Source organism: Myodes glareolus, chromosome 22 (genome assembly GCF_982192425.1).
Source record: "Myodes glareolus chromosome 22, mMyoGla1.1, whole genome shotgun sequence".
Taxonomy (NCBI): Eukaryota; Metazoa; Chordata; class Mammalia; order Rodentia; family Cricetidae; genus Myodes; species Myodes glareolus.
The window spans coordinates 14,141,093-14,202,040 of NC_142047.1; the positions used below are offsets into that span (position 1 = coordinate 14,141,093).

The window sequence follows — 60,948 nt, forward strand, 5'->3', positions numbered from 1 at the left end:
GTTACTGAGTTAGAAGCTGACCCATGCTAGGTAGCAAGTTCAAGCCTGACTGGAGTGCACAGAGAGATCCCATTTCAAAAGGAGTAACTAAGAAATAAATGGAGAAAGGAAACTAAGCCAATTTTCTTCTCATATAGATAGAGACGATTGAAAGTGAGGTCTTGTGTGGATGTAATCAATTACAATTGATAAGTTTGCAGTCAATTATGAAGGAGTCTCTTGGAAATATCACAATGATACACACGAAATTCCACTCATTCCTCTGTTATGTACTGGATTTTGTGGATCCTCTTTAACGTCCTGAATTCCATCTTTCCTGGATGCATTAAAGTTCTTGCTTTCCGTCTATGAAGTTGCATGACATAACAAAAACTTTCAGTGTTTTCCTTGATGACTTTTTTAACCTGTGATCAGTGTTTGAACTCACTTGGAGCATAGAAGGTTTGGGATCATTCATCCCTTCTCACTATCTAGGAAGGACATTTGTAAACCCCTCAAGGTGAAGAAACTCTTAGAAGAGAGAATATTAGAAGGTTCGTGCTTCTTTTTCTATTGAAGAAGGAGCATAGGGTCCCATCAACATGAAATCTCACTCACTTGTTGCCTGTGTGCTTGGAACTGAGCTGTAACCTCACAAGTCTTAGGGATTCTGTAATAGAGGTAACCTCACAGGGAAGCCAATGAGCGACCAAACTTTTTATAGACTACACCTCAGTATTACATGGCTTTTTACATTGTGCACATATTTTAATTCATTATAAAATTACCCATATGTTGACTCAATTTAAAAAATAATCTAATGGGAGCTCACCAAGGCCAGCTGGACTGGGAGTGACGGAGCATGTGATTAAAATGGATACTCTGAAGGTGGCTGGCAACGAAGGCTGACTGAGAAGCCAAGGACAGTGGCATTGGGATTTAATTCTACCGCATGGACTATGTGGGAGCTTGGTTTGTTTGGATGTTCACCGTTAAAGACCTGTATGGATGGGGGAGGACCTTGGACTTCCCACGGGGCAAGGAACCCTGACTGCTCTTAAGACTAAAGAGGGAGGGGGAGGGGGTGGGGAAGGGGGGAGGGGGAGGTGTGGAGGGGGATGGAAAATGGAGGTGGGGAAGAGGTGGAAATTTTTAATAAATAATAATAATAATAATGATAATAAATGTAACAGCAGATGTCTGTATCATGTTATATCGAGCTGTAATTTCCCCACGTATTTTGTTCTCCAATATTCTTCTACTTTTAGTAAATTCTCTTGAGCAGTTTCAAAGCTGACAAAATGAAGAGGTGATAGACGGGGAGAGAAAGGAGAGAGGGAGGAAAGAAGCATGGCCTGGGATAATAAAGCTTGAACAGGGCCCAGAGACAGTACATCAGGTGAAGACCCCTGCCACCAAGCCTGATGACCTGAGTGTATCCCTGCTTCCAACATGGTAGAAGGAGAGGACAATCTCTTGGGTTTTGTCTTCTGACTCCACCTTCATGCTTTGGCACATGCTTTCCTACACACCCACACATATGAACAAACACCAAAATAAGTAACCACAAACATTTTTGGACAATTCTGGAGAGATGGCTCAGTGGTTAAAAGTGTTTTTCTTCAAGAGGACACACATTATATTTCTTGCACACCCTTGGCATCTTTCAACCACCTATAACTCATGATCAGGGAACAAGCACTCTCTTCTGGATTCAGGAATATCAACCAACTATGGCAGATCAAGTAGCAGTAAGACTAAGCACCTTGCCGTATATTAAGGTCAGTCAAGGGAAACCCAGTATGAGGAATAGGGTACCAAAACCCAGTAAGAGTCAAGGACAGTCCCTGACTCCCCACTGTTAGGAGTGAACCAAGCTATGTAACTGTAACACATAAGCAGAGTGCTTAAGTCAGTCCCAGGCAGGTTTCCTGTGAGCCTCTATGAGCACAGGTTAGTTGATTCTGTGAGTTTTCCTGTGACGTTCTTGACCCTTTGACTCCTACAAATCCTTTCTTCCTGTCTTCTACAGGCTTCATCAAGCACTGCCTGACTTTAGGTTGCAGGTCTGAATCTGTTTCCATTAGTTGCTGGATGAAGCCTCTCTGATGACAATTGGTCTAGGCACCAATCACTGGGTATAGCTGAATATTGCTAGGCATCATTACATTGACATTTTTTCTTCCATTTTTGTTTGGTTCTGTCCTAGGCCTCTGGGTCACATAGCCCGTGGGTCCCGGTGCTTCAGGCAGTTATCAGGTTCAACATACTTTCCTGGCGTGGGTTTTAGCTAGATCGGTAATTGGTTGGACACTCCCTCAATCTGTAGTTCACCAATTTCCCAGCAAATCACACAGGGAGGACAGACTGTAGGTCAAAGGTTATGTGACTGGGTTTGTGTCCCACTCGTTCTACTCAAAGTCTTGCCTGGTCCCGGAGACCTCTGATTTTAAGAGCCTCACTGGGACTTCTTTTTGTTATCCTCCTGTTGCTCTGTGTGTAGAAATTTGCAGGGACTGTCCACACTTCGTCCTTAATGTCAGATTCACAGCCTAATTCCCCTGTGCAGAAAAATGTAATCAAATTCTTTTGGGCTGGAGTTCAGCAGGAGAGTGCTTAGCTGGAATGCAATAAGCCCTGGGTCTGTCTCCAGCACTGTGGAAAAACAGTTTTGGGTGCATCCACACATAATATCATCATTCAGGAGTTAGAAACAGGCATCCAGGGTTCAAGGTCATCATTATTTACATAGCAAAATTTAGGGCAGCTTGGGCTACATTGTCTCAAATTAAAGACAATAATAAACAGAAGTTAAAGCCAGTCTGCTCTAAATGAAACCCATTGTCCAAAATAAAAGAAGCTTTCTCTACTATTCAATTCCGTTATATAGCAGATCACTGCTAAAAATTAAATGGAAGCAAGAAGTGATTTTAAAAAACGATGATCCATTGTATAGATATGACATCTGCATATGTTTAACTTTTTTGAAGTATTTTTCACCTTATACCTACATAACATTTGAGTGCATCTGTGGAGCCCTTATGTGTAGTTACCCAGACTAAGATATTTTTCTCTGGAATGCATCTTTTTCTTCTAAAGAAGATTCCCAACTTATTACAGGGTACCTAAGAGACCATATGTTAATTGCTCATTGCTACAAACTAGCAATCAATTGTTGAAATCCTATTCTTCTGTAATTTATCCCTCACCAAACTGGCTCATGCACTTCGATTTTTCCTTCCCTCCACCTCCCCAATCCCCATACTTGCATGAGCAAATTTCCTCTAGAGAATTACCACACTGCCTATAACTGCTTATGTAAGCAATATATGGTGAGATTCCTTGAGATAGGTTCCTATTGCCAATTCCCTTGCCCTCATCCTGTCTTTTGTCAGCACTAAGAACTAATATTTATCACTGACATGGGCATGAATGCTCAAAGTTGAAAAATCTTTACAGCCTTCAGATCTTGCAACATAAATACTTTGGCATCATATACAACCTAGACTTATTATTTTGATAAATCAAGATCAAAGCATTTGAGAAATTATTTGAGAGGATCCAAGAGGTCCCTACCATTTCAAACAAGAATTGAGAAAGCTAGCAGCATCCTATTGTGACTTCCTCCTAATATACCATGCTTTCCCTATCACCCGAGTACCTGAGTTCGGTCTAGCACAGAGTGCTTGATGGTCTTCATAAATTTTTCCTCCCTTCCTCAACTGGTGAACAGTTTTATCCTCCTTCAATTTTTAACAGGCAGACACTTCTGAATGCAATGTTCACTTTTCCTCCTAGGGTCTAGTCTCGGCAGAGAAAAGGGTGACACCCGATTCTGGACTGGAAGAGAGTCTGATCACAGCCCACGGGGAAGGGGATGAGGAGATCATTCTGCAGATTCACAGGGTCTCCTGTTATGGGCCCCCTGTGGAGTCCAAGCAGAGCATAGCATGGGGATGCAGCCCAGGGCACCTGACACTGGTTGACAAGTTCAGTCTCTTGTTGACCCCAACAGGCATCCATAATTCAGGAGGAGCCAGGACCTAGGACCAGAGACTGCACAGAGAAAAATTCTGCCTTGGAGTGCCTTCTTCTAAGCCTACAGGACCCTGCCTCTCCTAACTCCTTTTGGACAGCTGTAGCAGTTTTTCACTTACCAGAGAAGCTGTGCACATGCCCGGTTCTGATGCCACAGGGTGGAGGGCAAAACTTCTGGTGCGCTTGTCCTCATGACCGCCAGGAGGCAGCAGCGGAAGTGGATAGTTAGGTAAGAGTTTAGATGCTCAGTGGTCATGACAGCAGAGGACCCTTGAGGAGCCATCTCTTGAGAAGAGAATTCTGACTGGGCTGAACCAGACCCTCAGAGCACAGCCACAGACGCATTTCAAGTCTCTAAAGGAACTCGTGGGATATCTGTCATCCCTCCGGACTAACGAACACAGGCAGCGGCAGTAGATCCCAGCCAGGGCATAGGCAGGATGGGAGACAATGGACAAGGGCTTGGTGCGATCCCTGTGTGGGACTCAACAGCGGTGTGCAGTATTAGCACGATCCTGTGTCCATCCCAAGGGTGAAGAGAAAAGAGCCTGGAGACTCCCACGGTAGTGCAAGCCCGACCTTGGGGCCAGAGCTTGATTGTCTTTTTGCTCCTCTCTCTACTCCCCTGATTCCTCCCACCCATCTATTCCTTTGAGTGACTCCAGTCCCTCGAGGGGCTAATGCTCGGCCTTCTGGGACAGACAGAGTACAATCTCAGTCTTTCTGGTGACCATCTGACAGAATTTTTCCTTTGAAAGCAAGCGCAGAGCAGCCGGAAAATGTCCACCATGAGCAGAAACAAACACCACAAAGAGATCAAAGTCAAGCATGGACGTAAAGGCAAAGGTAAGATTGGAAATAGCTGCCTTGCTCTTTTGCGAGCTTGACTGGAGGTGACCAGGGGAAGTCTAGGTTCCTGATTGAGGTCCAAGGGCTTCCTCCAAGTTAGAACAGTCAATAAACAGCACATCTCCATGGCCTCTGTATCAGCTGCTGCCTCCAGGTTCCTGCCCTGTTTGGGTTCCTGTCCTATGATAAACAGTAATATGGATGTGTAAGCCAAAAAAAAAAACCCTTTCCTCGCCAAATTGCTGTTTGGTCATGGTGTTTCATTTCAGCAATAGAAACCCTAACTAAGACAGCCTGTGAGGAACCAGGATCACTCTGCTCATATGCAAACGTGGGAATTGGCTGTTTTAGTTCAGTAAGGCCAATCCCAGCCCAGATAAACTCACAAAGTCATCCTTACTCCCGGGCATGAGCTAGAAAGGTAACTGACCGTTCACGGTGCGTAAATTCAGCTGCCCTGTAGAGCAGCTCCCTTATGGAGTAGCCCCGGGGACACCAGTTCTGGAATCTCCAGCCTCTCAGAGCAGTGTGCAGAAGTCTCCTTGGAGGGTACATGACCTGGATGTAGATGTGTGATTTTGGAGTATCCTGCTCCTTTAATTCAAGATAACTATTTGATCTGCTATTAAACAAAAGAAGAACACCCCTTCAGCTGCTGAAGGAAAAACCTGGCTTCCTAGGACTCCTTAGGTTTGTTCCCAATGAATAAAGTCATATGTGTGATCTTCAGGGTGCTTAGGAAGGGGGATGGATTATTCTGAATGATTTCCATTATAGCTGATTTTCCCCCTTACATTTGAACTTAGAGCCCAACAGGCTAGGGGTTTTGGTCTTTCTTTCTACATCCATTTCCCTGATAACATTTGCATTTACCTCAGAATACAATATTTTGTTCTGACAAAATAACTCAAGATCTCAGATTTTGTCTCTTGGCTGCCTGCAAAGTTTTTGTGAACAAAACTCCCTGCGGCTTTCATCAGTCTCTGGTTATAAAGTGTGATTTCATGCGTGCGGCGTGCGGCCTCAAGTGCATTGAGTTCTGTGAGTCATGTTGTTTGGACTCTTGTTTGTCTCTGGGGTGTTTTTTCTTATCTACGAAGATGCAGTAAGAGATGTTTTTTATGTGGTGACATTAATGAGACATACTGATTTAACAACACACATCAGTTGTTCAGAATGGACAGCTATTCTTTGAATCTCTCCTAGGACGGAAACCCCACCCTAATCCCCACTCTCCTCGCCATGGGATATGTACAGGAAGGACCAGAAGAGTCTGTTTCTCCATGACCACTCTACTATTTGAGGTTCAGAAAGTACATTTCAGTACCAGACATAATATACTGGAACACCAATTTAAGATGATATGACTCCATGTCATGCCACAGATTTAAAGCATAGTTAAAAATTGCTTGTGTTCCCAGCATGGTCAGGGAATCTGCTTTACTGTTCCCATGTAGCCTGGAATGGAAAAGGACAACCGTTTTTATTAGGAGATAAAAGTTTATAGTTGGTGGGAACAACAAACCTTTATATGATGTAGGGAGATGCCATGACAGATACATAATTGTATAACTAACTATAACATCATTGAGACTAGAAGCAGGGTCCATCTCCTTTGGAGAGTGATGGTGCTTGCAGGTTCTTCACAAAGTAGACGGGGGCAGAATCCACCCACTGAGAATTCACTCCATGATGGACTCTGCAGAACAACAACAACATAAAAAGAATAAAAGCTTCAAGTCATCAAATTTTCTATACTGAGGTTTTTATTCTTTTCTTCCTTGTCAAGACATTTCAAGGGACCTCAGAACCCAGAGCAGCTTCACATGGTGGCCTTTACTATCAAGAAAAACAGATTTCTTATCTGTTATTTGTGATAGATAATTAGGTGACAACATTGTTATTTCTGTATTCAAAGCTACTTTTTAATTTATTGACTAATTTATTGACATTATATGTGCTGCCCTGTTGACATCTCGTGGGCAGGGATGGGGAGCAGTGTTTAAGCACAGGCACTGCTGTTAGCTCTCTGGCCTTGCAGTGCCTGCAGTTGCCAGAAGAGGCCATTGGATCCTCTGGAACTTGAGTTACAGATGAGACCATGTGGGTTTGGAACCTAACTCAGGTCCTCTGCAAGAAAGTGAGTGCTCTTAACCACTGTGGCATCTCTGCCTCTCTAAGTTCTCTGTATGGTAGACTTTATTCTCATGATTATTATTTCATTCTCATCAGAAGTACTAACTTGAAAAATGATTTTTCTGAGACTCAGTGGTCATGTTTGCTTGTGATTTTGTTTTAGATTTTCTTTATTTCCATTTAATAGTGCCACATGGAAAATAAAACCATAGTCCACTCCCTGAGTTCACCTGGGGTTAAAGTTTTCTTACGATGCCAATCAAGTCACCGTGTTAATTCCATAGTGTTTGAGAAAGGACCTCACTCTGCAGCGTAGGCAGAACTTTCTCTGTACCAAGCGTGGAGTGGAACCTGGATCTTCACATCTCTACCTCCCTAGGTTAGGGCTACAGCATGTACAGCCACATCTAACTAGTCTCAGAGTTTATAACTGTTTTCATTTTAAAAATTAGTTTAGAAGTGAGCATTTCACTTATTGTCAATCCTCTTCTGATTCACCTGAACGCACTTTCATCTGAGACATCACTGCTGATTCATCTTCCCCTTATCCTAGTACAGGGCTTCATGAACCATTTATTGAATGAAGAGAGTAGAGCATAAAATAAAAATTAATTTATAGTCCAAATGATCATAGTGATCATTCAGAATTGGCCAGGGTCCCCCTGTATGACCACAACTTTAGGTAGAATTAAAATTGTTTGTTACTTCTTTAGAATGTCTGGGCAGAGAATACTATCAGTGTTTCAGCAGTGAGCAATTTCTGAGTTAATTTCTTTTTTTATTTACTTATTTATTTATTTATTTATTTATAAAAATTTCCACTTTCGCCCCTCCTCCCAATCCCCTCCCATTTCCCCCACTCCCTCTCCTCCTCCCTCTCCAGTCCTAAGTGCAGTCAGGGTTTCCTGCCATGTGGGAAGTTCAAGGTCCTCCCCCCTCCCTCCACGTCTAGGAAGGTAAGCATCCAAACAGAATATAGAATGATGGGCTCACTTCTGCACATGACGTGTTAACTATGGTATTTGAGTAGTAATTATTACATGGTGAATTTTTAATAATTGTAAAGGAAAGAACTATAAAAGGATGATAATTTTAGTTAAAAGTAATCATTGCCAAAGTAAGACTGCAGGCAGGGAGACTTCTGACCAGCGAGTGGCTCTGATCCTGTAGCAGAAGATACAATGGAAGGGTAAGTGTGTTCCTGACCGCCACACAAGTCGGGAAAGGAAACACACAATCTTCCCGCCATCCTTATCTCCCTGGCTACTCCAAAGGGGAGGCTTCCCCCAGCTAAACCCTCTCTCCTCCTACCCCATCCCGGCTTTCTGCCTGGAACCCCTACCCTTCCTCTCTCCCTTTTTCGGGGCTTAAATTCCTCCAGATCAGCCTGGGTGGGCGCCGCGGCCAGAACGGACGGCGAGTGCAAACGGGAGGGAGTTCCTTTGTTTTAATAGCCTGCCTGCAGCAAGGTAGGACTGCAGGCAAAGTGATTCCTGGATAGCAAGGGGCACTAATCCGGTAGCAGAAGACCCAGCGGAGGGAAGAGCCATTGGAGAGCATCTGAAGGAAGAGATGGGCAGGCGCCAAGGGAAGAATTCCTCCAACAATCTGAAAAACAACATGAAAACACCAGACCCCAGCGATCTTACGACAGAAGGACTTGAACACCCTATTCTGGAAGAAGTGGAAAACAGTGTCATTATGAAAGCAATAGAGTCTCTTAAACAGGGTATGAATAACTCACTTAAAGAAATAGAAGAGAAATATAGCAAAAAGATGAAAGAAATGAGTAAAGAAATGGAAGAGAAATATAACAAAAAGTTTGAAGAAATGAGTAAATTCATAAATGATACCCTGGGAAACCAAGAAAAAACAATCAAACAGGTAATGGAATCAATTCAAGAACTGAAAACTGAAATGGAGGCAGTGAAGAAAACACAAACCGAGGGCTGGCTGGATATGGAAAATCTAGGTAAACAAAACGAGACTTCAGGAACAAAAATAACCAATAGAATACAAGAGATAGAAGAACGAGTCTCAGATTATGAAGACACCATAGAGAAAATAAACGCTCTGACCAAAGAAAACAGCAAATCCAACAAATTCTCATCACAAAACATTCAGGAAATATGGGACATAATAAAAAAAACCAAATCTAAGAATAATAGAAGTAGAAGAAGGAGAAGAATTGCAGATCAAAGGTCCAGAAAATATATTCAACAAAATTATAGAAGAAAACTTTCTCATCCTAAAGAACGATATTCCTATGAAGGTTCAAGAAGCATACAGAACACCGAATAGACTGGATCAGAAAAAAAAATCCCCTCGCCATATAATAATCAAAACACAAAGCATCCAGATTAAAGAAAGGATATTAAGAGCTGCAAAGGGAAAAGGTCAAGTAACTTATAAAGGTAAACCTATCAGACTTACACCAGACTTCTCTATGGAAACCATGAAAGCCAGAAGGTCCTGGATAGAGGTACTGCAGAAACGAAGAGACCATGAATGCAAGACCAGACTACTATACCCAGCCAAGCTATTGTTCACTATCAACAGAGAAAACAAAATATTCCAGGATAAAAACAAATTTAAACAATACATAGCTACTAATAAAGCCTTACAGAGAATATTAGAAGGAAAATCACAAGCCAAGGAATCCAACATTCCTAACACTGCCTACAATAACTCAAACATCTAGCGACCCTTCACAAGCACAACTCAAAGAAGGAAAACACATACACTCTACTACCCCCCCAAAAAAGACCGGAGTCAACAACCACTGGTCATTAATATCACTTAATATCAATGAACTCAATTCACCTATAAAGAGGCACAGACTTAGAGACTGGATACGAAAACAGGATCCAACATTCTGCTGTTTACAAGAAACACACCTCAACCACAAAGACAGACACCTACTCAGAGTAAAGGGTTGGGAAAAGGTTTTCCAAGCAAATGGACCTAAGAAACAAGCGGGTGTGGCCATTCTAATATCTAACAAAATCGACTTCAAACTAAAATCAAGCAGAAGAGATGGAGATGGACATTTCATATTCATAACTGGAACAATTCATTAGGAAGAAGTCTCAATCCTGAATATCAATGCCACTAATATAAAGGCACCCACATATATAAAGAAAACTCTTCTAGAACTCAAGGCAGTCAGCAAACCACACACACTAATAGTAGGAGACTTCAACACACCTCTTTCACCAATGGACAGGTCAATCAGACAGAAACCAAACAGAGAAATAAGAGATTTGTTGGAGGTATTGAATCAAATGGACTTAACAGACATCTATAGAACACTCCACCCAAATAGGAAAGAATATACCTTCTTCTCTGCAGCTCATGGAACCTTCTCGAAAATTGACCATATACTCGGTAACAAAGCAAAATTCCACAGATACAAAAAAAAATTAGTAACCACCTGTGTCTTATCAGATCACCATGGATTAAAATTAGAATTCAACAACAATGCTTCCCCCAGGAAGCCAACAAACTCATGGAAGTTGAACAGTCAACTACTAAATCACCCCTGGGTCAAGGAAGAAATAAAGAAAGAAATTAAACTCTTCCTTGAATTTAATGAAAACAAAGACACAACATACTCAAACCTATGGGACACTATGAAAGCAGTGCTAAGAGGAAAGTTCATAGCACTAAGTGCCCAATTAAAGAAAATGGAGAAAGCACACATTGGAGACTTAACAGCACACTTGAAAGCTCTAGAAAAAAAAGAAGCTGATTCACCCAGGAAGAGTAGAAGACTGGAAATAATCAAACTGAGGGCTGAAATCAACAAAATAGAAACACAGAAAACAATCCAAAGAATCAATGAATCAAAAAGCTGGTTCTTGGAGAAAATCAACAAGATTGACAAACCCCTATCCAAATTAATCAAACGGCAGAGAGAGAACATGCAAATTAATAAGATCAGAAATGAAAGGGGGGACATAACCACAGACACAGAGGAAATTCAGAGAATCATTAGATCTTACTACGAGAGTTTATATGCCACAAAGTTGGAAAATGTAAAAGAAATGGACATTTTTTTAGATAAGTACCATATACCAAAGTTGAACCAAGACCAGGTGAACAATCTAAATAGACCTGTTAGTTGCGAAGAATTAGAAGCTGTTATCAAAAATCTCCCTACCAAAAAAAGCCCAGGACCAGATGGTTTCAATGCAGAATTCTACCAGAACTTCCAGGAAGAGCTGATACCTATACTTCTTAATGTATTCCACAATATAGAAACAGAAGAGTCATTGCCAAACTCCTTTTATGAAACTACAGTTACCCTAATACCAAAACCACACAAAGACACAACCAAGAAAGAGAATTACAGGTCAATCTCACTCATGAACATTGACGCGAAAATTCTCAATAAAATACTGGCAAACTGAATCCAAGAACACATTAGAAAAATTATCCATTATGATCAAGTAGGCTTCATCCCAGAGATGCAGGGCTGATTCAACATACGCAAATATATCAATGTAATCCATCATATAAATGAACTGAAAGAAAAAAACCATATGATCATTTCATTGGATGCTGAAAAAGCATTTGATAAAATGCAACACCCATTTATGATAAAGGTGTTGGAGAGACTGGGGATACAAGGATCATACCTAAATATAATAAAAGCAATAAACAGCAAGCCGACAGCTAACATCAAATTGAATGGAGAGAAACTCAAAGCCTTTCCACTGAAATCAGAAACACGACAAGGCTGTCCACTCTCTCCATACCTCTTCAATATAGTGCTTGAAGTTCTAGCAATAGCAATAAGACAACATAAGGAGATCAAGGGGATTCGAATTGGAAAGGATCAAGTTAAACTTTCGTTATTTGCTGACGATATGATAGTATACATAAGAGACCCCAAAAACTCTACCAAAGAACTCCTACAGCTGATAAACACCTTTAGTAACATGGCAGGATACAAGATCAACTCCAAAAAATCGGTTGCCCTCCTATACACAAAGGATAAAGAAGCAGAGAGGGAAAGCAGAGAAACATCACCTTTCATGATAGCCACAAATAGCATAAAATATCTTGGGGTAACTCTAACCAAGGAAGTGAAAGACCTATTTGACAAGAACTTTAAGTCTTTGAAGAAAGAAATTGAGGAGGATACCAGAAAATGGAAAGACCTCCCCTGCTCTTGGATTGGGAGAATCAACATAGAAAAAATGGCAATTCTACCAAAAGCAATCTATAGATTCAATGCAATCCCCATCAAAATCCCATCAAACTTCTTTACAGACCCTGAGAGAACAATAATCAAGTTTATATGGAAAAACAAAAAAGCCAGGATAGCCAAAAAAATCTTATACGATAAAGGAACTTCTGGAGGCATTACCATCCCTGACTTCAAACTCTATTACAGAGCAACATTATTGAAAACAGCTTGGTATTTGCATAAGAACAGAGAAGTCGACCTATGGAATCGAATAGAAGACCCAGATACTAACCCACAAACCAATGAACACCTAATTTTTGACAAGGGAGCTAAAGGTATACAATGGAAGAAGGAAAGCATCTTTAACAAATGGTGCTGGCATAACTGGATGTCAACCTGTAGAAGAATGAAAGTAGATCCATATCTATCACCATGCACAAAACTCAAGTCCAAATGGATTAAAGACATCAGCATTAATCTGTCCACTTTGAACCTGATAGAAGAGAAAGTGGTAAGTTGTCTACAAGATATTGGCACAGGAGGCCACTTCCTAAGTAGGACCCCAGTAGCACAGACAATAAGAGAAACAATGAATAAATGGGACCTACTGAAACTGAGAAGCTTCTGTAATCAAAGGACACTGTCAGTAAGACAAAAAGGCTGCCTTCTGACTGGGAGATCTTCACCAACCCCTCATCAAACAAAGGTCTGATCTCCAAAATATACAAAAAACTCATGAAACTAGACACTAAAACTCTAATTAACCCAATTAAAAAATGGGGTACTGAACTGAACAGAGAATTCACAACAGATGAACTTTGAATGGCCAGAGGACACTTAAGGTCATGCTCAATCTCCTTAGTGATCAGGGAAATGCAAATCAAAACCACTTTGAGATACCATCTTACACCTGTCAGAATAGCTAAAGTCAAAAACACCAATGATAGCCTATGCTGGAGAGGATGTGGAGTGAGGGGAACACTCATCCATTTTTGGTGGGAATGCAAACTTGTGCAGACACTGTGGAAATCAGTGTGGCGGTTTCTCAGGAAACTGGGAGTCAACCTTCCTCAAGACCCAGCAATTCTACTCTTGGGAATATACCCAAGAGATGCTCTATCATACTACAAAAGTATTTGTTCAACTATGTTCATAGCTGCACTATTTGTAATAGCCAGAACATGGAAACAACCTAGGTGCCCCTCAATAGAAGAATGGTTAAAGAAGGTGTGGAACATATATACATTAGAGTTTTACTCAGCAGTAAAAAACAATGACATCTTGAATTTTGCATGCAAATGGATGGAAATAGAAAACGCTTTACTGTGTTAGGTTAACCAGACCCAAAAAGAGGAATATGATATGTACTCACTCATAAGTGGTTTCTAGCCATAGTTAAAGGTCTTTGAGTCTAGAATTTGTGATCTTAGAGATGCTAAATAAGAAGGCGAACCTGAAGAAAATCATATAGTTATCCTCCTGGATAGTGGAACTAGGCAAGATTGCCAGGCAAACTCGGGTGCTTCGGGGTTGGGGGGGTGGTAGTAAGGGAAGCTGGTCAGGGAGAGGGGAGAGGGGGAGGATTGGGGATGGCTTGGGGGAATGGGAGGGGGGAGGGAGGAAGGATGGTTGGGAGAGCAGTGAGGTTTATATCTCAGCTAAGGTAACCATTTTAGGGTTTGCAAGAGACTTGATTCTGGAGGGGTTCCTAGTAAAAATTAAATTAAAAAATAAAAAATAAATAAAAAATAATAATAATTAAAAAAAACGCTTTACTGAGTCAGGTTAGCCAGACCCAAAAAGAGGAATATGGTATGTATTCATTCATAAGTGGATTCTAGCCATAATTAAGGTCTTTGAGCCTATTATTTGTGATCCTAGAGAAGCTGGATAGGAGGGTGAACCTGAAGAAAATTCAGATAGTTTTCCTCCTGGAGATTGGAAATAGACAAGAGTCCCAGGTAACCTAGGGTGCTTGGCGGGGGTGGGAGGGTTGCTGGAAGGGGAGAGGGTTAGAGAGAAGGGAGCAGAGGAGGAATGGGGAATGCTCGGGGGACTTGGAGGGGAGAAGGGAGGAAGGATAGATATGGGATCAGGGAAGAATATATCTCAATTAAGGGAGTCAGTTTAGGGTTTACTAGAGACTTGATTATAAATGGGATCCCAGGTCCAAGGAGAGATCCCCAGATTGTTCTCTGGACAGAGGAGAGGGTGCCTGAACTGGCCTTGGCCCATAACCATACTGATGAATATTTTGCTTATCACCATAGATCCTTCATCTGGCGATGGATGGAGATGGAGACGGAGACCCACATTGGAACACTGGACTTAACTCCCTAGGTCCAAACGAGAAGCAGAAGGAAAGAGAACGTGAGCAAGGAAGGCAAGATCAGAGGGATCCTTCATCCGACGACGGATGGTGATACAGAAGGAGACCCACATTGGAGCACTGGACTGAGTCCCCAAAGGTCCAAACGAGGAGCAGAAGGAGGAAGAACATGAAAAAGGAAATCAGGACCGCGAGGGGTGCGATCACCCACTGATACAAGGGGACTGATCTAATGAGAGTTCACCAAGGCCAGTTGTCTGGGATTGAGCGAGCACATAATCCAGCCAGATTCTCTGAATGAGGTCAGATTCTCTGAATGTGGCTGGCCCGGAGTCTTTCTGAAAAGCCATTGACAATGACACTGGGACTTGTTTCCTCTGCATATACTGGATTTTTGGGATCCAGTCTGTTTGGATGCTCACCTTCCTGGACCTGGAGGAAGCGGGGAGGTGCTTGAACTACCCACAGGGCGGGAGACCCTGACTGCTATTGGGGATGGAGAGGGAGGAGGGGAGGGAGTGGTGGGAGTGGAAGGGTGTTGGGAGGAGGTGCGGAAATGGAAAAAAAAAAGTAATCATTGCCAGAGGTAACATTATTGCTTGCTCAGTCAGTGTATGCTGCTGCCTCCCACTATATATAGTATATTTATATAAATTAGTATATATATTTATAATTATGATAAGACAAATTTTAAGGATGTCGTGACTGTAGATCAGTGACAAAGTGTCTGGTGTAGCCACGAATACAGTTTCCACCTCTAGGACTGGAAAACATTGGGCACATATTCTTCCCTCTTTTGTTTTTTACTTAATATTGTGATATCAGTGCTAAAAGAATATTAGTAGCTATAACTTCATTACTGAACTAATATGCTCTAATATAGTATTCTAGTGCATGAAACTACCAGAAATTGCTTTGTCTTTTCATAATGTACTTGAGCTGCTTTTAGTTTTGCTGTCCCAAATCACAATAGCCTACCAAATGCTAAGTGTGTCTGTTAATTTACAGAATTTATGTTTTTACCAGTGGAGAATGAGAATACCAAAACGATTTATGAAAAACACATAGAATTGACTAATATACCAGTTAATGCACACGGTATACTGTTATACTACGGAAAAAGAATGCGGGATGAGATGGTGCATATCTTAAATCTCAATACCAAAGAGGCAAAGGCAGATAGAACTCTGTGTTTGAAGGCAGACTCATCTACATCGCAAGTTCCTGGACAGCCAGGTATGCATGAGGTACCCTCTTAAAAAAACTAAACAAACAAAAAACTCACAAATATTCACAAAACTGAATAACAATATTATGGCAATATTAGTAGTATTAATGGTAATAACAATAAAGAAATGTGGCCTAAAATACAGGTTTCTGTTATGATCATTATCATTATCACTGTCATTATGTTGACTGATTTTTTTCTGTCTTTTAAGAATACAGTATAACATAAAATTTTACAAATCTGTAGATTTTGTGGTTTTTGCTTTTATTGTAGTTTTGATTATTCAAAACAATTTTTAAATTTAAATACATTTTTATCATATTCTTCCTTCTCCCCAAATCCTTTCATATCCTCCCCTCTTCCTACCCACCCAAATTTAAGTTCTTTTTTTTCAAAAAAAAATGACATTTCAAACACCAAAACCATCCAAAACCAATACTATAAAAGAAAATGAGACCCAGAAAGAAAAAGAAAATAAACAAACAAAAACCCCATCAAACTGTAACCAAATAAAAGTACGCACACACACACACACAAAATATGGAGTCCATTATGTGTTGGCCAGTTATTCTTGAAAATGAAACCTGGCCTGGATGGGTAACCAGTGTCATGCTATTAGAGAAAAGTGATTAATTATCCTCCCAGAAAGCATAAGTGATAATTTATCTGTTAACTTTTATCATAGTGTCTTAAGTTTCCATTCATTGAATCATTTGTTCATTTTTTAAAAAATACAACAAAATAAAATACAAGATGATGATGTAGGAGTCCCCTCTGTGTGCTGTGATTACCGTTAACGAATAAAGAAACTGCTTTGACTTGTTGATAGGGCAGAACTTAGGTAGGTGGAGAGGACTGGACTGAGTGCTGGGGAAAAGAAGGGCAGAGTTAAGAGATGCCATGGAGCCACCACCGCTGGAGACAGATATGGTGAAACTTTGCTGGTAGGCCACACCTTCATGGTGATGGACAGATTAATGGAGATGGATTAAATTAAGATGTAAGAGTTAGTCAATAAGAAGTGAGAGTTAAAGGACCAAGCAGTAATTTAATTAATACGGTTTCTGTGTGGTTATTTCAGTTCTAGCCGTAGAGGTCTCCCCACTGGATGTAGAACTAAGGAGAAGCACTAAACTGCTAAAGGCTCTGACAGACTCCTTTCATGTTCTGACCTACAAAATTCCTGATTAGTCAGTGGTTCTCCCTCCATGACAAGAGATGTGGTCTTCAAAGAACTTCTTTCTCCAGATGTTAGTCTGATGTGAGGCTTTAGCTGCTCCACTGCAGAAACTGTGTAGTCAGAGAAAGCCATAGGCAGCCAGTCCATGAGCTACTTGCTTGACTGGGGGTAGGTCTATGGGTGTCGAAAATGTGCAGGGCTGAGTGAGGGGTCAGAGGAACTTTGCATGCAGAGACCATGCGTGAGCCACATTTCTGGAGTCAGACCAGCTATGTGGAGATGGCGTCAGAGCAGATGGGAGTCCTTTCACTATATTTTAACAAAGCAGTTTTCTTAAACAGACATCCCTCTTTTCTACAAAGTGATCATGCAATATAGTTTCTCCCTTTAGTTTTCTTCACATAAATATAAATGTTTTATAAAGTATGGTTCTTCTGTCATCCCTTTTTTTTGCATCTACCTGCTTATGTATTACTATTCAATCTCTATTCTTCCATTTTGCTTAATATAATACCTTATGGGACTATAATAGTATAAATCTCCTATTGTAATTTGTATGCTTCTAATTTTATTGTGGATTCTGCTTTTGTATTAATGACATTGGGAAACTAGTAGGCACTTTCTGGAAGAGAGATTGTCCAACAGTTCTAATACGCCTGAGCAAAGTAAATAGTGACATAGTGACATAGTGACAAAACAAAAGGCGAGAAGGAGATCAAATTCTGAATTGCTTTATTTGATATTGATACATTTTGTATCTAATGGAGTCATATACACATGTAGTTTGGAAATTTATCTAGTGTGCCTGCACCATGAATGTTGGGCTATAGGCATGAGCCCATCACAGTACGTGTACCATGAGAGGTGAGATACACGTTTCAGCCTTCCAGCATATCTACGTGAGTGCTGGAAAAATTCATCAACTTCTCACAGTGTATGCACTCTGAGTGCTGGGATACTTGTTGGAGATCTGTAGTAAGAGCTCAGGGACCCATCCTGCCTGGCTAGCTTACTACCAAAATAATCACACAGAAATTGTATTAATTAAATTACTGCCTGGCCCATTAGCTCTAGCCTCTTATTGGCTAACTCTCACACCTTGATTAACCCATTTCTCTTAAACCTGCATAGCACCACAAGGTCATGGCTTACCAAGAAAGATTCTAACCTACATCCATCTTGGGCCAGACCTTCATGGCGTCTGCCTGTCTCTGCTTTCTTCCTCCCAGAATTCAGTTCTGTCTTCTCCACCTACCTAAGTTCTGCCCTATCAGAGCAAGCAGTTTCTTTATTGATTAACCAATGAAAGCAATACAAATACAGAAGGACCTCCTACATCACGTCCCCTTTTTCTGTTTAAACAAAAAAGAAAGGCTTTAACATAGTAAAATTACATACAACAAAACAGTTATCAAGCAAGAATTACAGTTACAATTTTAGATCTATTTTATCTTTTGTCGTAACAATGGAAAACTATAACTATCTATCTATTCTTAAACTCCATCAAAGACTCCAGAAGGAGATATTACTTAAGTAAACAGGAAGTACATTGTAATCAACTTCCAAAACTCTAGAAATGACAGAGACATCTCACTGCCTGGACAGTCACCCAAAGTTCCTTTGTACCATTGGGGCATCCATCTTCAGCCTACAGGCCCATAGTATCCAGCAGACATTTTCATGAAGCAGAAAATTTTAAAGACAGTTCAGTCACTTTCTTCTGTATCCTGCAGAATGTCTCGCAGACTCTTTCATGAATCAGGAACCCCGAAAGACCATCTCACCTTTAGGTAAGTTTAGCAGTCCCCTCTCTGCAGGTTCTCCCTGTCCTGTTTGTACAATAGTCCAGACAAGAGCAGTTTATTGCCCAAGTGGCTAACCAACTCCATAAGGAGCCTTTTTGATGCCCATCTTCCTCTTGAAGTAGCTGGTGCTGCCAGGAGCAGACATGTCTCATTGTCATGAAAAGCCCTAAGTTACTAAAACATTTAATGTCATATTCTGTAGTCTTTGAAAGATGTGAAAAATACCTATCTGAAATATATCTATGCACATCTAGAAAATCTAACATGACTACAAACTTGACTATTATCAATGATTATCCATTAACAACCTATATTTCCTAATTATACATTACATTTTTAAATGAACTACACAATCACAATACCTTAAAAGATCAGAAATACATATACATATCACAAAATTGACCTTAAATTTATATTAATAAAGTAAAATTTATAGCAATGCAAATTATTCATATCTATATCATATCCCCCTTTAAATGTATAAGAACATTTATAAACAATATTTGGGAATATGGGCATAGTTTTTTCTCTCCAAACTGCTTTGTGCTGTATGGGGGCGCTGTTAATCAGGTCTTTTATGGTGTATCCTGTGTGCTAGGCTCATCTCAGTCAGCAGTGAGTGAAGTAATTTTTTGAGGGTGTTCACAGTAACCTTTCAGGAGGATGTGGTCTATCATACCATATTAGTCTAGAAGCAATCCACAGGGTCTGATCCTCTGTGAAAACAAAAGAAGAACCTCTTTTCCAAAGCATCATATCTATCCTTAGACCCAAATCCTGAAGTAATAATACCTTTATAATATCCATGCTGGTTTAGCTTAGCAGCCCACACAATGAGACGTCTCTCTGTACTTAGCTCCTTCACAGTCAAAAAGTTCAAAGAAAATACAAAAATACATATAATCCAGACTCTCTGTGAATTTTCAATTTTTACGTGGCTTATTTCTCTTTACTTCTTTTAATCTATGACTATCTGTACTCTGTCTCTTTAAAGACTTTACCCTTTTTTTAAAGCATTAACTTTATTTTATGAGTCTCTATACTCTTTATCTTTTATCTTTCAAGTCTCCGTACATTTATTCAACATTGTGACCCATTTAGAGATCTTTTATGTCTGAATCTGTCCTATTGCATTGTCTGTAATTCTCTACTGTCTTGAAGAGCTTTTAAAATGATAAGCAACTTGATTGCAGCTACTATAGATGTTGGCTCCACCTCTTCCCAATTTCAAAATGGTGGACGTACCATTTCTGCTAGCTCTGGGGCTGTCAGGTAGGAGGTGCACTCAGCACTTTAACTCTAAAAATGAGTGTGCCGCACATAAACTCTTTCTTTCTGAGTTACAGCCAAATCTGCCATGCAGAGCACTACGCAGCCTAGAAATATCTCTGTGTATGGCGGCAGGAATCCGCCATGCTCTCCTGCTTATGCACGCTTAGTAGACCTCATCCCGCTGTCTGCACAGGCAGAAAGAACTGAGCCATGTGCATGATCTCAGATACTTTCCTCCCGACCCCAAATGGGCACAGAAACATCCGAGCCCACAAATGCTCCATAGCCTGAGTTTGCACCAGCAGCAGGGCCCAGGAAGCCATGTTTAAAAACCACGTGGCTTTTTCTCTGCTGCTATTGCTGAGTCAGAAAATCTCTCTGAGGCACGCCCCAGCAAACAGCAAAAAGCTGTGTTAAACTCTCTCTCTCTCTCTCTCTCTCTCTCTCTCTCTCTCTCTCTCTCTCTCTCTCTCTCCTTTCTAAACTCTTTCAGGTTTTTAAGTGGATTTAGTCCATCACGTTGGAGCACCAATCTGTTAAAGAGGAGAGGGCTGTGTCCCACCACCCGGCTAGCTTAACCCCCAAAATAACCACACAGAAATTGTATTAATTAAATTACTGCCTGGCCCATTAGCTCTAGCCTATTATTGGCTAACTCTCACATCTTGATTAACCCATTTCTCTTAAACCTGTGTAGCACTGTGAGGTTGTGACTTACCAGGAAAGATTCTAACCTACGTCCGTCCCAGGTCAGAGCTTCATGGCGTCTGCCTGTCTCTGCTTTCTTCCTCCCAGAATTCAGTTCTCACCTAAGTTCTGCCCTGTCAGGCCAAGCAGTTTCTTTATTGATTAACCAGTGGAAGCAATACAAATACAGAAGGACCTCCTATACCAGAGATCACCCAGAATACCCCAAAGGAGTTTTGGGATATAGTTGTCAGTCTCCCACAGTACATACACAATGAGTCCTGGGTTACAGCCATGTGCCCACAGCAGCATATATACCATGAATGCTGGGTAATAGGAAATCCCATCCAAAAGTACATACACTATCAGTTTTGGGTTATAGCTGTAAGCCTACTGTAGTATAAGCACAATGAATGCTAGGTTATTGGCATGAGCCACCCACAGTGTACACAACTTGAGTTTGGAGTTAATTATGACACAGTATATTCACAATAAGAACTTGGTTGCAGCCACAGGCCCACTAGAGTATGTTCAATATAAATGCTGGATTAATGGTTTGAGTTTCATACAGTAGATCACCATGAGGGCCGCGATACAGTTGTCAAGTTCCCATTGTAAGTGCACAATTAATGCTGAGAGTTAGCCATAAAACCACCACAGTACATACTGGGATGAACATATGACCTGTCACAGTACATGCACCATGAGTGGTTGGAAACTTTTCAGCTTCCCACAGTACATGCACATTGGGTGTCAGGTTACAACCATGAGCCCACCATTGTAACATGAGGGGGGGTGGCTTGTTTGTGTTTTTCTGTACTTCCCAGTCCCCCCAGCTGTTTAGCCCCAAAGGAAATAACACAGAGGACTCCGTAAGTTATAAAGCTGATTGGCCTGTTAGGTCAGGCTACTTATTAGCTAACTCTCACGTCTTGATTAACCCATTTTTCTGATCTATTTTAGCCATGTGGCTCAGTACCTTTTTCAGTGGGGCAGATCACATCCTGCTGCTTTGGTGATCTGGGCAGGAGTGGGAGGAATCAACTTCGTCCTCCCCAGAATTCTCCTGCTCTCCTGGCATCATTTCCACTTCCTGTCTGGGTTTCCCGCCTATATCTCCTGCCTGGCCAATCAGCATTTATTTAAAACATGACTGACAGAATACAGACAATTCTCCTGCACCACACCATAGTGCTTACACCATAAAAACTTGGATATAGGCATGAGACTCTTGCTGTACACACATGATTGGTGCTCAGTTACTAGTTTGAGCTCACACATTACATTCACAATGAGTGCTTGACTCTAGGCATGAACCTCCCTGTAATGTGTTGGGATCATGGTTGTAGCTAGCACTCATGGTTCATGTTCTGCTGCAGGCTCTTACTTAAAACCAAGAATTCATTGTTCATGTAATGTTGTGGACTCAGGGGTTGAAAACAGCACTGATTGTGAATGTACCATGGGAGACATAGATGTGTCTCACAATACTCATAGTGCATGTGCTGTGGGAGGATCATGCCTAAACTCCAGCAATAATGTGAATGTCCTGAGTGAGACTGATCATTTATATATGGATGGAGTCTCACATAACTAACCTATCACTCATGGGGCAGGTACTCTCAGAAGTTCATGTCTAAATCCCACCACCCATTGTGAAGGCACTGCCCAGAATTCAAACCAGTAGCCCAGCACGTACGTTGCATGCACTGCAGGAGGCTGACACAGGAGCAGCAGTAGTGGTGGATATAGTGTGAGACCGACACTTGTATACCCACAAGCATGGCGTGTGCACTGCAAGATGCCTCTAACAGTCTGAAAGAACCAGCTTCCAGGCTGCGGTCAGTGCTCAAAGAGAAAGTCCACAGTGTAGCACAAACCAAAACTTTTCGATCTGAAGAGTGAAGAAGTGTACACTCAGACCTATTCTGATGAATTCCTTCTTTATTCCCTCATGATGCTTTCCTGATGCTCCTTTGTTACCCTCCCTGCTTTCTCCATCTCTCATTCTGTCTTTACTTGTGAGGTTTCCCTTCTAATTCTCTCATACATAATGTTATCCCTTTTGCCCATTGTAACTCCTCTCATGGAGTTTTCTTCTGATGCTCCAAAGTGTTTTAGTTTATCACAGCTTAGATACACACAACATTTTTCAATCAATATAGAATCTGACGTGGCAAAAATAATAACATCTGATGTCATGATAAGGTCTGGAGCAGTCTATGCATTCTTTATATTAAGACATGACCATATTGTTTGGTCAGTAAAATGAGTCCTTGTCTTGCTGCATGCCATGTTGTGGTCCTGGATCTACTGTGGTTAGGAATCTCCTGGGTCAAATTAAATGATTGTGTGGCTCATATGCCCTTGAATTTAAGCTTGCCCCAGATTCCTTGGTAATTATGGAGCTGCCATGCTGCCAATAATGTTTCTTTTTTTAAATTGATTAATTTAAAAATTATTAAGCTCTACATTTATCTATGCTCCCCTCCCTGCCTCTTCCCCCTTCAACCTTCCCCCAAGGTCCCTATGCTCCCAATTTACCTTCACTTATGTTACTCATCAGACCACCTCCTCCTGAGTTAAAGTGCATCCCATCATCCTGGAGCTGTGTCTATGGCTTGAAATTACGTTATTGTTCTTAATCTGTGGCAGTCCAGGAAAAAACCTAGACTTTGGGTGTTCCTGGGTGCACCCTACACATCCTGATTCCAAGGTATTCAATATTCAATTGTGACCCAGGATACTTGTAGACTGTTATGTGGTCTTGACTCCCCTGATTTGAGAATGTTGACCATGTAGGATGAAAGGTACAGGTAGCCCCCAAATAGTGACGATAAGATATTGGAATTAATTCATTGGCTCACCAAAATTTGTTGGTACAGCTGGTTCACCTTTGTTAGAGGATTTGGTGTTGGCTAACTCATAATGGACTTCAACTTGCCTTGCATCTCTCAAGGTAAATATAGCACATAATCACACAAGACAAGGGGGTGTGCCTCACATATTCTTCAAACCAAAGGCTGCCCATATTGTGATAATGTCACTTGTGATCCAGACACCATGAAGGCCTTGGTTTGGTTCTAGATTCTTTGAATTGAAATTGTGACTTGAAGAGGATAAGTAGAGAGTGAGCCCCAAATATATTTGAAGGTTGGTCCCATCTTCTTGGTGGTCAAGAGGCAACAGAGCCTTTCATAGTCCTCACTTAGCAGCCAGGTTAGGAAGCTTTGTGTATGATTTTGTGATTTATATTGAACAGAGCCTATCATGGGGAAAATGATTGACGATAAATCCAGGTGCAATCGAACAATTCTTTATATTTAGGTACATTATTTTATTTGGTTACTGATATGAGTACTTGGCTCCATTAGGACCATGATATGGATGGTTCTGTCTCCCTTGCAGAGAGGGTTTTCATGGGAATTATGAAGAGAGATTGTGGTTCACAGACTTGAAATTAAGCTGATGGTTCATTCCAGTCATCCCAGAGCTTAGTGGAGGGGGAGGCACAAAGATCCAGAGCTCAAGGTCTCTCCTTGGCTCCGTGGGGAATTTGAGGCCAGCCTGGGTATCAGTAGACCTTGTCTCAAAATAATAAAAGGAAGAAACAATGGGGGGCAAAACAGAAAGAAACTCTGTTTGAAACATCTCCTCAGCAGTGACTCTGAAGCATCAGACCCTCTGGTCCTTTCTGGGAACTATGAGCGACTCTACTTGGAGGATCAATGCGTTAGGGCCTGGGAGTCAGAAGAAAAGCTGGTTCTTTAATGGACTGAGTGTTTCTGTGCCCCTTCTGTCTTACATGTGGTTCCAAGCCCTGAATTCCAGATTAATGTTTTTAGTTTAGAAAGCCTGTAAAAGCCAGAAAGCATAAGGTGAATCCTTAGAGGAGAAGAGGAGACCAGGCACGGAGGGAAGTGGGAAGGCAGAAGAAATGCACTGTGGAAGGGGTAAGGAAATCTTGCAAGTGGAAAGGTTTAATCCTGTACAGGAGAAGTGTGGTGGTGGGGAAAGGGTTAACCAAACCTAAGCATGGAGGGAAAAAATCCTTTTGTAAAAATATTTCATTTTAAGTCATTTAAAACCATTTGAGGGGCTGGTTAAATAGTTTAGCATGTAAAGGTGCTTGATGCCAACCTTATGATGTTGAGTTTGATGTTGAGAAACCACATGGTGGAAGACAAGAAAATAATCTAGTAAAAGATTCTGTGACCTCCCCACATGGACTGTGGCTTGTCTCCAAGTCTAATGAATGGAGCTGCAACCTTGGAAGCTTAAGTAAAACAACTGAATTAAGGAGCCCTGCATGCATGGATAATGCTCCTCCCAGAAGACTAAGTTGACTAAACAGAGACTCCAATGCTGTGAGATAGCTCCCTCTGAGCTGGGAAGCAAGGGGGACTCCTGTCAAACATTGCAGGCTGCTGCCAATGTCCTCATTGATGCATGAGAATTAGATTGTAGAATTATTCTGAACACACTGTACACTTGGCATATAGGACATTTAGAAGCCATGTTATATCCACGCTGGCTAGCTTTTGCAGTACTAGAAGCTTCTATGCAAGCTACTGGATGAGGAAAGTTGGCAATGATTTTATCCATGTGGAGACCCTGCATGTTACAACTTGCCTGGCAAGATATTCTCTGTGTGATAGTGTGTTGACTATTATATGTGATTTCATTTTAGGTCTACCACACAGTAGGGAACTCGGGTGGTTCTGTAAATCTGGTTCAGAGCCCAGAACCTGAGGTTGGAGTGATGTATGGAAATCTCTCTGATTCTAGAGACTGAAACCTTTGCTGGATATCATAGCCAGAATTCATAACATACCTCTATGTCACTAAGACATAAGGCTGCTGCCCTACTGTGTACTCACTAAGACATAAGGCTGCTGCCTTACTGTGTACTCACTAAGACATATGGCTGCTGCCCTACTGTGTACTCACTAAGACATATGGCTGCTGCCCTACTGTGTACTCACTAAGACATAGGGCTGCTGCCCTACTGTGTACTCACTAAGACATAAGGGTGCTGCCCTACTCTGTACTCACTAAGACATAAGGCTACTGTCCTACTGTTTACTCACTAAGACATAAGGCTGCTGCCCTACTGTGTACTCAAACTGATTGTTTAGCCCACTTTTAAGAGAACATTATCTTAATCTCTTATAAGATTCCACAAATGATTTCTAAAAAGTATCCCACTCCTTCCCCCGTGTGATTCTTACAGTAAAATTCAATAAAAGAGAGGACTACAAAGGGGACTGATACACATTCACACACAGGGACAGATGTAGAGACAGACAGACACAGACTCAGACACGAAAACAGACAGACAGACAGACCTCTTCAGAAAGGAGCAGATTCAAACTCATGCAACAGACAGAGAAGGGAAGACAGGGAACATGTAGAAAATTCATTCCTGGAAATGACTCCCAGTGGAAGTGCTTTTATTTCTCCTTAATGCCACTCTTTAAACACGTCACCAAAAGGTCATATCATCAGTTTGTACAATACCAAGAAACAGTTTAAAATATTTTCATAAGACATTTTAATGGAAACTATTATAAACTTACATACAGCATTCTACATAGTCTGTGTCAACTTTCAAAGAAATATTTAACATTAAAATTTCTATATTTTGAAAAATATTCCCGACATTGTCACTTCATGTGAGTAGCTCCTCATAGGTCCTTCAGAAGCAACTAAACAGAAAAGCAAGAATTATCAGTTGCATCAAAAACATCATTGTTGGCATCATTAGGATGAGCAGTAACAGAGGCATCACCTGTAGAATCTTATGTAGTGTCATGTCACAATGAATATCTTTGTATTTGAGAAGGGGTGAGAATGTGGAGTCTTAGTTCTTATTACATTGGTTTTATTCTCAGATGTTGCTTCTTTAGGGGGTGATGGTTTATAAAATAATGCTCTCCATGTAAGTCACAGTGTATGGACACAGAAAAATAAAAATTAATACTTAACAGTTACACTTCTCTGCTTAACCATTTAGAAAACATAAGTTTCACATTAGGAGTGGAAATTATTCCCTCATTCCAGCAATGGAAACAACTGTGAACCTACCAACTTTACTTGATCAGTTTGGTTGGACTAAACTGATTTTGTTACTTTTATGTGATGTATTTCCAATATGATTGGAAAAGATGAGCATGTTTTTTAGTTTTAGATAATGCCTAAAGGGTACTATACACAGCACAAAATTGATTTAACATACATATTAGAGCCAAGAAGAATTGGATTTCTAGTACAAAAATCTTCATCTATTTTAAACCACTGCTACTGTCTAACTTACCTTCTTAAGCTCATGGTAATTTTAACTGCACAGCACTTGCCAAATTAGGTAAAATACACATGCCATCACCAATGCCAAGAATTTCAGAAATCATATTGAAGATTTTAGCAGTAAAATTGGCATGGTTGCTGCCCAAAGTGGAAGAGACTTGGAGTGAGCATTCATTGTACTACAGGTGTAGTCGGCTGGGTTTGCAGCAGGAACACGTACACTAGCCTTCTGAGGAAGGTCCAAAGCGTGACCTGGGACACAAACAAGAGCAGATTCCTAATCAGTAGTGAATCTAACACACTTATGATCTCTTCTAAGCAAGTTTCAAAAACAGGGTGAGCATTGTTCAAAGGGTTCATGGTGTCACCATTGTGGTTATCGGGAGCAGACTCAGGGTCAGCTTGTGCTCTCCCCCTTGCATGTCCACTGTAAGTACCTAAAGAACGTGTGTAATCCAGAGTGGTGTTGTGAATTGTAATTTTCTCAGATGCCTGAAGAGTGTCACTTCTGTCACTTGCACGTGAGGATGATGTCAAGTCAGTGTGGGAAGGAGACAGGGGCACAATGCCATGCTTGTCAGGTGCATGAAGGTGTCTGCCTTCTTTTCTTCAACCTTTAAGAAAGTTTTGAGATGTTAGTTTTCATTAAAATTTTTCCTGATTTTTATTCATTTTAGAACTTATCTGTTAATTTTAGGGTCTTGAGTTATAGTCCCCAAATGTTAGTTTGTTCAGGGTAATTTTATCACCCTAACCACTGATATCCTGTAACTTCTGCTTCCTTTCTGTTTGAGTCAAAGCCCTGAGTTTGAGAATCTTAAAAGGGGACCTGCTCAGCTCTATGCCTTCTTTTCTACTGCTCTTTGCTACCTGACATTGTCATCCTCTCTATAATGGGAAGATGTGAAAAGAAAAGGATACAATGTGTCCTCTCCTGTCTTTATCACTGGGAGTTTATATTCCAGCCAAATTAGTTGAATGTGACAATCAGGGGCTTTGGGAACACAAAGAACCTCTCTCTTCTGCACCACACTAATGCTTTCCCATGGCTTTCACGATTGCCGTTAGGTTCCTGGGAACAGGAACAATGAGGGTGACTTTTGAAATGTGTGAATAAAGTGTGCCACTACCCACATCAGAGGGAAACTGTGGAACTAAGTAAGGATTCTGGAAGGTGCCTTCCAAATTCTTACTCCCTAGTCGTGACTGTTCTTATACATGACTGATGGATATAATGGTCTGTTCCAGCATCTCTGTGGTGGCTTAAATGAGAACAGACTCATGGGCTCATGTATTTGAATGCTTGGTCTCCAGGTAGTGGAACTACTTGGGGAGGGTTAGGATGTGTGGCCTTGTTGGAGGAGTTGTGTGTCTTGAGGTTTCAGAAGACTGGTGCCATTTCCAGTGAGCTCTCGGTTTCTTGTATGAGTTAAATGTAGCTCTCAGCTGGGGCTACAGCACCATGCCTGCCTGAACCACAGTGGTAATGAAATTGTATGTGTCCCATTGGAACCATAGGCACCACTCCAAACAAACCCTTCCTCCTTGAAGTTGCCTAGGGCATGGTGTTTTATCACAGCAATAGAAAATAATATAACCATCATCCAATCACAGTCTGAATGACATGGACGAAGCCTGAAGGCCTCATTTGATGTGCTGAAGGGGTGTTTGTAGTGGATTATGCCAAAAGAGTTGAGACCATTCCATCATGTCTGCTTAGATAGGATACATAGAACACCAACTGATTTAATAGATACATTTAGAAAGTATCAGTTTTGAGAATGCATTTGATACTGTTTGTTAGGAGGGGTGCCTCATCAACTCTTATTCCAATTACAAACAATGACTTTAGGTTGTTGTCATTCATGACATCTCAGGGAGACTCCTAATGTAGCAGTCTAGGTTTACCTTTCTGTACCAGGTTTGAGGAGACTTTGTGCTATGTATGCAAAAAACCCAAACATTCCAAAGCTTACCCAACATCATCAAACAAGGCAACACAGAGATGATTAAACAAAATAGCTTAAGAAACATTGTTTGTCAAAGGAAAAAGATGAGGAAGTAGACATCCTACATGTATGTCCAAACTGCTCAAGTGCATCATGTGAAAATGTTCAGTTGATTGGTTTCCTTGAGAAAGACGAACTTGAACACATCAGAGCGTGAGATATTTGTGAGGGTTAGACACATTTTCACATATTGTATGTTTCGCTAATTGCTTCATTTACTAAGTATGCTTAGTTGTAAAAAGGAAATGAAAGAGCCATATGGTACAAGTATAATTTTCCAGGAGACATGCCACATGGAAAATAGAAAAACTGAAGATAAGTGAGAAGACCCTGAAGATATTTTCTTGGACTTAAGTTACACAACAGGAGTATCAATTAATATAAAGACACCATTTATTTTTCAGGATATATAATTTCGTATCATTCTAAAAATTACTGGTGTGGGACAATTGTCCACATTCTGTCAATTATGTTTTAAATAAACGCTGATTGGCCAGTAGCCAGGCAGGAAGTATAGGCAGGACAACTAGACAGGAAGTAGAGGTGGGTCAATGAGAATAGGAGACTTCTTGGAAGAGGGAAGCTCCCTTGCAGTCCTGTCCAGACACAGAAGCAAGATGTGACTATGCCACTGAAAAAGGTGGCTAACACAGATAAGAATAATGGGCTAATATAAGTTATAAGAGTTAATAAGAAGCCTGAGCTAAGGGGCCAACCAGTTTATGATTAATCAAGACCTCTGTGTGATTTCTTTGGGACTTAACAACTGCAGGAATCGGGCAGGACAGAAACCTCAAACAGCACATTATTATTGGGGTGTGAGCTTATGTGTTCACATTTCTATGTTTGTTTATGCTATATTAGTGTGTGTGTGTATGTGTGCCTGTGTGTGTGTGTGAGGATAACCTTCAGGAGGTGGCTCTCTACTTCCACTGGGTGAGACAGGGTCTCTCACTGTTTCTGCTGCTCTGTGTGTTCCAGTCTGGCTGGTTTATAGGTTTCAGGGCTGTTCTACTCTCAGCCTTCAATCTGGATTTAGGGATGTTGGGATTACGTATGTGAGACACTTGCTGCCTTTTGTGTTCCCTGGGATAGAACTCAGGTCATTAGGATTGCAAGGTAAGTGCTCTGTCCTGCTGGTCTCTCTCTCTCTCTCTCTCTCTCTCTCTCTCTCTCTCTCTCTCTCTCTCTCTGTGTGTGTGTGTGTGTGTGTTCTATCTTTTTAATAAAAAGATGTGTGTGCAGGAGAGAAGAGATAGACAGAGACAGAGATAGAGATAGAGATTGATTTTCAGCAGTTCAGAAGGAAAATGGAGAAAACTCATTGCAATGTGAGCCTTTTCTTTCTCCTAAGCTAACCATCATCTTTGTGCTTTTGGGGCCTGTGTACAGCGTTTCTGGTCACACCTTTTCATGAAGACTTCTACTTAGCATTCTGTTAGCCAGGGGAACTGACATTATCTTGTTGACTGACTTTTCTGTCCTGCTCCATTCCCGCAATTGTTAAGTCCCAAAGAAATCACACAGACATCTGCATTAGTTATAAACTGATTGGTCCAGTATCTCAGGCTTCTTATTAACTCTTACAACTTATATTAGCCCATTATTCTTATCTGCCTTAGCCAATATCTTATTCTTATTCTTATCTTATTCTTATCTTATTCTTATCAATATCTTATTCGGTGGGGCAGTCACATCTTGCTTCTTCTGTGACTGGGACAAGACTGTGGAATAAGTGTCCTCTTCCCAGAATTCTCCTGTTCTCTTTGCCGTGCCTCTACTTCCTGCCTGGCTACTGGTCAATCAGTGCTTATTTAAAATATAATTGACAGAATACAGACCACTGTCCCACACCATTATCTAGCTCAGGTTGGTGATTTATACTCATTACACTGCAATTACCAGATAATGGATTTTGAGAAACTCATGTGTTAATATAGTTTTATGTAAATCTAACATCATAAAAGTGATCTTTAGTTTTATTTCAGTCGCATCTTTGAAGGATAGAAACCACTGCCTTTTGCTTTATTTGTCTCAAGAATTTGCTAATATCTCATTTCTATTAGTGATATTGTGGTCTGTACTCTCATCCTTTGCATATCCAAGATGCTAATCCCTTTATGCCAAGGGGAACACTCCATGGTCACCACATTTATCACATTATCATTTACTTTCTGTATCAGCCTAAAAATTCTACTTTAGTCTAGAAATTATATCTGAGTTAATCATGTTAATTTATATGCTAATGAATTTTCACTGAAATCTTGGAAGATGTCTGGCGAGTGAATATTTGCTTATTAAAATCTCTTGAGATCTATCTTCCTCCTAGAATCTCCCTTGACCAATTACTCAATTTGATCGTATATAATCACTAATAATAATTTAGAAACCAAATTAGATTAGACTTAAAAGAAAAAACATTTGAGTTTGGTTCTGACAATATTAAAAGTACAGTTACCAATGGTTTCATTAGATGTAATAATTATGTCGAATCTGCCATGTTTCTCCTAATGTTGAACTTAGATGCTTCAAGGTATTTAGTTAGATATTAACCATTTGCAATGGAGATTGACAATTGGTGTACATTGGGTGTAAAAGAACTGATGATTCTCTGGATTTTCTCAGTGTCTGATGTTATGTCCCTCTTCTCATTTCTGATTTTGTTCATTTGGATATTCTTTCTCTTTCTTTTGGATACCATGGATAAGAGTTTGCCAATATTGCTGATATTCTCAAAAAAAATACAACTCCTTGTCTCATTGACTCTTTGTATTGTTTTCTTTATTTCTATTTTATTGATTTCAGTCCTCAATTTGATTATTTCCTGCCATTTACTCCTCCTGGGTGAGTTTGCATTTTTTGTTCTAGAGCTTTCAAGCGTGCTGTTCAGACGCTAGTGTGAGATTTCTCCAGGTTCTTTATGTAGGCATTTAGTGCTATGAACTTTCCTGTTAGCACTGCTTTCAAAGTATCCCAAAAGATTGGGTATTTTGTGCCTTCATTTTCATTGAATTCTAGGAAGTCTTTATTTCTGATGAGAATTTTTTAGTTTCCATGGGTTTGTGGGTTTTCTGCAACTAGTGTTGCTCAAGTCTAACTTTAACCCATAGGTGATCTGATAAGGCACGGAATTATCTCAATTTTTTATCTGTTGAGATTTGCTTTATACTGAATATGTGGTTGATTTTAGAGAACCCCACAGAAACAGCAGACCCAAGGTCCTAAGAGCTCACTGGATCTTGACTCACAACTGGGAAACCTGTGTAGGACCAAACTAGGCCCTCTGAATGTGGATGACAGTTGAATGGCTTGGGCAGCTTTGCGGGGCCTCTGACAGTGGGACCAGGATTTATTTATCCCTAGTGTGTGAACTGGCTGTTTGGAGTCCATTCCCTATGGAAGGATACTTTGCTCAGCTTGCATACAGGGAAGACAGACTTGGTCCTACCTCAAGGGAGATGACAGACTTTGTTGACTCACCATGGGAGTCCTCATCCTCTCTGAGGAATGGGTGAGAAGAGGGAAACGGATAAGGTAGGGAGAGCAGGAGGAAAGGAGGGAGAAGGAACTGGGATTAGTATGTAAAATAAAAAAAAGTTGGTCTTAAAAAAATAAAAGAAAAAAGAAGTAAAATAAATAAATAAAAACACAAAAGAAGGCTAATACTTTTTATAGTTGCTGTGATAAAACACCTAGCAGAGATTATTTAAGGAAGGAAAGAAGGCTCATGGCTACAGAGAACTCCTGCTTGCCTTCCCTGCTGTAATGGACAGACTTTCCCTGCAGCACTTACAGTAGGGAAAGCAATTGGGGAGGCTTTGTCTGTGGCCGTGGTCTATTGCTTCTCACATGCTGATAGACAGGGAAGCAGACAACTCAGAACTGGTTCCAGAAGTAGTGATGACCAGTAAGACCCACCACAGACATCCTTCTGCTCGCTAGACCATATCACAAAGGCTAAATAATCTTCTAAATGGTAACAAAATATTCAGAACATGATCTCCCTTCTCTCTCTGTCTCCCTCTTTCTCTTGCTTAGAGTGGTGTGTGTGTGTGTGTGTGTGTGTGTGTGTGTGTGTGTGTGTGTGTGTGTTAATGCCAAAAAAAATCAGTTAAAGTGTAAATCAGAGGTCCAGTGTGGTGGCTGATTGGATAAAGGCACTCGCCAGCATCAGTGACAACTTGGATTTGATCCCTGAGACTGAAACGGTGAGAGGAGAGAACAGACTCCCATAAATTATCCTGTGACCTCCAGACTTCTACTATGGCACATGTGTTCCGTCCTTCCCTCCATCCATCAAATGAATAGAGACCAGGGTGTCCTTGAACTGACAGAGAACAACCAGCCTCTTCTTCAGGAATGCAGGGATTAGAGGTGTGCACCAGCATGCCCAACCTCCTATTTCTATTTTTCCTGCCTCTGTGTTCTCTGGATTTCAATGTGTCAAACTGACAGACTGATGAGGCCTAGGGGCTAGGAAGTTAGCATACTTTCTGAGAGTTTCCACTGATGATATACTCTAATTATTTGTGTATCAAACATATTCATTCTGGGTCAGGAAAGATGGCTCAGTAGTTTCTAACACTTGTTGCTCTTACAGAGATCTGGGCTTGATTCCAGTACCCACACATAGGTCATCTAAGGACTTCTGAAAATACAGATATCAACATTAAAATTCATAACATGAACAAAATTAGAGTTTTGAAGTAGCAGCAAAAATTGTTTTATGGTTAGGGTCACCACAACATGAGGAACTATATTAAATGGTCACAGCATAAGGAAGACTGAGAACTACTGCCTTAGAAGGTGCCTAGCTAGCATGGGTATACCCAGGAGTGAGGGTATGAAGGAGGTGAAGATATGTTCAAGGCTGGCTTCCTCTTCCCTGATGCTATTTGCAACTATGCAGACATAGAAACACAAAGCCATCACTCTCCTTACAAGCAAATATGTTACTTTTCAAATTAGTGGGAATTACCATCAAGCATGATTTTTTCCAGAGTATTCAGGCATTGCCTCTCCCAGAGAACTTAGGTTCATCACCGATTTCCTAAGAACTGCTTGGTCCTTCTTCTTCACTGAGGAGATATAGTTAGAATATAAAAATTGTTCCCGTATGTTCTGCAATGAAAAGACAGAGGATTAACTTTCCTAGTTTGATTATGAAATGAACTCTTTTGTTTTGGGGGTGAACAATTTCAAAACTACTTTATTACTTACCAGGCACAGGGTATTGAAACATGAAAAGTAGAAACTATTACTTAAAAATGAAATATATTCTAATAAGCTTATCTATTTACAAATTACTATGATATCATCAAGAAGTAAAAAGTACTTTTGCTATGTGGATTGAGAAAATCATGAACTGAGAAATTTAGCCTTTCTCTGTGACTGAGACTAAACTGAACTCGCTATATTTTAAAATTTTTAAATCTTATATATGAGATGATTATTAATTTTATAGGCCCCCTTTCAACAGTATTTCTCTTCTGTGGTTGGAAGGCAAAATCCATATTATTTGCCATTTATAAATAAACACTCACTTAATTACTAGTGTCCTCCATTTCATAGTATCTGTGGAACTGCTTTATAGAAACCCATTTGACCACTGAGTAACATTCAAAAGTCATTAATATTCAACTTCTGATTCACACAACCCTTACTCTAGGGCTCCAGGTTACAAACAGTTTCCTGAACCCCCAGCAGCTCACGATGATGAAGTCAATTTATTATAAATAGATAAATGTCTAATTACTAACCTAAAATATTGTAATGTTTGAATGTGAAACAACGAATCAGAGTGTATGTTATTGTCAAATACAGAACAAATATCCAGAAATCAAAGGGTTACTATATGGTAATTGAATCTTAACATCTACAACTGATGGCTAATTGGGGAAAAATACTTACTGTGTAACTGGAGAAAGAGTTTTCAATATCCTCCTAGTGGAACCAAATAGAAAACATGGTGTAATCTCTTCACAATGAAAACTTATTTGAACAGATTACAAATAGCTAAATTTCCACAATTACTTGCTAGCGTAAATGAAGAAGCAAAGAGGCAGACAGAGGGGATGCTCTTATATGTGATTCTGAAATAGTAATATCCAAAAGAAGAGAAAACCTTCCTGCAATTATGCTGAAGGAAAAGGCACCTGGGTGATGCCTGGACCACTGAAATAACTGGACCCTTAAAAATGTATTCAGGTGTACTACCACAGTCATTTTTAAAATAAGTCTAAGGTTTATTTATTTCTGCAAGCCATCCTTGGTCAAGCATCAGGCCCCTTCTATGATGTAAAATCCACACTCAATCTCCCACTCCCTGTGTTTCCAGCTCATTCTCTTATTTGGCCACTGCTACCTGCAAGGACTTACTGCTCACAGGAACTTATGAACAGGAGGGTTCACAAACACTAAACACCTTTCTCTAACCAAATTTCCATATAAAACTGTGATAGGTAGACTACTGCTGCACTGTAACAAAATCCATAAGAAAATGAATCTCACAAAGGAGAATGTTACCTTAATAGCGGAGGTACTGCCCTTGTCCTCTGTTATAGATGCAGGAACATCAGGGTGTTAGGAGAGCTGTTAGAATGAAAACATGCAGTGATGGGTGAGTTTGGTCCTTAGAGAAACTCTGTTGAAAGATTTGTTACCTGTACACTAAATAGTAAAATGCTGGAAATTTTACCTGGTATGCCACTGCCACGTGGTGATATATAGATTAATAGAATGCATTAAATCAAGATGTCAGAGTTAACCAATAAGTGGCTAGAGCTAACGGACCAATCAGTTTTTTAATTAATACAATTTCTGTGTGGTTCTTTTGGGGCTAGGCTAGCCAAGCTTCCGGGATGAACAAGCACCCTCCTTGCAACAGAAATAATGTAAAGAACAGTCACCCACATTACAACAATACTGACTCTTTCACCTCATCTCTTATGGGAAGAGGGTCTCTCAGATCCTCTACACTCCATGTACTCCTATTCACTTGATGCTGTGCTCTCCATAGGCAAGGTAGGTGAGAAAGACACTGTGGTGACAGCTGCTGAAAGCCCCAACTCTGTAGTGTTCCTCCCACTCTTAGAATCTTATCCAGACTCAGTGGATCAGTCAGTGCCGTCCACTGCAGAATGATGCTCTTTTCTCAGTCTTCCTCCTACTGTGGAAAATTGTTCTGGAAAGTATGTCTATTCACATGTAAACCAAGTATCGCCATATCCTACACAAACTAATAGAACCAAAGGAAAAAGTTGCAGGCAGCCTAGCCAGTAGGGTGAATGCTAGCCTAGAATGCTTATAATGGCAGTGATCAATCCCCAGCAGTGCCTACAGGACTCAACATCAATTCATTTTTTTAATACTTGAGCAAGCCTATTATTTATTATGTGAAGAATTTTGTCAAGATATATGCAGATTAAATGGCATAATTAAAGATAATCATAAAACCATAGGTGATTTGCCTAATATGTCTAAATTGAGAAATTTTAGAAAGGAAGAAATACACAAAAACTTAGCTACATTTAGTCCTCAAAAATCTTAAATTGAGTACTATATTTTGGGGTTTATTTTAACATGACCACCTTATTAATATTGATGTATGTAATAATGTATAACATAAATACAATATATTTATTATTAAAAAATTCCATTTTCTAATAAGCAAACTTGCTGTCATATAACTATAGAGGACACATACTGTGGACTAGTTAGAGGTCTTTTTATTTATACAAAGATACTGTGTGTATCAACCCTCACATTAAATAAACATGTTTCAGATGATATAGTTTGAGAATGAAAATTTCTCAAAAAACCATTTCTTAAATAAATTTGAAGTCGAAAAACATTAAGAGACAAATGAATACAGAATGGAATTACACTTATATCTTATTTCCTTTGTACCTTTTTTGAAAGAACCAAGCTGTTATTGAAATTAGGGAAGTAGCAGCAAAGTATTCAGGATCACTCTTACCTCCACTGATCTGAAAGGAATCCTTCAGTATGGATTTCAGCTCTCCTGGTGGTCGTACTCCACTGTGGCATATTTTAAAAAGTAATATTTTAATATTCATGTAAAAACATTTAAAATGCTTTTTATTATTTGTTGTTTGATTTCCTAACATACATTAGAGATTTAACTGGTCTTTCAATGAGTTGATTAGTTTTGGTTACTCTTTCCATAAAAGTTTTTCTCACGTGAAAGAAAGAATATAGTCCACAAAAATTAGCCCATACAAATCATAGAAAGACACACACACACACACAGACACACACACACACACACACACATACACACACACGCATGCAAACACATACACATATACACAGACACACACATATACACAAACACACACAGACACACAGACACACACACACACATGCAAACACTGACATACACACAGACACACACACACACACACACGTATGCATGCACGCGTGCATGCACGCACACACACACACACACAAAGAAAGACACTGGCTCCTCCCCAGCACTTTTTTAACTGTAGTAACTGATGGTCACTCTTGTACTCAATGTAATTAGCACCCTGATTCCACTTGTCATGTTATTCTCTGCTCCTAGATCAATACAGAACCCCTCTCTGCATGTTACTTTGTGAGTTCTCACTGAATGTGATGTTATCTCCCTCAATATTTGTTTATGAACCATAGAATAGATTCCAGATTCTGCTAGCACTCTTACAAATTACTGTGGCCTGGGATATGCTCAAGCTGTCCCTTAGTAGTCCATTCATGAGTGAATCTTGAAACCACAATGGGCCTGTTTCTATGCCAAATGAGCATTGCTATTAACTTAACAAGATAAAAACTTAACAAGCAACAATAAAACTCAGTGGATATTTTCAAGTTTTTAGCTGGAGACTGTTTAGAATTTCAAGTAGAAAGTACCATGGTTTTTGCAAGGTGTGTCTTTGAACAGTTGTAGTTACTGCAAATTATGAAACTGTCATTAGCTTTGATGATTTTTGGATCTTTTAACTCGGAGCAAATAAGCAAGTTACTAATGTGTATCCAATGTTTTATTGATACATGGCTCCACAAAAGATAACACAATTGCCCTCTATTATAGAAATAATCAATCAAGATGCGCACAGACATAGCTTGACATACAACCTTTAGTTGTCTGCCAAATCAGTGACTAAGATAAAATATCATTGACAGGAAGGGGCCTTAAACTCTATGTTCATGTCCACCCGATGGGGAAGACAAAGCCCCCTTTTATAGACAAAAAGAATAATCATGCTACAGTTTGGCTCTCTATGTTCAGACAATCATTGAGATTCAGAGACTTCATTGCTGCAGAAAACAGCTCACATGAATGGACAAGTGATGGATGGAGCACTGTGGTAGGAGGGAGGCATGAGGTCTTCCACCATCTATGAAAGGATGCTACATTGGACAAAAGATCCTCTGCATGTAGAGATGGTATCAAAGGAGGAAAGTAATTTGTTGGCTTCTTGTAACACTGTGTGATAACTCAGATTGACCCCAAATTCTGTCAGCTCTCAGAAGGTAAATGGGATGAAGTTCTAGTTCACAAGCTGATTTCAGAAAGGTTTTGAAAAGGCAAGGAGTGTCAGATGGACGTAGTGTGTGTGGTTAAAAGCAGCAGGCTCATTTTTCAGAACAGAATTGTTCCTGGGGAAATGATGGTTGAGTATAAACCTCATGTCCATTATCTACAAACAATTTTTCAGTCTAAAAATACATTGATAATACTTTGGGGACTCTAACAGAAAGTAAAAATTGATTGTTTAAAATGATATCTATCTGAGAACACAAGCAGTACTTAGTTTGTTATCTTTGAATTTCCTTAGTATTAATGTATTCTTAAACCTTACCTGCAAGAAGGAATTGGGTCAGTACTGTAACATACTTCTAAAAAAATCAAAAGGCATTTTATTACAATGCTAGAGAAATATAACTTAAAATGTGTAGACACATAGTATCAATTTTTGAGACCTATCTAGACTAATACTAATACTCTTTTGTTGGCAGTTTCTTAATGTAGGATTTATCCATTTTCTGTATATTTTAAATCAAAGAAGACTTAAATTTATCAAGGATAATAGCTAAAACTAAACCCCCACCCATACCAGATGTGATGACCCTAAATGACCTCTCTCAGACAGATGGAGAGCAGCATCCTTGCCAGTAGAAGCATCAATTGACTGTGTCACAAAATAGCTTCTGTGGTTCTTGTTTGACTTTGAGCTAAAACAGTTTCTAGATTTATCGTGGTGGTCACACCTTTAATCCTAGCACGTGGGAACAGATGCAAATGGCTCTATGGGAGCTCAAGGTCAGCCAGGTGTACAGAGGAGTTAAAGGGCAGGACCAAATCTACACACAGTAAAACCCTGTCTCCATAAAGCAAAATAAACATTAACAAAAAAAAGGAATTGAAACTTTCATTCATTTTATTTGTCTTTTTTAAAGTCAGGGAAACTTAGTGCCTTCCTAGCATTCCCCAGGACTCAGGAAGGACATTTGAGCCACCAACTAGTTGGCTGGGATTGCGGCTCAGTGGTGAAGCCTCTGCTTACCATGCAGGAGCCATCAGTCGGTTCTCACCACCACAAATGCCAAGAACAGCAAACCTCATAATAAAGTGACACAAAGCTGTCTCCATTACAGTGATATCGACTCTCTTCATCTTACCTCTTGAGGGAAGAAGATTTTGGATTCACTACCTAGTGAGGTTGCCACTGGAAAGTTAGGTATAAAAGGCACTGTGATGACAGTTACTGAATTTAAACACTCTGTGGTGTTGCTGCCACTGCCACAGTCTCTCCTGACTCAATGGAGAAGCAGCTAATTCTTTGAAATACAGAATGATGTCGTTTTTTAAACTCTTTTTGTTCCAATTTTTCTTGTTGAATCCTGCTTTGCAGCATGGAAATGATGTACCCCCTTACCCTGTTCTATTAACAAAAACTAAAGGGAAAAGTACTAAAGGTAGAGATAACGGGTAGGGTGCATGCCTAGAATGCTCCCAAAGCATTGCGTTCAACCTGTAGCACTTCAGAAAACCAAAAAACAAGAATGAAGAGAAAAAGAGAAGAAAGGGAGGAATGAAGAAAGGAAAGAAGGAAGGATTAGAGGAAGGAAGAAAGGTAGGAAGGAAGAGAAAGGAAAAACATCTCAAGATTGATAAGACTTCCTAAAATCAATACATTCATTATGGAACAAAACAAAACTTTCACCCTAAAATGGGAGATTTCTAAAGAAAATTGTTATACAGTATGACAAATCTGTCCAAATGAGAAATTTCAGACATTTAAGAGGTCAGATGGTTTTATTACATCATAAGGTAAGAAATTAACTAATGAATGTGATTGATTTTTGAAGTTTGTGACATAATTACATTTTAGTGGCACTGAGATGTGTAACCTTATGCAGTACAAAATACAAGGTATTTGTTATAAATACTCAAGGGCAATTTGTATTTCCAACAATCCTCTTTGCTGCAAAGTGACTATGGAGGACACTTGTGGTGTAAAGATGTTTTCTTTTTTATTCAAAGGCAGTGCAGATACCAGCATTAAAATGAAATAAGCTATGTTTTGTCAATATATTTTCACAGTTGAAAGTGCTTAGAAATAATTTCTTAATTAATTCTGGCTTTCCAGAATATTTGAAAACAACAGAACTGCATTCATACTTGATTTCCTTAACTCCTTTTTGGGGATCTAAAATCCTTTCCTTATTTTCTTCAGGGAAGGTAGGAGCAGATGGAGCAATTCTTACCTTTGTTGAAGCTGGCGCGCCTTTCCTTTGTCTGTTCTGGCTCTTTCGCAGCTGCTCCGTCACTGTGGCATATGTTCAAAAGTGATCATCATTTAATTATTCACATAAAAACACTTAGCATGTTTTCTACCTTCTTTACTTTTAATTCCCTAATTATCTTACATTAGATATTTATCTTTGCAAATACTTTTTTTTTGAAACAGGATCTCATTACGCAGTCCAGTTGACTTTAAACCCGCTATACGCATCATGTTGGTCTTGAAATCAAAGAGCTCTCTCTGCCTCCTGCCTCCCAAGTCCTGGGATTAAAGGCATGGGCAACAAGGCCCAGCCTAATAACTCTAAATTCATTCTTCAACAACTGATGATGATTAATGACTTCTGTAGTTTCCACCTTTCCTCATTGAGAAAAAGAAAAAATAATTTACTTCATAATCAAACTACACACACACACACAGACACACACACACACACACACACACGAATGATCGTAGTGTGTTTCCCATATGATTTGCTCCAGTAACCGTGTATTTATATGCTCCTGGAGTCAGTGCTCCTGTTCCGTCCATCTGCCCACGTCCCTATGGCCCCACAGTCCTATCTCTGTCATGTACTTTGGAGGCCTTTCTTTAAGTGCTATGCGCTCAGTGGTCAGTATATGAAGAAGTTTTTTTTTTGCCTCTAAGCATCCCTTTGCCTTCATTTCAGAAGCCATGACATCTGTGGGACCTTCAAATAGTTTTAACAGTTTATTCATGTATGAATATTGAAACCACAGCCTGGGTGTTTCTCTGTTCAGTAAGCCTTTCTATGTGATCCTGAGTCTTTATAACGCACAACCAGGTTCAAAACTCAAGGAAAGCAATGTGCCTTTGTCAGCTTTATTCTTCCCTGGTCACAGCTAAGACTGCTGGACTTCAGGGCCTATAGCAGTACACTCCGGACCAGCACTTTTATTTTCCTAGTTTATGCTTTGGCTGTCATCACGGTCTTGGAACTTGTCATAGGGACTTTTACCTGTGATGTGAACCTTGTCCAAAACACCACCACAGCTGTAGTGATCTCCAACAAATTATAGGAAAACCTTCAACCTTAGTCACTGTGTTCAATGTCTTTTTAGCATATAAAGATCCCCAGTCTTATTAGATCAAGGATCTAAACTTATTTTTTAATCTTCATATTTGATAAGTATTTCTGTACACATGTGTGTATGCATTTGTGTCTGTTGGTCCCAGTGCATGTTTTTAGGTCAGAGGACATCCTTGACGGTCAGTCCTTGCCTCCTAACTTAGTTTTGAGGCGGAGTTTCTTGTCATTAACAGCTGTAAAGGCCAGACTAACTAAAGTCTAACATTCTAGACAGTTCCCTGTCTCCATCTCCCATGTCCCTCTAGGTGCCCTGAGATTAAAGATGCACACTAGCACACGAGGCCCTTTCTGTGTTCTGAGGAGTTAAACTCTGAATTCTTGGGCTTGTGTAATAAGTACTTTATTCCTGAGACATGTTCCTAGTCATGATTTCCTAAGACTGTGCTATACCGTGTCAAAGTCACAAGCATACTTTCTCTGTATGCTTCAAAAGTGTCAGCTTTACAAATTTCTGTTTATCTTATATTAAAGGAGGAATAAATGACATTAACTGGTTCTCATTAAAGGGAAACACAGGCCCTCTAACTAAATTACAAGTCTAATTGAATGTGCTCTTCACAAAAAGACTTAGTTCCATAATTAACAGCAATATGTTCATAAAACTTCTTTCATTTAGGCACAAATTTTTCTTTTAAAAATTGTGTGTTGTAGGGCCAGATAAATGGCCCAGAATTTGAAAACCTGGAACTCAGGAAAAAGTCAGACACTGTGTAATGTATCTACAATCCCAGAACTTTTATAGTACATGGGAGGTGGAGATAGTAAAATCCCAAAGAGGTTTCCCAGCCTGCTCGCCTGGAGTAAGTGGCCTAGTGCCAAATAAAAGTAGAAAATTTTCCTCAAATAAGATGGAAGGCAAAGCCATCACATAGGGTTGTGCTGTGTCTTGGATGGGAATATCATGGGGTGCATGTCCTCTGACACAAAAGCAAGCATGTGAAGGTGAGGGATGCTAGACCATGTTTAGAATATATGGTATGTACAAAGTGTATTTTCAATAAAAAATACACACGCAGGCTTTACTTTTTAATCCATCTGACTTTAAATTTACATGAATGGACAAAAAGAAAGGAATCATTTGCTTTTGAAAGCTGAACTCATCTTGAATACCAAGTGCCCTATGTAGAGCTGCTCTTGTTGTGAAGAAACTCCATGACCCAAATCAACTTGGGGACAAAGGATTCATTTGGCTTATGTGTCCACATCATAGTCCATTATTAATGGACATCAGTACAGGAAACCAAAGAGGGAAGGAACCTGGAAGCATGGGCTGATACAGAGGCCACTGAAGGAAGCTGCTTCCTGGCTTGATCACTCTATTTTCTTACAGAACTCAGGACCAGAAGCCCTGGAAGGCACCACCCACTACGTACTGGGTCCCCATGCATCAATCACTAATTAAGAAAATGCCTTACAACTAGATCTTATGGAGGAGGCATTTTCTCAATGGAGTCTTAGTTCTTTGTACTCATCATGAACAACTGTCCCTAACCAGATTAACTGCTTCAGGACTTTGGGTGCACAGATTCACATCTGACCAACACAGTGTCAAGACATTTCAGACAGAACAAGAAAAAATATAATCTGGTAACATCATTTCATTGTCATGATGGACACCCTAATGTATCTGATTGTTCAGAAATCACTTAAAGCAGAGTGAGTGATCAAAGAGACAATATGTTTTTTTAAAAACTGCTTATGTTTAACATAACATATTGAAAAAATAGATAAGAAACAGAACAAAAATAGTAAAATTATAAATTTCATTGTTGAAAATAAAGCTGACACTTTTCAAAGTAAACAATATTAATGTGAAGTTGACTTAACTTGTAGAAAATTGCCAATCAATCAGATTAGAAATGACAAACTGTTGTTTTTAAAAGGGAAGCTGAGCCTGGTGAAACTGTTCTTTTGTTTATCTTAGAACAGTCTCTTTTTCAGCTCACACTCCCTGTATGCTAGGCTTTCTCAATATGAGCTTCTGAATTGAAGCCATATTCCCTCTACCATTTTAATATTCATTACTTAAGCAATGTCACCCTCAAGAACAGCACTAAGATTGTAAAAAAGAGACAGCACTTATTTAGCTTAAGCTCTGAATGTTCATACTCACCATTCTGTATTAAAAACTCTTCCATCTCATGTTTGTTTTCATATAAGGCTAGTTTATATGGTGTCAACTCATACTGTAAAGAAAAAAATTTCATTTTACAAATTGAAATGCTTCATTTTACATGAGCTCTTATTTATTTATTAAAAATTTCCACCTCCTCCCCACCCCACTTTTCCCTTCCCTTACCCTCCTCCCCCTCCCTCACTAGTCCTAAGAGCAGTCAGGGTTCCCTGCCCCGTGGGAAGTCCAAGGTCCTCCCCCCTCCATCCAGGTCTATAAAGGTGAGCATCCAAACAAACCAGGCTCCCACAGAGCCAGCACATGCAGTAGAATAAAAACCCAGTGCCATTGTCTTTGACTTCTCAGTCAGCCTTCATTGCCAGCCATGTTCAGAGTGTCCATTTTGATCACATGCTCCATCATTCCCAGTCTAGCTGGCCTTGGTGAGCTCCCATTAGATCAGTCCCACCGTCTCAGTGGGTGAACGCACCCCTCATGGTCCAGACTTCCTTGCTCATGTTTCCCTCCTTCTGCTCCTCATTTTGACCTTGGGAACTCAGTCCAGTGCTCCAATGTGGGTCTCGTCTCTATCTCCATCCATTGCCAGATGAAGGTTCTATGGTGATATGCAAGATATTCATCAGTGTGGCTATAGGACAAGGCCAGTTCAGGTCTTCTCTCCTCTGCTGCCCAAGAAACATTCTGGGGACCTCACCTTGGACCTGGGAACCCCTCTAGAGTCAAGACTCTTGCAAACCCTAAAATGGCTCCCTTAATTAAGATATCTTCTTCCCTGCTCCCATATTCACCCTTCCTCCATCCTACCCATCCCATTCCCCCAAGCTCTCCCCAATCCTCCCCTTCTCCCTTCTCTCTACCCATCTCACCTTACATCCACCCCCCATTCCCATGCACCCAACTTTTGCCTGGCAATCTTGTCTACTTCTAATATCCAGTAGGATAACTATATGATTTTCTTTGGGTTCACCTTCTTATTTAGCTTCTCTAGGATCACGAATTATAGGCTCAAAGACCTTTAATTATGGTAGAATCCACTTACGAGTGAGTACATACCATATTCCTCTTTTTGGGTCTGGCTTACCTCACTCAGTAAAGCGTTTTCTATTTCCATCCATTTGCATGCAAAATTCAAGATATCATTGTTTTTTACCACTGAGTAGTACTCTAATGTGTATATGTTCCACATCTTCTTTAGCCAATCTTCTATTGAGGGACACCTAGGTTGTTTCCATGTTCTGGCTATTACAAATAGTGCTGCTATGAACATAATTGAAAAAATGCTTTTGTAGTATGATAGGACATCTCTTGGGTATATTCCCAAGAGTGGGATTGCTGGGTCCTGAGGGAGGTTGACTCCCAGTTTCCTGAGAAACCGCCACATTGATTTCCACAGTGGCTGCACAAGTTTGCATTCCCACCAACTATGGATGAGTGTTCCCCTTACTCCACATCCTCTCCAGCATAGGCTATCATTGATGTTTTTGAGTTTAGCTATTCTGACAGGTGTAAGATGGTATCTCACCAGCTTCCATCCAGAGGGCCATTGGAGGGGTGAGTTTGCTTCGGGACCGTGGCAGGGGCCCTGCGAGGAGGAGCTCAGACTTTCCCCAACCCCATAGACTCCCAGGTCACCCTGCTCTGATGGCTCCACCCTGCTAGCTCCCCTGCCAGCCATAACAGCTTCCATCCAGAGGGCCATCGGAGGGGTGAGTTTGCATCGGGACCACGGCAGGGGCCCTGCGAGGAGGGGCTCGGACTTTCCCTGACCCCATAGACTCCCAGGTCACCCTACACTGCTGGCTCCACCTTGCTAGCTCCCCCGCCAGCCATCCCAGCTTCCATCCAGAGGGCCATCGAAGGGGTGAGTTTGCTTCGGGACCGTGGCAGGGGCCCGGCGAGGAGGAGCTCGGATTTTCCCCGACCCCATAGACTCCCAGGTCACCCTGCACTGCTGGCTCCACCCTGCTTGCTAAGCTCCCCCCGCCAGCCATCCCAGCTTCCATCCATAGGGCCATCGGAGGGGCCCGGTGAGGAGGAGCTCAGACTTTCCCCGACCCCATAGACTCCCAGGTCACCCTGCAGTGCTGGTTCCACCCTGCTAAGCTCTCCCGCCTGCCATCCCAGCTTCCATCCAGGTACAAATTCCTATATTTCTCCCTTCCCACTGGGGCCATAAAATTTCCCCAGCTCAGCTGCCTTGCACGCTGGGCCTGCTCTGTAGGCGCATCCCGGAAAGAGGAAGTGCCTGTGTTTCAATAGCCTGCCTGAGGAAAGGTTAGCATTCTATCAGTGAATTCCCTGCCCAACAAGGGAACCTGACCCACTACCAGAAGTTCCAATAGAGAGCATTTGAACGAAGAGATGGGCAGACGCCAAAGCAAGACCTCCTCCAACAATCTGAAAAACAACATGAAAACACCAGATCCCAATGACCCTACAACAGAAGGACTTGAACACTCTAACCCAGAAGAAGTAGAAAAAAGTGCCATGATGAAAGCAATAGAGTCCCTTAAACAGGATATGAATAACTCCCTTAAAGAATTGGATGAGAAGTATAACAAAAAATTTGTAGAAATGAGTATAGAAATGGATGAGAAATATAACAAAAAGTTTGAAGAAATAAGTAAATCCGTGAATGATACCCTGAGAAACCAAGAAAAAACAATCAAACAAGTAAAGGAAACAGTCCAAGAATTGAAAACTGAAATGGAGGCAATGAAGAAAACACAAAACGAGAACCGGCTGGATATGGAAAACCTAGGTAAACGAACGGAGACTACAGAATCAAGCATAACCAATAGAATACAAGAGATAGAAGAACGAATCTCAGATTCTGAAAATACCATAGAGAAAATAAATGCTCTGGTCAAAGAAAATGGCAAATCCAACAAATTCTCTTCACAAAACATTCAGGAAATCAGGGACACAATAAAAAAAACAAATCTAAGAATAATAGGGATTGAAGAAGGAGAAGAACTGCAGATCAAAGGCCCAGAAAATATATTTAACAAAATTATAGAAGAAAACTTTCCCATCCTAAAGAACGATATTCCTATGAAGGTTCAAGAAGCATACAGAACGCTGAATAGACTGGATAAAAAAAAGTCCCCTCACCATATAATAATCAAAACACAAAACATTCAGATTAAAGAAAGAATATTAAGAGCTGCAAAGGAAAAAGGTCAAGTGACTTATAAAGGTAAACCTATCAGGATTACACCAGACTTCTCTATGGAAACCATGAAAGCCAGAAGATCCTGGATAGAGGTACTGCAGAAACTAAGGGACCATGGATGCAAATCCAGACTACTATACCCAGCCAAGCTATCATTCACTATCAACGGAGAAAACAAAATATTCCAGGATAAAAATAAATTTAAACAATTCGTAGCCACAAATCCCGCCTTACAGAAAGTAATAGAAGGAAAATCGCAACCCAAGGAATCCAACATTGCCATCACTGCCTACAATAACCCAGACATCTAGCAACCCTTCACAACCACAACTCAAAGAAGAGAAACACACAAACTCTACTACACACACACACACACACAAAAAAAAATGAACGGAATTTACAACCACTGGTCATTAATATCACTTAACATTAATGGACTCAACTCACCTATAAAAAGGCACAGACTTAAAGACTGGATAAGAAAACAGGATCCAACATTCTGCTGTTTACAAGAAACACACCTCAACCACAAAGATAGACATCTACTCAGAGTAAAGGGTTGGGAAAAGGTTTTCCAAGGAAATGGACCTAAGAAACAAGCAGGTGTGGCCATTCTAATATCTAACAAAATTGACTTCAAACTAAAATCAATCAGAAGAGATGGAGATGGACATTTCATACTCATAACAGGAACAATTAATCAGGAGGAAGTCTCAATCCTGAATATCTACGCCCCTAATATAAAAGCACCCACTTATGTAAAAGAAAAACTTTTAGAACTCAAGGCAGTCATCAAACCACACACACGAATAGTAGGAGACTTCAACATACCTCTCTCACCAATGGACAGGTCAATCAAACAGAAACCTAGAAGAGAAATAAGAGAATTGCTAGAGGTAATGAATCAAATGGACTTAACAGATATCTATAGAACATTCTACCCAAAAAGGAAAGAATATACCTTCTTCTCTGCAGCTCATGGAACCTTCTCGAAAATTGACCACATACTCAGTAACAAAGCAAACTTAAACAGATACAAAAAAATATTAGTAATCACCTGTGTCTTGTCGGATCACCACGGAATAAAGTTAGAATTCAATAACAATTCGAATACCAGAAAGCCTACAAACGCGTGGAAGTTGAACAGTCAACTACTGAATCATCCCTGGGTCAAGGAAGAAATAAAGAAAGAAATTAAAGTCTTCCTTGAATTTAATGAAAATAAAGACACAACATACTCAAACCTATGGGACACAATGAAAGCAGTTCTAAGAGGAAAGTTCATAGCACTAAGTGCCCAATTAAAGAAAATGGAGAAAGCATATATTGGAGACTTAACAGCACACCTAAAAGCTCTGGAAAAAAAAAGAAGCAGACTCTCCCAGGAGGAGTAGAAGATTGGAAATAATCAAACTGAGGGCTGAAATCAACAAAATAGAAACATAGAAAACAATCCAAAAAATCAATGAAACAAAAAGTTGGTTCTTGGAGAAAATCAACAAGATTGACAAACCCCTAGCCAAACTAATCAAACGGCAGAGAGAGAACACTCAAATTAATAAGATCAGAAATGAAAAGGGGGACATAACAACAGACACAGTGGAAATTCAGAGAATCATTAGATCTTACTACGAGAGTTTATATGCCACAAAGTTGGAAAATGTACGAGAAATGGATTGGTTTTTAGATAAATACCATTTACCAAAGTTAAATCAAGACCAAGTGAACAATCTAAATAGACCTGTTAGTCGCAAAGAATTAGAAGCTGTTATCAAAAACCTCCCCACCAAAAAAAGCCAAGGACCAGATGGTTTCAATGCAGAATTCTACCAGAACTTCCAGGAAGAGCTAATACCTATACTCCTTAATGTATTTCACAATATAGAAACAGAAGAATCATTGCCAAACTCTCTTTATGATGCTACGGTTACCCTGATACCAAAACCACACAAAGACACAACCAAGAAAGAGAATTACAGACCAATCTCACTCATGAACATTGACGCTAAAATACTCAATAAAATACTGGCAAACCGAATCCAAGAATACATTAGAAAAATCATCCATTATGATCAAGTGGGCTTCATCCCAGAGATGCAGGGCTGGTTCAACATACGCAAATCTATCAATGTAATCCATTATATAAATAAACTGAAAGAAAAAAACCATATGATCATTTCATTGGATGCTGAAAAAGCATTTGACAAAATTCAATACCCCTTTATGATAAAGGTGTTGGAGAGATTGGGTATATGAGGATCATACCTAAATATAATAAAAGCAATATATAGTAAGCCGACAGCTAACATCAAATTGAATGGAGAGAAACTCAAAGCCATTCCACTAAAATCAGGAGCACGACAAGGCTGTCCACTCTCTCCATACCTCTTCAATATAGTGCTTGAAGTTCTAGCAATAGCAATAAGACAACATAAGGAGATCAAGGGGATTCGAATTGGAAAGGATCAAGTTAAACTTTCGTTATTTGCAGACGATATGATAGTGTACATAAGCGACCCCAAAAACTCTACCAAAGAACTTCTACAATTGATAAACACCTTTAGTAATGTGGCAGGATACAAGATCAACTCCAAAAAATCGGTTGCCCTCCTATACACAAAAGATAAAGAAGCAGAGAGGGAAATCAGAGAAACATCACCTTTCATGATAGCCACAAATAGCATAAAATATCTTGGGGTAACTCTAACCAAGGAAGTGAAAGACCTATTTGACAAGAACTTTAAGTCCTTGAAGAAAGAAATTGAGGAGGATACCAGTAAATGGAAAGACCTCCCCTGCTCTTGGATTGGAAGAATCAACATAGTAAAAATGGCAATTCTACCAAAAGCAATCTATAGATTCAATGCAATTCCCATCAAAATTCCATCAAACTTCTTCACAGACCTTGAGAGAACAATAATCAAGTTTATATGGAAAAACAAAAAAGCCAGGATAGCCAAAAAAATCTTATACAATAAAGGAACTTCTGGAGACATTACCCTCCCTGACTTCAAACTCTATTACAGAGCAACATTATTGAAAACAGCTTGGTATTGGCATAACAACAGAGAAGTCGACCTATGGAATCGAATAGAAGACCCGGGTATTAACCCACAAACTTATGAACACCTGATATTTGACAAGGGAGCTAAAGGTATACAATGGAAGAAGGAAAGCATCTTTAACAAATGGTGCTGGCATAACTGGATGTCAACCTGTAGAAGAATGAAAATAGATCCATATCTATCACCATGCACAAAACTCAGGTCCAAATGGATTAAAGACATCAACATTAATCTGACCACTTTGAACCTGATAGAAGAGAAAGTGGGAAGTAGTCTACAAGATATAGGCACAGGAGACCAGTTCCTAAGCAGAACCCCAGGAGCGCAGACAATAAGAGAAGCAATGAATAAATGGGACCTTGAAACTGAGAAGCTTCTGTAATGCAAAGGACACTGTCAGACCAAAAGGCTACCTTCTGACTGGGAGAAGATCTTCACAAACCCCTCATCAGACAAAGGTCTGATCTCCAAAATATACAAACAACTCAAGAAACTAGACACTAAAACTCTAATTAACCCAATTAAAAAATGGGGTACTGAACTGAACAGAGAATTCACAACAGATGAATTCCGAATGGCCAAAATGCAGTTAAGGTCATGCTCAACCTCCTTAGCGATCAGGGAAATGCAAATCAAAACCACTTTGAGATATCATCTTACACCTGTCAGATTAGCCAAACTCAAAAACACCATTGAGAGCCTATGCTGGAGAGGATGTGGAATGAGGGGAACACTCATCCATTGTTGGTGGGAATGCAAACTTGTGCAGCCACTGTGGAAATCAATGTGGCGGTTTCTCAGGAAACTGGGAGTCAACCTCCCTCAGGGCCCAGCAATTCCACTCTTGGGAATATACCCAAGAGATGCCCTATCATACTAAAAAAGCATTTGTCAACTATGTTCATAGCAGCACTATTTGTAATAGCCAGAACCTGGAAACAACCTAGGTGCCCCTCAATAGAAGAATGGTTAATAAAGGTGTGGAACATATACACATTAGAGTACTACTCAGTGGTAAAAAACAATGACATCTTGAATTTTGCATGCAAATGGATGGATATAGAAAATGCTTTACTGAGTGAGGTAAGCCAGACCCAAAAAGAGGAATATGGTATGTATTCACTCATATGTGGATTTTAACCATAATTAAAGGTCTTTGAGCCTATAATTCGTGATCCTAGAGAAGCTAAAAAAGAAGGTGAATCTGATGAAAATCATGTAGCTCTCTGCCTGGAGATTGGAAAATAGACAAGAGTCCCTTGTAAGGTAACCGCGGGTGCATGGGGGGGGGGGGTGGGAGGGTTGTTGGAAGGGGAGAGGGTTAGAGAGAAGGGAGTAAGGGAGGAATGGGGATAACAGGAGGGGCTTAGGGAGCCCTACTCTCTTGAATACCATCAATAAAGTTCACTGCATCCCCTCTTCAAAAAAAAAAAAAAACTTCAAGTCTCTCTTACTAGGCGATTCTTCATTGTAAGGTAGACAAGTAGAACTAGCCATCAGAGAGGGGGCCATGGCTAGCACAAGATCCTGCCAAGGGAGGACAAGAGGAGAATAAATATGTGCACATCTACTCTACCACTGGCTGGACCCAATGAGAAGGCAGCAAAGTACACACGAATGGAGTCTCAGGATCGCCTCTGGGCACAGAGAGAGAAGAAGAAGAGAAAATGAAGTCAAAGGCCATGCAAGAAACATGAACACCAAAGGTTGGGGGACCCATCCTTGCCCAGAAGGTTCTCACCCAGAAATCAGGGACTCCCTGAGTGATCCCAGTGTGAACTTGTATCCCCGCTAGCTGGGAGGGCCTTCAGCAGCTAAACTGACATGGCTGAGCTTTAGATTCTCATCTGGAAACACAAATGACAGCCTTTGGTCATTTCAAGGACTTCACTCATCAAACACTAAGAATGCAAAGCAAGATAGACATGTGTTTACTTTCTTCCCATGACTTTTTCTCTTCCAGGCAGGAAGAGTCACTCTGAATGTGGGTGACAACATCCTATTTAAGGGGGAAAGGAGGAAAGGAGGAAGCCAGATAAGAACCAGTATTTGCCTATTTTTGATTCTTGATTTACGTAGATGTTAAGTAGCCTCATGCTCTAACTAAAACTGATGAAAGTCAATCCTGCTGCTGTGCTTTTCCCTCCTTGCCCTCCTCTCTCTCTCTCTCTCTCTCTCTCTCTCTCTCTCTCTCTCTCTCTGTGTGTGTGTGTGTGTGTGTCTGTGTGTCTGTGCGCGTGTGTGATTGTGTGTGGTATAGATCCCTGTTTATGTGTTTATGGATGCTGATGACCGACTGCATTTCTCAGGCTTGTGTGTCCTTTAGATTTCCTGTTCTAAAATAAGCATTTTTTATGAAAAAAAAAGAAGTGCCACAAGGGAAACTATAAAGCCATGAAAAAGAAGTAGTAAATGACACCATATCATGTATCATTGTTTAATGTAAAGATGTTACCGCTTATATAGCCAGAGGAGTTGAGGATACTACAGAATACAGGCCACAGAATCAACTCAACAGGGTCTGTAGTGGCTTACAGAGACAGAGTTGGCAGTCATGGACCCTGAGAAAGGGTTAGGTAAGAAGTTTATAAATCTGAAATATATAACATTAGATTTGTATAAGCAAATGCAGTATGTATAGACACATAATCTAAGATGTTTGTCTTCAGAAATTAAACTGGCACATAGGACAAAAAAAAAGATGGTATCTCAAAGTTGTTTTGATTTGCATTTCCCTGATCACTAAGGAGGTTGAGCATGACCTTAAGTGTCTTTTGGCCATTTGAACTTCTTCTGTTGAGAATTCTCTGTTCAGTTCAGTACCCTGTTTTTTGATTGGGTTAATTAGAGTTTTAGTGTCTAGTTTCTTGAGTTCTTTGTATATTTTGGAGATCAGACCTTTGTCTGATGCGGGGTTGGTGAAGATCTTCTCCCAATCAGTAGGTTGCCTTTTTGTCTCAATGACAATGTCCTTTGCTTTGCAGAAGCTTCTCAGTTTCAGGAGGTCCCATTTATTCATTGTTGCTCCTATTGTCTGTGCTACTGGGGTTCTACCTAGGAAGTGGTCTCCTGTGCCCATTGACATGCTTCTCAACTGAAAATTTATCAAAGATTTCATAAACAAAAAGAGTCACAAAAGGATAGATTTTCCTTCAGCCCTTGCTGCAGATTCACATACACAGGGGTTCCATTCCCTTTGACATACCTTCCCCTGTCCAACATTGCCCTTGAACACCACTCATCTCCAGAACTTCCCACAAACACTAGCTGGTTCCAAGCTTCTTAGCTCCACGGAGATGTGTTTCCATTGCCCCAACCCTAAAACATGTAGTTAGGTTTGGTGTGTCTCTGTTGAATGACTGAACTCAAGAGGCATCTCTGGAGCAGTTTCTCAATCCGTTTTTCAAAACTATTTTTTTCCTTAAACTAAAAATTATCTCCCAAACCAAACATCATTTCCTATTGTAGTGGTCCAAAGATCCTGGAGAAAGACCACAGACTCAAATGGTATGTAACACAAAGAGTACTTGTTCTTCAGAAATAGCTAGCATTCAACAGTCCATCACCCATATAAAATGTTAATGAAGACCAGGAACAAAGACATGCAGGCCCTTTTAAAGGAAATTCTGGGAATTCTTAGTATCTTTGTTATAATCGGGCAGTCAGGGAGTAGTTATATGGGGTGCATGTTGATTGGACAGGGCTAGTAACATTTTCATCCATTGTGGGATTTTTCTGTCACATGGTCAGTAACAGCCAGATCCAGCAACTCTGGGTCTTCCAGCCTTATAGGAACAGGTTTGGAACTGTTTAGCCAAGTGGGGAATCTACTGGATTCAGGCTTAGGTCATTAATTACAATGGAGTTGCTCCTTCTCTAAGATGGAGTCATATTTTCGCCCCTTCACTATGTACATAGAAAATATGAAAAAAGTAAAATAAAAATATCTTCTCAGTATGTTTTCTTCAATGATCAAATTTCCGCATTTGCTTTTGTACCTGTGACCTTTGCACTCTAGCCTCATCTCTGAGAGACAAACCACATCAATGGCTTATTAATTGCACAGATTTCTGTTTTTGTCTACAGACATTTAAGTTAAAATTATTTTTTATTGCTTGTGAGTATGTGAAGTATATGTGTGCCCAAATCGTTTACTTGTTCAATTTGAAAGTAAAGTCCACATCTGAATCAAAATGTGCTGTGCTGCGTTCCTTTAAGTTACTTACAAGAACTATGAAAAACAGATTTTTAAAAATGTTTGACTCTGAACAGATTCAGTGAGACTGCTTGAGCTTCAGAATGTGGAAAGTGATTTGAGTGTCATTGCTGGAAGTACTTTGGGAATGAAATTGAATTATTTTTACCTCTGTTTTGGCTTCAATATTTATGTTGTATCCGAGCAGGTTGCTGGCAACTGTTGTGTTACCTCTGGAAATGGCATGGTGTGGGGCTGCATTCCCTCTGAAATCTATGATGTGGGGATCAGCACTCTGCATCAGTAATATAGAAACACACTCCACGTTGTCCTGCTGGGTGACCTGTGGATATGGTATAAAGAAAGAGATACTGAATTCAAGAGAGTCGAGATAAGCATTCTGACTATCGCATTGAATAGTTACCCTTCGATCAGACCAGTTGTTTAGGTTATACACATTATCCCTCTCTCTTTGAGACAGGGTCCTCGTAAGGACCCCAGGCTTGCCTAAATTCATAACCTCCCCACCAAAGCTTTCCAAGGGGTAGAATTTCAGGGGTGTGCCACCACACCTAGATAGTAAAGCGTTTCACCAGCACTGTTTGGCTATTGTTGTAGTGAAGGAAGATGCTCATTTCTTTGCTTGTTTTATATATAGCTTGACAGAGACTGAAGACACTGGGAAAGAAGGAACCTCACCTGAAGAATTGCCTCCACCAGACTGGACTCTGGGAAGTCTGTAGAGCATTTTCTTGACTGAGGTTGATATGGGAGGGCACAGCTTCCTAGGGGTGGTGGCATGACTGGGCAGGTGGTCCTGAGTAGTATAAGAAATCTGAGCAAGCCTTGGAAAAAAGCCATGAAAAAGCAGAATTTCCCCATAACCTCTGCTTCGTTTCCTGCCTCTGGTCCTGATTGAGCTCCTGCCTTGGTTTCCCTTCATGACGGACTGTGATGTGAAATTGTAGGCTGAATAAACATTTCCTTTCCTGAGCTGGTTTTAGCCAGTGTTTTATCACAACAACAAAAACAAAACTAGAATAAGATTTAATCCATTTCATACCAAAACTGTTGTCTGATAACTTCCTTAATCAAGAATGTGCAACCACCATCATCCTGGATATTAAAATCTGTTCAGTTGGATAATAATATCACCACAGCAGGGCACGGGCGTAATGCAGTGATGTCCTACAAATTGAGAGGACATTTTAGGAAATTACAGATTGCTATGTAAAGGCACATTCAAGTGTAAATACTAGATGGCAACATGCATTTCCTTCTGATGTAAGAGAAGAAACTAAAATTTTCTCTTTTACTTATTTCTCTACTCAGGTGTTCATTTCTGTGCTGGGCCTACAGTGCATGGCTGTCCCATCCAAGGCGAGTGCTCTGTATCAGGCTCCATCCTTCCTCAGAGTACTCTCTGGAAACAGAACACCTAATAGATTGAACTCAGCTTGGATTTGAATCCTACCCCAATCACTGTTAGTTAGTAGTTACTACTTAGACTTCCTGTGAGCCCATAAATCAATCTCTCCATCTGTAGAATGGGGATTCAACACTGTAGCTATCTTACACAATGCTGCTGTGATGCTTCAACTCGCATCTTCAAGAGCACGTACAAATGCTTCCAGCCTGACAGCTCAGTGTTTGCTGGATACAATTATGATTGGTTTTCCTAATGTTAACAAGCACAATATTTCAGTGAAGAGAAGTAACAGAATTATACCTACTGCAAATATTTTTCTTTAAATAACTTTACAAGGTTTTAAAACTCTATTCCCTAAGCTGGCCTTAAACTTGCTAATCCTCCCAGTAGGTAGGAGTGCAGGCTGTTCCACTGCACCCACCTTCCTCTTTATTTCACACTTTAGCATCGCTGACATCTGCCACTTATAATTCCTACCATATGAAATAAAAGGTCACCATGCAGTCCATTGTGCCTTACATCAAATGAAACATGACACAATCCACAGGCCCATGACGATTCTACAGGTCACTCATATCTATGTAAACATCAGCTCTTAAGACTATGAATTGTAAACAGATTTAGAATAGCAATAACAACAAACAAAAATCTAAATCCTCGGTCATCAACACTTTGATTTTTTTTTCATTTTTCAATGTCCAGAAGTAATGTTTTTATATTTGCTGCCAACAGGGACACAGCATAGTCCTCAGACAAGGTACAGAGTGTCCATGTTAATAAAGACACCAGACGGTAGCAAATGGCTTTCTCTTATACCTCTCCATGTGTTCATCTCCTAGCATCAAACTTGAGCAAATCTCTCCAGAAGGAGATAACCCATGGTATCATAGCTCCCTTGCTTTGATTTTCAAAAAGCCTTAAGCCAAAAAATACTAGGGATTCCATTGAGCATAGTTCATTGTATTCAATATTTAAATTTGTAGAATGTAAGGAAAGCTGACTGGGCAGAGGAACATGAATATATTAAGAATGAGAGGATCTTGAGGGCTAGTAAATTTGTATGCTGTACAGGAGATATCTAAGTTACACACGGGGAATAAATGGATTGACAGGATAGAAAAATAGAGCTGGAGAATTCAGTGTTTTTAAAGAATACATTTATTAAGCAAAATAATACTTTGACACCCCCCCTTAAATGATATCAAACATCCATAATCCATCTTTTTGTGAATGTGGTCATTGTTTTTGCTAGACTACTTCCTATGGAGAATCTACTGTTGAGGGCTATAGTTTCCTGCCTATAACCTAGAGAGAAATAAGAAACAAGGACTAGGAAAGAGGGCTGCAGTGATTGTTAAAACTCAGTTGCTAAGCACTCACCCTGCAAGCCTGAGACACCAACTTCAGAATCTCCAGCACCTTGAGAAACTTGGAGATGTGGATGCAGGAGGATCCCCATGCTTTCTTTCTTGCAAGTCTAGGTGAATCAGTATACACCAAGAAAATCAGTCAAACACAGTGGGGATTTGGGTGAGAGAATCTGTCTCAAAAGTTGAGGTGTAGGGACCACAGGGTGATTCACCACGTGAGGGCACCCACTGGCAGACCCAATGGCCCGAGTTCAATCCCCAGAACCCACTATGTGGCAGAATACAACTGTCAAATATGGCTCTCTTCTAACCTTCACACACTTACTTGGCATGTGTGGGGCTCATGTGTGCACACACACATAAGAATTTTTTAATGAGAGGAAAAGAAATTGAAGAAGAAAATGTCGACCTCTAGCCTTCACGTAGGTACCAAAGCACATACAACATGTATATAAGGGGCCGGTGGACTGAGTTATAGTTCATGTTGAAAATTTCCTTATGAGATTCCTCAGCAAACATAGAACACATAGACGTAAGATTTCTTGGCGATTCTTTTTTTGGCTTCAAGTTGTCATTTTATGTGAAAATCCATCTCATGATACAATTTTCTGTGTTAAATATAGCATAGCATTAAAAACATATGCATTAAGCCTGGAGAGATGGCTTGGTATTTATGAGCTCTAGTTTTTCTCATAGGGGACCTGGGTTTGGTTCTCAGCACCCACATAGCAGATCACAACTGTCCATAACTCCAGTTCCAGGAGATCCAATGCCCTCTTCTGATGTGTGTGTGGTACAATGAAAATACACGCAGGCAAAACACTGAAATCTAAAAAAAAATTAAGTGTACACATAAAAAAATGTATGTGGTTTTATTAGCTAAATCCCTTTAAAGTGCCCAATAAAGTGCTCTAAAGGAGACAGTGTAAAAGGATTTGTAAACTAACTGGAGTTCTTTGTGTTGCTTCTCTTAAAGAAAGCCTAGGAGCTGCCCTTCCAAGGTGTGCAGGTTTCAGATGCCTAGAAGTCTAAAGCAGGCACAAAACCCAGTGGTTTCCATGAAAGAAGAGTCTTGAGCATGACACCTGCCCTACCTCAGGCAGCTCTGGAAGGTGTGTTTCTCCCTGGTAACCCCTGACTGTGCCAAATAGTTTCTGCTCCTCCTGCCCCTCCTGCCCCTCCTGCCCCTCCTGCCCCTCCTGCCCCTCCTGCCCCTCCTGCACCTCCTGCACCTCCTGCCCCTTCTGCCCCTTGCCCCTCCCCAGGCCCCATTACCTGCCACTCCTGTCATATCCGTTTACATGGTATTTATTGATTGAAGTTGATGAGTCTCTCAACTGAAGTCACATCGCCCACACTGGCCGCCCTGTGGAGCTGCCCCACAGGGTCATACCTGATTAAGTACAGGGGAAATTCCTGCTTTTTACTACCCAAGCACCCATGACTCAGGCATGCGGGTCACAGGCAGGTGTACTGCTGAGGGGCTCTAATAGTGCGGGCATCATAATCAAGGTCCTCCTTCATATTGAGCCTCAAGGCTCCACAGGCCCTCCCGGCCCTCCCTGCCTTCCCCTTTTGCCACCTGCACCCTCCACCCTCCCAAACCCAACAGTAAATAATAAAAACACTCATTAAGTCCCCACTGATCCAAAAGAACATCCTGACAGGGCAGGTCCTTGGTTCAGTGTGAGCTGAACTCTGCTTCATCCTTAGCAACCCAGTTCCATGGACATAGTAATGTGCTATGAGCACACAATGGTTCTCAGCGACTGTGCCCCCTGTGTTTTCTGCGCACGCCCAGGTCACACTCCAGCAACAAAAGCCTACAGTGCTCAGCACATGTAGACAAAGATTATATGTTTTCTCTTTTAAGGATGTTACCTTTTAAGATTCTGATATGGAAACTACAATCTGAATAACCACAGAGGTTTGGTACCTACTAAGGGACCAGGAGAGTATCTCTCCAGGAAAGGAAATAGTCTATAGTGTCATGAAGTTACAAAGGAAAACTAGAGTTGGGTGGTTTAATGAAAGGGGGATGGGACAGAAAGGTAAAGAAAGGAAAACAGAGAGGGACAACCAATACTAAAGGTTTTTTGATGAGGATTGAAGAGGGGAGGGGAGAGGCAAGGAGAGGAGCAAAAAATATAAAGCTCAACAAAAATCAATTAAAAAAGAAAGGAAATATAAGAAATGGAAAATAAAAAAGTTCCTTTGGAACTGACTACCCTAGGAGCTTCCTATCAGTATGTGAAAGGAACCCACATGGTGACAAAAAAAAAATAACAAGGGAGAGAAGGCTTCAAGTAGACATCTTGTGCCACCAAATTAAACCTCCAGTGCCAGGAACAGGTTACAGCCTGTTGAGTTATTAACAAAAGGGACCCATGGAAACCACCAAATAGCACAGGCTGTTGCCAAGGCTCTTGGTTCCTCACACAACCTGATGTTAAGGTCTTGTTTCTGGAGGTAACACTTTTGTCGTTGAACATGGAGAAGTAGAGCTGGTATCTAAATAGATTATTCACCTACTCACCAGAGTTCAGGGTACTGGAAGGTAGGAGATAAAGGACAAGGGAGAAAGGGAAAGGAATAAGGGAGAGAAGAAAAGGTGGGCAAAAGAGAGGGAGAAGAGGTATTTGTCCCTGGGGGGCAAATGACTGCCTCTGGATAAAGAGAAAACAGACGTGACCCATAGGCAAGTGACAGTTTCTAAAAGACATTTGTCTCATCAAAAATTTCTATTGCTGTAAAGAAACACCATGACCATGACAACTCACAGTTTCAGGGGTTCAGTCCATTATCATCATGGCAGGGAGCATGGCAGCGTGTAGGCAGACGTGGTGCTGGAGAAGCAGCTGAAGGTTCTTCTTCTTGCAGGTTACAGGGAGTCAACTGGGACACTGGGCAGTATCCTGGGCATGGGAAACATCAAAGCCTGCCCCCACTGTAAGCATTAAAGCTTGGATGGAAAGGTTTCCTGGCAGTTAGGTGCCAAGGAATACCACAAGGTAATATCACACAACAAACCTCACACAAGACAATTTTTGGAACAGGAAAACCCAGAAGGCTGACAGCCAAAGCTTGCAATTGAGAAACAGCAGCAATCTGAACAGGATACAGGGCTCATATAGAGTTTCTTGGGGAGAGGGTAGAGCTCTCCAGGGTGGAGATTGGTGGGATTTCATGTTCAGAGACTGGGCTTCTTACTCTGAAGGGTGGGGCTAGGTCCAGCAGTTAAGGCAGTTAGAGTGCCCTGTGGGTGGAACCTGGCAGTTGGAGGTCATGTGACTTGAGGGGCTTACATTCCCCCCTTTTTGTTGTTTATTATTAATAAACAAATATGTCATGGGAAAGAGGAGCAATGTTTTTGTTAGACTACTTGGTGTTGAATCAGGGCATCAAAGCCCTTTTGGGCAAACTTCATCTTCACCATCAACGTATATTTGGGAGTCGCTGGCCTCTGGCTCTGTAGCTAGGAGTTGTAATAGCAACTGATTAAAAGTCTGGTTAGCAATTTTTTGAATCTGTTGTTGAAAAAAATCTAGACAGGAAGTTTATAAGGCAGGGTACAACCACTAGGATTATGAGAGGGAAGAGAAACGGGTTTAAAAAGGGTAGTACCCAATTCCATATTGGACTGT

At 40.5% G+C, this 60,948-nt stretch overlaps 2 long non-coding RNA genes across 5 annotated transcripts; both read right to left on the bottom strand.

Moving 5' to 3' along the window:
• Positions 1–26,133: 26,133 nt before the first annotated feature.
• Positions 26,134–54,668, bottom strand: LOC125400579 (uncharacterized). 4 transcript variants are annotated; one of them, XR_015735949.1, is made up of 13 exons: positions 52,052–54,668; positions 51,765–51,947; positions 44,540–44,665; positions 44,050–44,122; positions 40,788–40,849; positions 38,879–38,915; positions 36,991–37,052; positions 35,538–35,603; positions 34,923–34,955; positions 33,991–34,133; positions 27,441–27,617; positions 27,014–27,255; positions 26,134–26,405 (listed from the first exon to the last, which is right to left on the bottom strand). It is a non-coding gene; the product is annotated as an uncharacterized LOC125400579 (long non-coding RNA). The 4 variants fall into 4 exon arrangements; XR_015735951.1 differs by having other exon boundaries at positions 33,991–34,090; positions 51,765–54,668; XR_015735948.1 differs by having other exon boundaries at positions 51,765–54,668.
• A 905-nt stretch (positions 54,669–55,573) lies between these two features.
• On the bottom strand, positions 55,574–60,526 carry LOC125400614 (uncharacterized). Its single transcript, XR_015735952.1, has 4 exons — positions 60,085–60,526; positions 58,580–58,697; positions 57,315–57,411; positions 55,574–55,693 (listed from the first exon to the last, which is right to left on the bottom strand). It is a non-coding gene; the product is annotated as an uncharacterized LOC125400614 (long non-coding RNA).
• Positions 60,527–60,948: the final 422 nt, after the last annotated feature.